Consider the following 72,089-nt stretch of genomic DNA (forward strand, 5'->3'; position numbering starts at 1 on the left):
CCCCTACAGAAGTTGTGAAAAGTTTCAGTTGTAGTGAAGAGGTTTTAGTATCTATTGACAGCACACTAGAGAAGTTTTGGTTACTGGAAGAAATGCCATCTCCAAAATTCTGTCACCTGAGCAAAAGTTATGTGAAGAACACTACCGGAAGACTACTCAGGATTTACCATCAGGTCGGTTTGAAGTAAGACTCCCGTTTAAGTCTGATCCAAAGAGTTAGGCAACTCTTTTGAAGTTGCAAAACGGCGGTTTTTGTCGTTTGAAAAAAGGCTGTCTCGTTTTTAAAAGAGGAAGATGCAAACTGGCCCCAGAATGCACACTTTGACCTAGATAAAGAAGTCCTACTACAAGAATCGAGGAAGACTGCGGTCGGACTGACCGCTGCTGTAAGAAATTTGGATTTGGTAGATGTCATCGAGGGATTTTCGTCACACCTTAAACTGCTTCGGGTATTCGTTTATATGTTCGGCTTCATAAAAAAATGCAAAGACAAAAGTATGGTATTTGAAAAAACTTTGTTGCCGACTGAATATAATGAAGCTTTTCTAAAAATGGTCGAGATATTACAGAAGCACGAGTATCATGAAGAAAGAGAAAAAGTTCGTAAAGGATCCAGAGTTGGCCCAAGTCTTCAGCGATTGAATCCATTCATCCATGAAGACAAGGGGACTTGGTGTCACTTTTCTTTGTTGCGAGTTGGGGGGCGACTAGCTAATGTTCCTATATCATACAATGCCAAGTTTCCATTGTTGTTGACAAAACGCTCCCAATTTGTGCAGAGCTATGTTCGGCATCTTTACCATTCCAATTTTCATGTTGGTCCACGAGCCCTTGTGAGTCTCCTTCGACAGCGTATTTGGATCGTAAACGCTCAGGAGGTCTGCAGTCAGATAGTTCGATCATGCATACGCTGCTTTAAGTGTAAGCCTCGACTAATGACACAAATTATGGAAAATTTACCCGCAGATCGTCTCCGTGCTCTTCGCCCATTTGCTATATGTGGCGTCGATTTTTGTGGCCCTGTCTATTCGACATTGAAAATTCGTGGTAGGCCTCCGTATAAGTCCTGCATTGCGCTCTTCGTTTGTTTTGCGTCCAAAGCGGTTCATCTAGAAGTTGTTTCAGATATATGCATTCTGTTATTCTTGATAACGCATCTGCTACGTAATTATCTTTACCCTATAGAAACTCTACTGTGAAGTTATATTCTTCTAATTCAAATCTCAAGCGTGTCAGTTTTGAATTAGGATTTGCCATTGAAATGAAGTACATGAGTGGTCATAATAATAATACATAATAATTGCAGAATGCAACGAATCGTCTAGCGCTGTCCGCATCATGTGGGACTGGGTAATTTTTAATGACGTCGTATTTTTGTCGACGGGCACGATTCCTTTATCTGTGCATTTGTGTCCTAGGAAAGTGACTTCACGTATGAAAAATGAGCATTTTCATGATGTAACTTAAGGTTGTATTTCCTACATTTCTTAAAAACACCAGTTAAATTTTTAAGCATATGTTTTTCGATAAAACCAATGACTATTAGATCATCCATGCAAAGGAAACCCCCTTAATCGTCTTTGACTTTCAAAGTGAACGGTCGTGTTTTTTTTCTGCGCTTCGAATTTTCATTTTGTTTTCGTTTATTCCCATCGGTGGGTTTTATCAAAACAATTCTAATTCGCTTCCGGTTTATTTAAACATAAATTTAAACTCCGTTCGCTTCGCGAGTGCACTTTGTATTTAATACTAATTAAGTGTTTTAGTTTTTCGTAATTCTTATCTGTGTTTTTTTTTCTTATATCCCCGCCGTTTCTCTTTTGTGCATGCACTTTAACTTATTTACGCTCCCGCTCTCTTGCTCTCTTTGCTTTTGAAAGTTCTAAGCGTGCAGTTTCTGCGCTCTTGCGGTACTTATAACTGCTCGCTTAGAAATTTCAATTTCGCTTTCTTGGTACAGTGGTAAATAAATAAAATGAATAATAAAAATTTAGTCTGCTTCTGCAAAAAATGCATCCTCGTAATCAGGGCTGACCAGTCTAATATGACTTGCTGGCTGTGTGAAAATATGGTGCACACCAAGTGCGCCGGTTTTACTGGCCGGACAAGTGATGACCTTTCAAAGGGGCCCAATTTTGCGAACGAGATGAAATCGTTCATGCGCCAAACTAAAGGCGGCCTGATGGGACTGATTAGCTGTTTCGGAGTGGCTAGAGATAGTTTTCGCCGAGCTGATGATCTCCTATCTGCGCTGGACTCGCAGTTTAATAGTCGTAAGCTATTAGAAGAGTCCCCTAAGCGCAAAAAGGCCGCTGATGGTAAGGAGCAAAAGGGGAACATCCCGCAACCGAAATCAAAAGAACAACAGAGCATTCCGGCGGATCAGCAGCTGATTTCAGCAAACCCTCAAATGTTGCTAAGATCAGCAGCTAAAAAAGATTCGGTATCCGAACAATCCGTTACAGAATGCATGCAACCAGGGACTTCTAAGAATTCCGATTTGTCCGGAGTGGTTTCGCAATTAGTGGATCCACCTATCTCTCAGAATGTAGCATCACCACCGCAAGTGACTACTGAGTCCGGACAACCGGCTTAAGTTGGTTTTGCAGAAACAATGTCTGCTCCACCAAAATCCCTTACAGTGGTTCCACTAATGAAACTAATTTTCGTTTCTCGGCTTTCCCCTGATCAAACATCTTCTGATGTATTGTCTTATATACAAGACAAAACTAAAGCCGATTGTAATAGTGTAAAGGTGGAAAAGTTTAAGTTTTCTTATGCTAGAGACAGTTCATCTTTCAAGATAACTGTCCCTAACGAGCTTTTTGAAGCCATATGCTCGGGCGACTTTTGGCCGGATAATATGTTTGTAAAAGAGTTCGAGGCTAAGATAAAGAAGAAGGGGCCCGTGGGAGTAAAACTTCCTAGTCGGGGCCAAACCAGTGTACCAATTTCAAAAAACTAACTTCTAACCTCCTTCTTTCCTATCAGAATGCAAGAGGTTTGCGTAGCAAACTCACTAAATTGTATTCTGATAGCCTTTCCTTTGCATTTCATATTATTGTGTTCACAGAAACCTGGTTAAAGCCGGAGATCTTTAGCTCCGAAGTTTTTCCAGGTAAGTACACAATATATAGGTATGACCGTCCCTCTAGACGGGGAGGTGGAGTCTTAATTGGAGTTGATTCAAACTTCCCGTCTGAGGAGTTATTTTTTGATAAATTCAATACCATTGAATTTATTTGTGTAAAGTTATCGCTTCCTGGTAACTTTATATACACAACTTGCTCATATATTGCGCCGTTGTCTGAACTTCCTGATTATTTAAATCACCTATCCGTTATTAAGTCCGTTGCAAATAAGCTTTCCGATAGGGATCAGATGATAGTTCTAGGTGATTTGAATATACCTGGAGTTACTTGGTCCACTGAGGACGGATCTAATGTCTTACTACCTATAGCACAGAATGATTTTATTGATGGCCTGCTTGACATATCTCTATCTCAAGTTAACCATGTTCGAAATTCATTAGGTCGCCTACTTGATTTGTGTTTTGTATCAAATCCTGAAGGTGTGTTTCTGTCCAGAGTAGCACCACTCACGCAACCTGAAGATCCATATCATCCAACAATCGAACTTTCATTTGATACGGGTAGAGTTATAGAAGAAAAATCAGAAAAATCAAAACGAATACATTGTTTTCGCAAGGCAGACTTTCTGAGGATAAATAATTTTATTTCTGGCTTTAATTGGTCTGATCTTTACTTATGCATTAATATGTCCGATGCAGTTAATGTTTTTTACACTGCAATAAACTCATTTTTTAATTCCTGTGTTCCGTGGTACTATCCGTCAACTTCCAATAAATCACCTTGGTTTAGCAAAGAGTTGACACACTTAAGAAATGTAAAGTCCAGACTTTTTAGGAAATATAAAAATACCGGTTCTCAATCTGTTTTTACTAGATATTTAAGTGCTCGGTCAAGATTTACCGTGCTTAATGCTCAGTGTTATAATAGTTACTTAAACCGTTGTAAGGTCCAGTTCTCTTAGGACCCGAAACAGTTTTATAATTTTGTTAACACCAAGCGTAAATCTAATTCTTTTCCTTCCTCGCTGTCGTTCGAAAACATGACGGCAACCACAGATCAGGCAATAGCCGATTTATTTGCCCAATTTTTTCAAACGACTTACTCTACTTTAGATAATTCATCACAGCCTTATTCTTACACCATGTCCAAGTCAAACCTCATATTCTGTTCCACTTTAACAGAAAGCTCTCTTCTTTTGGATCTTCTTCGTATTAAGCCTGTTTATTCGCCAGGGCCCGATGGTATTCCTGGGTGCGTGCTTAGGTATTGCGCTAAGGCCCTGTGCAAACCTCTTCACAAGTTGTTTACCTTATCTCTAGAAACCTCCCAATTCCCAAATATTTGGAAGGAATCATTTGTTATTCCTCTTCTTAAAAAAGGTAACAAGTTAGAAGCCAGTAACTACAGAGGTATTTCTAAGTTGTCAGCTATTCCTAAGCTTTTTGAAAAAATTATTACTCCTCATTTGCAGCACCTTTGCAGATCAATCATTTCTCCGTGTCAACACGGATTTATAAAACGTAGATCCACAATCACAAACCTTCTAGAGCTCACTTCATTTGTGATAAAAGGCTTCAATAGTAGTTTTCAAACAGACGTCATTTACACTGACTTTAGTAAAGCATTTGACTCTGTAAATAACTTACTTCTTATTCAAAAACTTGACCTTTTAGGTTTTCCAGTTGATCTGCTTAAATGGATTTCAAGTTATCTAAATGGCAGGTCACAAAGGGTCCTTTTTAAAATTCAATTTCTGAAATTCTCCGTGTTACCTCCGGTGTCCCACAAGGGAGCCATCTGGGTCCGTTACGTTTTATATTATTTAATAACGATCTTCCATCAATTATAAGTCATTCTCGCGTACTTTTGTACGCAGATGATGTTAAGTTGTGCCTGCAGTATAAGGACATTTCCTGCCATTTAGACTTGCAATCCGATCTAGATAATTTTCAAAACTGGTGCCGAGATAATTTACTAAATTTAAACGGTTCCAAGTGCAAGCTGGTGACTCGGGCCAATCCGATATACGCGACTTACACGTTAAGTGGCAGCTCTTTGGATAGAATAACTCTTGTAAACGATCTTGGCGTTCTCTTGGACCCTAAACTAAAATTTTCTAATCACATTTCGTCCATGGTTAATAAAGCCAGAGGAGTGCTTGGATTTATTAAAAGGTGGTCAAAAGAATTCGATGATCCTTATTTGACTAAAACTTTATTTATTTCGCTAGTCCGTCCGATTCTGGAGTATGGGTCTCCCGTCTGGAGTCCACAATACGGCGCCTAAACTGGGATGCAAACCTTATCTTACCTTCTTATTCTAGTAGACTTCTTTTGATTAATTTACCATCCCTAGCCAACTGTAGAACGATGCTTGGTACTATCTTTATTTATAACCTTATAAATGGTGATATTGACTGCCCCGACTTGTTAAGTCGGCTAAACTGTTCTGTGCCAAGTAGGTTAACTAGAAATTATTTTCCCCTAATTTTAAATCATTGTAGATCTAACTATGCCTTGCATGAGCCTTTCAGAGTATTATGTTCTGACTATAATAGACTTTTTCCTGTAATATCAAATCTTGACTCTCTGCCGCTCCTAAAACGATTGATACTTGCTTCATTGGCACAAGATTGATCTAACTATTACTTTTTTCCCCGGACTTTTACCTTTATTTTCCTATCTCGATACACGGCTGCGCCCCTCGGTCGGTTGGGCGGGTAAGTGGGCCGTGGGACTCCGCGCGAAAAAAAAAAAAAAAAAGAATGCTTGAGACGGATCTAGTCCAGAGAATGCTATAGCCATCATTCTCTGAAAAGAGTTTGGCGCTATTTTTAAGCCGAATGGTAATCGCGTAAAGCGATACGAACCATTGCTTGTTGAGAAGGACATTATATCTGTAGAGCTTTTTTCAAGCTCGATTTGGCTAAAACCTGACATTAAGTCGAGGCATCAAAAATATTTTGCATGTCATCAATTCTAGGGAGTGGGAATTTATCGGACAATAGTTTTTTATTAATCTGACGATAGTCAATTACTAATCGCCATTTTTTCTTGTCAGAATTCGGAAGTGACTTCTTTTGTGGGCTATTATAAGCACTATGTTGTCATTGATTAGTTTTTGTAATTCTATAATTTTTTATATATACTGGTTCATCGTCCTTCAATCTCAATTTTTGGTTATTAAAAATTGTTTGTTGCTATCAATTAGGTATCTAGTCCGAATACGTCGCTATATTTGGTGCAAATAGTTGATAGCTGTTTATGGAGTTGTGGTGGAAAGTTTCTTGAAAGTTGTGTAAGTACTGATTTTTCCCTGTTTTCTAAATATGTTTTTATTACTTCGTAATTTTAAAGGTGTTCATATTTTAATTTATTTATACTGACTACTTGATCGGTATTTGTCGTATTGAGTAGTCTTATGAATGTATTTTGGGATGTTGCTATGGTATTTGCTATATAAATACCATGCTGAATTTCCTTGTTTGGAATCAACGCGCTGTCTTCTATTGAATCTATTTTAATTTTTCGTACAACTTGGGATCTTGCTGGAAGAATAATGGAGTTATTGCCAGAACTGTATGTTATTGGAACACAATTATTGGTCTAATTATAAGCCAATCTTCTGATGGCTTGAAGTCTAACTGACAGTTGTATTTTTGATGAAATCTATGCCTATTATTCCATAACAAGGAATTGCAAATTTTGGATTTACGATATGAAAATCATGTGGAATTATGTATTTATCTGTTTGTATTTCTATAGATGTTAATTCTTTTGATTTGGTAATTTCTTGGCTTATTTCTTGTATATTTATTATATGATATTTTTGGATGAACTCAAAATTATCGGAATCTTCCTTTAAAATGGATATATCTGCACCAGTGTCTATTAAAAAGACAAGTTATTTTTCTGTTGTAACATTTCTAAAAGTAACAAATGCATTTAAACTGAGATTGATAGTGTGAACTTTCGTGTTATGTATTGCTGAGTATCTAAAGGTTCTTGGGAGTTTCTGAAGCATTGTGGGCTGTCCTGACGTAGTTACTATTATTATTATTATTACTATAATTATTTGAGTTATAACCTCCATTTTGTTGGTTATTTCCGCAACTGTCAATGACAACAGACCTGTTTTTTATCTCTCCTCCGCGAAACTAAAAATACACCACAAATAGCCGAATTATATTTCGCGGAAAAACGCTCAGAGTGTACGCTTGGGTACTTGTGCTCAAGTGCTTTGGAAATGATCAATTACTAAGTCTTCTAATTACTAAGATAAGTGATAATCAAATAAAGGCAACATGTAAAAGCGTAAAGCTATAATGAGCAAGACTCGGCGGCAACAACAAGACGAACATCGGCTCTCTTAAATCAGAAATAACGCTTACTTCTCCATAAGAGCGGAAGAGTTAACAGAACCGGCAACAACTGCAACACTGGAAGCGAATACGGAGGGAGCACGCTTGCTCTCTCCCGGCTTATTATGTCCAAGCGGCACATCACAAAAACAGCCGTGGAGTGCCCAATGCCCGTTCCCGAGCCCTACAACATAACCAACGATCTGCTCATTACAACAACGACCAGCACAATGCCCTCGTTTAAAACGGTGACTTCGACCCTAACAACGTCAACAACCACCACAACAACCACATCAACTGCAGTTTCTATTTCGTCAGCTCTTACTGACAAGCTAGCCCCTACCCAACCCAGAAATAAAAAAAATGTTAACGGATCATTAATACAAACAGGAATCGATCGATATGTGCAAATAAAAAGAAAACTAAGCCCACAAGCAGCTAAAAGAACAAATGCATCAAAACTTGGCGAGAAAATTGGAAACATTGTGTCAAACAATGCGCTGACAAGTAATCAATTTATATTGTTAGTGATCCAAAAGATGATGATAATACCGCTCAAACACCTAGGGCCGAGCTACCAAGGCCACCACCAATTTTTGTAGTCAGGCAAACTGTGCTGAATTGATTAAAAAAATAACTGATCCAATTGGAGCAAACAAGTTCTATGTAAAGTCCATAAAAAGGGGTAACATCAACGAAACAAACATACAAGTGAACGACGAGCAAGATTACCGATCAGCGGCCAATCACCTCGTTAACGAAAAAATTAAGTAATACACCTACCAAATAAAAAGTTGCAAAGGATTACAAGTAGTTATGAAAGGTATTGAAGCAACAGTCCCTATCTATGAGATTATAGCTGAACTTAAAGAAAAGTTCACCCAATCTATAAGCTTCAATATCTATTGCACCGTAGGATCGCCGTGGAGGAACCCCACAAGCGGAATGAGCATATGCAATGTATGAATAGCCAGGAATACGGCCACACGCGTTGCCTGCGGGGATGCACATTCAACTGAAGCCTGCCCTATAAACAAGGAGAATCACTCTGCCAAAAAATGTAGTAATTGTGCGGGAAACCACACTGCAAATTACAGAGGTTGTCCTATCTATAAAGAGTTGAAAAGTCGACTAGGCCAACCTATAATTGCATCTCGAAATCATGTAACCCGAAACCATTACCCATACCACGACCCCAAAGTTTCTTTAGCACAGGCGTTAAGTTATAACAACTGGACTTATGCCTCAGCAGCTAAGCTGACAGGTCAGCAAACCACTGCTGATACAGTGCGACAACCAATATTGAACCACAGTCCAGAAACTACTGGCTAACATACAACTGCAAACACACAATTGCCTAACGGCGTAGAAGCAATGCTGGTAGCTATAACCAACACAATGGTAGCAATACAGCAAACGCTACAGGAACTTATGCGCTCTCAAAAGATGCACAGAAATCTGCTTAGATGGTTTCCTTAAAAATATGTTTCTGGAATGCGAACGGCATTTCACAGCACAAATACGAGCTCTCGCAGTTCCTAGATCAGTATGACATTGACGCCATGCTTATATCAGAGACTCACCTAACAAACAAAAACTATTTTCACCTTAATGGCTATATATTTTATAAAACAAACCATACTGATGGCAAGGTTCATGGCGGTACTGCCATCATTTGCAACAGCCTGTATACAAGCTACATCAATACACATCGATACCAGAAGCGGTTTCTGAAACTTATCAGCTGTATACTGCCCTCCACGCTTTTCCATTTCCGAAGATGAATTTGTACAGTTCTGTGACCTATTAGGTGACCGTTTATTAGCGGCTGGTGATGGCTTCCCAAACATGTACCAAAAAGAAGAGATTGACAGCTCAGTTGAAGAACTAGTGTCTGTTATGTCACTAGCTGCACAATACTCCACCCCTATTATACCGGCTTGTAATCCTGATAACAACTGTCGGGCTTCTGGGCATATTAACGAACTGCTACGAACTGCTAATAAGGGAAGGCTTCGGAGGGAGTGGCAAGCCCATAGATCGCCTACCTCGAAGGAGCGGCAAACTATCTTCTACACACAGCCTTAGAGGAAGAATTTAATCGATCTCAATTATCCTATGTGCAGCATCTCTCCCCAAACAGCAAACGATATCCACTGTGGAAAGCTAAATCAGGTATATGTCCACCAATCGAAAGTAAGTCGCCATTACACACACAAACAGGAGAATGGGCTCGCAGTAATGAAGAGAGGGCAAATATATTTGCCGCACATCTAGAAAGCGTTTTCAAACCCCTCCCACCAACAAATAGCTTTGTGCTCCCAACAAACATCTTTCCAGAGGCTCCACTGCCTAGCACATTCCAATCAAGAGATGTGATAAAAATGATAAGGGCTGAAGAAAAAAATAAAGCGCCTGGACACGATTTAATCTCCCCTAAAATGATTATAAAATTGCCGAACTGTGCAGTAAATCTTCTCATCACAATATTAAACAGCAAGATGAAATTGGGCTATTATCCACAACAATGAAAAAAGTCTGTCATCACTATGATCCACAAAGCCGGAAAGGAGGGGTTAACGAGAAAAAGAGTAAACACGTCAGCTTTACCCCAAACCGACTCCCCACTATCTCTGAAAAAAAATTCATATTCCACAAACAACTGAAGTAACATATCTTGGAGACCACCTTGATGGACGGCTTACTTTTCGAAAGCACATCGAAGCTAAAAGAACAGAACTTAAATTAAAGGCAAGGTGCACCGTGGTACATACGGAATGAAAACATTCACAGAGATTTAAATGTGGGATCTGTTAAAGACGAAATCGACAATGTAAAAGCAAAGTATACGATCAAGCTACAGGCTCATCCAAATAGGCTTGCGCGGTCTTTAACCTGGAACACTAGCCATTCACATTCATTATAATTATTATTATAATAACCACGACCATTGCCTTTGCGGCGATAATTACCTCTGTTGTTATTACCACTGTAGGCATGTCCTCTGTGACTGTAAAAAATGGTGCTCGCATTTCCAGTCATTTCTGTGCTGCAATTAATATATTTGCTCACAGCTTAGTTCATTGTTTTGAACGTTTAGCTTTTGCTGGTCACAATTTTTCGTCATGACTCGTATGGCTTCCTTTGTGCTAAACTTATCTGCATGCTCGTAGGGTAATCCCTCATCGATATATGCAGATTCTAACAATTTTCAAAGATTGTCAATGTCTGTTGTAAATTGCGTGGCCGTGTTACCCTTTTGGTAAACATTGGTTATTTTTGCTTTAATTACATCAGAGGTTTCGTACAAAAGTACGAGGGTGGTCTGATAAGTACTTTTGAGGCTTCCAAAAGAAAAAAGAAAATTTTGGAAAAGTGGCGATCTTTTTCTCAACATAATCTCCTTTTAGCGATGATCAAACTTCTTTAACCCGTCTGAAAAATACGTTTTCTCGAGGTCTGCAAAATAGGCCTCTGTGGCGGCGACGACCTCCTCATTCGACGCAAATTTCTGTCCAGCGAGTGACTTTTTCAAGTTTGGAAACAAAAAGAAGTCACACGTGGCCAAATCTGGAGAATATGGTGGATGGGGTAGCAGTTCGTAGCCCAATTCGACCAATTTGGCCTTGGCGAGGGCGGAAGTTTGCGCCGGTGCGTTGTTATGATGGAAGAGCACTTTTTTCTTCGCCAAAAGCGGCCGTATTTTCGGAGGCGAATCGGCCAAATAATTTGCCGTAGTACAGTCCGTTTTGCCATTCTCCAGGTAGTCAATGTAGATCACACATTGTGAATCCCAAAAAACGGAGGCCATCACCTTTCCGGCCGATCGGACAGCCTTCGCCTTCTTCGAAGCAGGTTCTCAGGGTGAAGTCCACTGTTTAGACCGTTCCTTGGTGTCTGGTGAGTACCAGTGGATCCATGTTTCGTCGATGGTCACGAAAAGACGCAGAAACTCCTTCGGATTGCGCTTAAACAGCGTCAAACACTGCTCTGAAGTGGTCTCACGGTTGCGTTTGTTGTCTGGAGTGAGCAAACGCGGCACCCATTGCGCCGACAGCTTTCTCATGCCCAAAATTTTATGCAGGATATGACCCACGCGGTCTTTTGACATGCCTACTGTCTCAGCTATCTCGCGTATCTTCAATCGGCAGTCTGCCAATACGAGATCGTGGATTTTTGTCACGTTATCCTCCGTGGTAGACGTTTTCGGGGCACCTGGGCGTGGTTCATCAAAAACCGACGTGCGACCACGTTGAAACTCGGTAAACCAATTTTTGACGGTCGCCATCGAAGGAGAAGAGTCACCGTACACAGCATCCAAGCGCTCTTTGATTTCGCTGCGCGATTTCCCTTCCAAAAACAAGAATCGAATACCAGATCGATATTGCCCTTTCTCCATTTTTCTAAAATCAGCGGACACGTCCGATTCCATCGGCAGTCAAAACAAAACTACGAGTCTGATTCGGCTGAAATTTCGACAGTAGCCTTCTACGAGAATGTACTACACGAAAGTGACGCCATCGGGCGGTGAGGCTAAGTACTTATCGGACTGCCTTCGTATCTTTTAACTTTCTGATATTAGCATCTATAGTGGTTTCATTACTCACTTTGTGTAGGGTTGATCCACTTATTTTTGATTTAATAGCCTCTACAGCAAATTGTTCGTATTGTCCTTTAGTCATTTTCACCAGGTTTATTGCCGTAATGAATCTTTGAAGATTTATTTTTCTTCCGTCAAATTCAGGCACCGGTCCAGGGCTTTTGCTCTATTACACTGTTAATGGTATCAGAATCTGACTGTTCTTGATCTGATGATTCCGATTAAATGAGAACAGCGGGGACAGTGAGGTTATTTATGCCTTTTTTTTCTTGACTTGCAGAGTCAGAATCTTCTGTCTCTGCTGGATCGTCTTCAGATTCTAGGGTCGCCGGAGAATTTAGGATTGTCGGTACAGAAATTGTTAAGTTGTAGCTTTGCTTTATTGTTATTAAACTCGATTGCTGTCCGTTTAGGAACTTGGATACTTGAGTCCAATGGTCTTTATCTAATTTTTCTCTGTTGCCGTATATTAGCGTGCGCGCGGGTAACTAATATTTTGGAGTGTTTATTTAATGTGGCTCGTTGTTTTGGCCGATTTGTGTTAGCGACTTATACGATTTTTCGAAGTCACTTTTTAGGATATTTAATTCCTTATATAATTCACTCCATTCCATTATTGTATGGATATGAATTATTTTCTGTATTCTACCATTATTAGGTTCCTATCCAATTTGGCGTGTTCCTCTATTACTGATTTCACCAGAACGCCCGGTATAGTGCTTACTACAATCGACTTTTGCGTAGCTCAGCAATGTATCGGGGTGAAAAGTCCACATTAAAAGTGTCCATATATGTAATTCTAATTCGTAAATGCTAATTGGAACGGTGGAGATAAGTGTGTCCCTAAAAAAGGATCCCTCTCATAAACTTTCTGAATTATCTTCTGGGTACTCATAATGGCTATTATAGACATGAAAGAGAAAATAAAAATGATGGTATTAAATTTTAAATTATTATTTTACGCATTTAACCGAGTCGTTCCAAATTGTCTGCTCTGCTAATATATCTCTTCTTAATTATCTTGTTGTGTTTCACATACAAGGTAAAGAGAAATTGAACTACTGTAACTGTCGTCAATATTAGGAACAGTAACTTTATGAATTCGAGTTTTTCGGTGAGATCTACGATTTTTACGTTATTGACCCATTGGCCGTATTGTCATTGGTTTGGATATCATCTGAGCCGAAGCAACCCATTTTTAGGCAGTTCAAATTCTATATCATTTTATAAGAAATATATTTATGGAATTTTTTAAAAATAAAAAAAAATCTGGTGATATACACTTGCAGAATATTCTGTAAATTGTATTCTCCAAATTATAACCCATAGAAAATCCAAACTTCCTAACTTTACGAACACTAAAGTTATGGCATTTCCGATGACGGCTATAGGATATAGTCGGCCGATCCTTATGAAATTTGGTAGGTCGGATTGATTGTCCAAAAATAAAACCCACAGAATATTCAAATTTCCTAACTTTACAAACACCAAAGTTATGGCATTTCCGATCAATCAGTTATATAGCGGCTATATGAAATAGTCGTCCGACTTATATACTGCGTGTAAGGGAACGAAGGGTAGAAAGGTAGTTCGCGTAGAAACAGACAGACGCACAGACGGACAAACAGACGGACAGACGGACGGACATACGGACGGACATACGGACATGCTTATATCAACTCAGGACGCGATCCTGATCAAGAATATGTAGGTGGCACAAATACGTCTTATTGATTCAGTGGTCGCAGCAAATACGTCTTATTGATTCAGTGGTCGCAGCAAAAGTGAGTTTATTCGTTTCCAAATTATGCGTGCTTAGCCTATTTCACAAGAGTGGAACTTAAACTGATCGTACGTGCGAGACCGAGATAGACATAATGTTCGGTTGATATTGCCCAAACTCCCTTGTAAGGAAGTGTTGACAGTTGAAAACCTTCACAATCCTCCAAGACATATCTATCATTACGCAGTACTTTAGTTACTCTATAAGGACCTTTAAACTATGGTATTAGTTTTTTTGACACTCCTATGTGAGATTCGAAATTTTTAATCATTACTAAATCCTCTTGCTGATACCTGTGAGGCTGTTTTCTATTAGAGTCTGTTTGCAACTTATTATACTCTTGTAACTTTCTTACTGCCTTTTTGTCTAATTTTCTCCAAGTTTCTAATTTCACTATCCTTATTTAATTCTTCCAAACTTTCCTTCAAGCTATCTATGACTTTGCCCTTTTGAGACACTCCGGACAAAACCTGACTTGGATGTTGATTAATCGATCTTTGAACTGTATTATTAAAGCATGTTTAACCAAAGACCAATATAAACTCCAAGATGCGTAACGCCATACGATTTTTTTGCACACGAATTTTTTGTGCTGGCTTTTCAACTGGCTTTTCGCTCTCTGCCCAAAAGCCAGCGAGAGAGCGCTCTAAAGCCAGCCGCTCTTTGCACGCATACTGCGACAGCCGACGAATGTATGTGTGCACATGTATTCACAAGCGAAGAAATTCGCTGCAGCGCGCTGTCGAAATATACTCTTTATTTTAAAATTATAACATTATTAACAAGAAAGGAAAGCGAACTTCGGGCGGAGCCGAAGTTGATATACCCTTGCAGAATACTCTGTAAATTATATTCTCCAAAATTATTCATACGATGCATTCTTAATACTCATAAAAAATCCCAACTTCCTAACTTTAAAAACACCAAAGTTATGGCATTTCCAATCGTTCAGTTATATGGCAGCTATAGGATATAGTCGGCCGATCCTTATGAAATTTAGTAGGTCGGATTGGCTGGCCAAATATAACACCCATAGAAAATCCCAACTTCCTAACTTTAGAAACACCAAAGTTATGGCATTTCCGATCAATCAGTTATATGGTAGCTATAGGATATAGTAGGCCGATCCTTATGAAATTTGGTATGTCGGATTGATTGGCCAAATATAAAACCCATAGGAAATCCCAACTTCCTAACTTGACAAACACCAAAGTTATGGCATTTCCGATCAATCAGTTATATGGCAGCTATAGGATATAGTCGGCCGATCCCGGCCGTTCCGACATATATACTGCGTGCAAAGGAAAGAAGGGTGTGTGCAAAGTTTCAATTCGATAGCTTTAAAACTGAGAGACTAGTTCGCGTAGAAACAGACAGACGGACAGACAGACGGACAGACGGACAGACGGACAGACGGACATGGCTATATCAACTCAGGAGGTGATCCTGATCAAGAATATATATACTTTATAGGGTCGGAGATGCCTCCTTCACTGCGTTGCACACTTTTGACCAAAATTATAATACCCTCTGCAAGGGTATAAATATGTGGTATTTTTATATTATACGTATTATAATAACATTATATAAAATTATTATCATAATATAAATTAAATTTATATAAATATTTGTAAATTAACTATTTTAATTATTTAGAAAAAAGAGAAACCCAAAGGGGAAACAAAAAAGGTTTAAATAATTTAAGTAGTCAATATATTGAATATACTATTTAATAATTAAAATAGTTAATATATTAATTATTTTACCTAATTAAAATAGTTAATATACAAATACATACTTAAATATTATATATAAATTTTATAAAAATTACCCATTTTTAGTATTTTGGGTGAATTGTAAGCGACACTAATAAATAAATAATATTTTATTGAAAAATAAAAAAAATGGCACCGAAAAAACATTCTAAAAAATATAACAAAACGCTTTCGACAACTTGGAAAAAAGTTATAAATGAAAAATCCTGTAGCTTAGTTTTATAATTAAGCATTCAATTCGTGTTATTATAAATAGTTTAACTTTTTATAAAATTATAATATTAGCTTTAAATATTTATTAGGTATACAAAAAAAAAAACGATGGATAAATAAAAATGAATATCTGCATATTAAATTAAATGTTTCGTTTTATATATTTCAATTAATTATAAAAACATACCTTTTAACACAAAACATATAAAACTGCTTGAGTAAATAAGAATAGATTAAAATGCAGGTTGATAATATTAGATATGATGTTATTCGTATTTACTTAAAATTTCTAAAGTCATTAGATCAAAGTTTAATATATTTGAATACAAATTAAATTTAATATTTCCATTTTAAAGTTAATAAAAACAGCCATGGATAAAAAAAAGCGAAATATATTTAATTAAATATCCTTTAAATATATTCAATTTAAATATAGTTCGCTTTGTTTTTGTTTAACAATCATAGTATATTCAAACCTCTAAAACTTTATTGAAATATTTTTAAATTTAATCAAGCAGTTTTATATGTTTTGTATTAAAAGTTATGTTTTTAGCTTTAATTTAAATATGTAAAACGAAACTTTGAATTAAATATGCAGATATTAATTTTTAAGGTATATAAAAAAGTTTTACATCAAGCTTCATTGCCATATATATGTACATAAATGCAATTTAAATAATCATCCTGTTCAATCATAGAAGTTCTTTTGACACACAATTAGTTTCTTGGTCCAGAAATGATTTCTGGACGAAAATCGTCTTCTCGAACAAATACGCACACATACGCACTTCCTTATTCGTGCAATTCTATTTTTAGATTTTTACGCTCTCAACTTTGTGCGAGCGGAGAGAGCGGAATTTTCGTTGCCACCAAAAAACGAGCTGCATATTGCAAAACCAATGTATGGGCGTTACGCATCTTAGTGATTATATTGGTCTTTGGTTTAACCGTTCCTAAAACTGTATCCCAGTATCATCCTTTCCCTGGTTCGGTCAATTTAGCAATCATGGGGCCAATGCTTCTATTTACTCTTTCGACTTGACCATTTGACCTCTTGACCTCTAAGTTATCCTGAAATTCTTTGGATGTAAAGCATGTTCCCCGGTCGGAAATCACACATTTTGGCCTACTATAAGCCCTAAAATAGTCTTTTAACGCTAAAATTGCTTCCCTGGATTTTGTGGTTTTAGGTGGATAAAGCCTTACAAATTTCGTATACGCATCTATAATTACTAATACGTGTTTGTTAGATCTACTTTTATCTACAGGACCATAATTATCAATGTGTATTACATTAAAGGGAGTGGTTTCTTTGGGAATGTTGTGAAGAAAACCTTCCTTTTTTCCATACTTTTCTGAATAGGCAATACATTTCAGGCAATTATTAATGCGTAGTTTGCATTTTTCTCTAACTTTTGGGAACCAGTAGCTTTTTGAAATCACTTCTACCATTTTATCTATACCAACGTGTCCTAACTGATCTTGATAACTAAACAAAACATGTCTTTCCATTTCGCTTGGTACATAAAATAAAAGAACTTCGTAATCCTGAAGAAATAGTGCCCTGTCCCTGGGGCTTAGTTCTTTTTTGTTCAACGCCAGGGTAAATGCACTACAGTCTGTAACTATTTTAAACGATATTCCCTGAAGGTAAATCCTAAACCGTTGTAAAGAGTAAACTACTGCGAGAGTTTCTAGCTCGAAACTATGGTATTTCGCTTCCACGTCTGTCGTGCGTTTAGAAAAATAGAACACCGGGTGAAATTGATCGACTTTTTTTTCTGCATCAGAATTGAGCCGAAACCTAAGGCGCTAGCATCACAATGTAGTTCTGTCGGATCTGTCGGATTATACAATGCCAAAATAGGGGCTTCTAAAAGATTTCTTTTGAACATGTCGAAGCATTCTAGTTCTATCCCACCAAAATCAAATTTCCTATCTTTTCCTGATATTATGTACCCTAAATACTTAATTTCACTTTGAAGAAATTCACACTTGTCTAACCTTAGTTCGAGTTTATTGTCTACCAATCGCTTAAATACTTCAGTTAATATTTCTAAATGACTCTTACTATCTTTCGTTGCTATCAAAATGTCGTCCATGTAAATAAGAACCTTATCTTCTTTAACCAAATCAGCAAAAATTTTATTTACAAATCTTTGGAACACTGCAGGGGCATTTCGTAATCCAAACGGCATTCTAAGCCATTCATATTGGCCCATTGGCGTTGTGAAGGCGGTAAACTTAACTGAATCTTCATGCATATGCACGTGGAAACCCCGTTTTTGAGATCTAACTTGGTAAAAAGGATTTTTTCTGAAAGTTTATCAATTAGGTCGTCTATTAAGGGGGTGGGGTAATTATCTTTTAACATATTTTTGTTAAGTGTTCGATAGTCTACGCACATTCTTAACTCTCCAGACTTTTTCTTAACTAGTACTATTGGTGAAGCATATTCCGACTCGCTTCCCCCTATGATACCATTTCTAATATAATCATCTAACAAATCCTGCACTTGACCATTTTCTGCGTATGACAATCGTCTTGGAGGGTAATTAAACGGTTTCGTCTTGTCAAAATGTAGTTTCATTTCCCATTTAACTAAGGGGATCTCTGGGCGTTTCGCTTTTATATAATATTTATCAAAAATGTTTACAAGACTGTTCTTTAAACTAAACTCGCACTTATCACTTATATTTAATTGGTTGCATTCAGTTGGAATGGTGTATTTAATTGACAATATTTCAGACTCGAATTGCTCGCTTAAATTTGGACTTGACTCTGCCGTATCATTTGAACCACTTAATTTGCTTTTATTTTCATTACATTGATCATTGCTCTCCAATTCAACATTAACTTTACTCTTAGACTTTTTAATTGTATCTATCTTCCTATCATTTTTAATTCTATCATCTGACCGATCCATTCTTGTAACGACACAACTATTCTTAAATTTGTTATCAAAATCAATTCTATTACAGTTCAAAAAATTATTTTCAGTGATCCTATCATTTGAGCAATCGTTTTCAATACTTCTATAATTTGAGCAATCATTTTCCATAATTCTATCATTCGAGCAATCATTTTCCATAATTCTATCATTCGAGCAATCATTTTCCATAATCCTATCATTTGAGCAATCATTTTTAATATTATATTTATACCATTTGAGCAATCATTTTCCATAATCCTATCTTTTGAGCAATCATTTTCCATAATCCTATCATTTGAGCAATCATTTTTAATATTTCTATCATTTTCCAACACGATCTTAAAGTTAAAATCTCTGCCTAGAACAGCGCAATATGCCATTGATTTGTTCGCCACAACCAGTAATTCAAAATTAAACTTTTCTTTATTTATAACAACAAAGCATGGTAATTTTCCATATATATCTAAAGGACTTTTGTTTAAGCCAAAGTAATTTTTAAGATTATTTTCAATAATATTAATAAATTTACTCTTCATTATTTTTTCAACGCATGATATTTTTATAAAACTAATCAAGCTCCCAGAATCAATTAGGCATTCTACAAATAAATACTGATTAGGTTCTGTCCTAAAGTGAATTTTAAACGATCTTACGTATTCGTTGTTGGAAATGTTTTTCTTCTCCGTGCACTGAGCCACTAGGGGCTTCAGACTTCCACATCCGTACCAGAATCCGTCCTCACGCTTGGGCTTGCGACATACTGCTGTGAAATGACCAACAGAGTTGCAGTTGAAACATCTATTAGTGGAGCCCAAACCAGGTCCATTCTCGGCAGCCACTTTGGGCGTCCAGGTGTGAACGGTGTTCTACGTAACCAAACTTTCGTAAATGCAAAAGTTTTGCAGACGAGTTGAAGCAGTGCATATGCGCTTGTTGACGCAGAAGTGTATCCGGAATTCCTTCGATGATATTGTCAATCTACTCCTCGTCGTCCATCTGAATGTGCGCAGCTAAGCGTGTTTTTCCATTGAAATAGGTGGCGAAATCTTCAGATGGTTGCCACTTGCGCTCCTGAAACTTGCGTCGGGACATAATCTTGCTTTCCTTGGACTGAAAAGCCTCCGCCAGTTGAGTCAGCAATTCCTGAGTTTTTTTTTTTTTTTATTTATACTTTATTCTTTTTTATTGGATCTTCTCTATTACTTAAGAGACTAACAACAAGTTTTCAAATCTTAATCTATGTTACGTTAATTTATGTTATTGAAGAGGGATGGGAAATCATTCCGCTGTATACGGGAATGATAGCTTAGCCGGTTGAGTTGTCTGGCTAGCAGGTTAGGGTGATTTGATAATCTGGCTTCATATTTAATTTTTCTGGAAACAATTTCTTCTTTTACGGGATTTATATCCAGGTCTCTCTGGATGTTTGCGTTGCGGATGTACCAGGGGGCTCCAGTTATTGTTCGTAGGGTCTTTGATTGTACTCTTTGAATAATTTCTACATTGCTGCTGCTTGCGTTTCCCCAGAGCTCGGAACCGTAGGTCCAGATCGGCTTTAAGCACGAGTTATACAGTAGTACTTTATATTCGAGTGGAAGGGGGAGCGGTAGTTCATGAGCCAGTGAAGGCTGCTGGCCTTTAGTTTTAAATGGGTCTTCTTTGCTTCTATATGCTTTCTCCAGGTAAGCCTCATGTCTAAGTGTATGCCGAGATAGGTGACTTCGTCTGCTTGTGGAACCGGCTTGTTGTTTAGCGCCAGTGGTGGGCATTTCGACAAGTTTAGTGTAAACGTAATGTGCTTACACTTTTGCTCGTTGACTCTGATACGCCAGTCTGCGAGCCATTTTTCTACAGCTACCTGGTGTTCTTTTAAATGGGCTGTAGCTGTTTTTGGGCATTTCGAGCGGCTGACAATAGCAGTGTCGTCAGCAAAGGTTGAGATTAGGGTCTGGCGGCTTGTTGGAATGTCTGCCGTGTAAAGGATGTACAAGATTGGACCAAGCACACTTCCTTGGGGTACTCCAGCTTCGATGTAACGGACGTTTTACATCTCACGGTGATAACTCTGTTTCTGAGGTATGACTCAAGCAACTTGTGAGTGTTTTCCGGTAGGAGGGTTTTGATTTTGTATACCAGACCGTCGATCCAGACGCGATCAAATGCTTGTGATACGTCCAGAAATAAGGCACTGCAATATTGCTTGTGTTCGAAAGCCGTCCGAATTTCAGATGTTAAGCGGTTTACCTGTTCGATAGTTCCATGCTTTTCCCTTAATCCGAATTGGTGCAGAGGGATCGTTCTGTTGTTTTGAAGATGTGTTACTAGATGAACAAGAAGCAGTTTTTCAAATAGCTTTGATAGACATGGGAGCAGACTGATGGGCCGATGAGCAGACCGAAGGCTGGGATTTGTCTTTTCCTGGCTTCGGGATCATTGTAATGACAGACTTTTTCCATTGGTCAGGAAAGTAGCCCCATTTCAATATTGAGTTAAATATAAATGCGATGCATCTGACTGCGCATGCAGGTAATTCAATTATCATTTTTGGAGAAATAAAATCGTGACCAGGAGCTTTCTTTGGGTTTATATGTTCTTTAATAGCCTTAAGTATTGTGCTGGTTTCAAGGGTAACTGGGGAGGACGGCGACGCTAGCGAGACATTCGGTAGAGTGAATTGGTTGGATGGCGGGTGAGGCTTGAAGACGTTTTCCAAGTGATGGGCAAAAGTGTTAGCTCTTTCTTCGTCACTGCACGCCCAGGCACCTGTTTGTGATCGAATTGGCCAATCGGGATCTATTGGTGGTTGCATGTTTGGGTGAGCTCTCCATGGTGGGAATTTATTACCCGTCGGGGATAGTTTCGCAATGTAGTCCCGTTGGTTCTGGTTCTTTTCGGTAGAGAGGGCCTTCGACAATTTTCGAGATGCTTCATTAAATCTTTTCTTAGTAGCTGGGGACCGATGAGTCTGCCAGTCTCTGCGGAGTCTACGTTTTTCAAGTAGGAGAGACTCGATCTGGATACTTGAGCGTCCAGTTCTTAGCGGGTTTGTGGATGAGGGTTCTGGCGTAGAATGTTTGGCGGCAGAGGACATTACGTCCGTGAGGTGTTTAAGCGACTTATCAATTCAGAGGAAATTTCAGGATCAAGTTCGATGTGTGCACTTACATATTTTTTGTACCTCAGCCAGTTTGTTTTGTTTGATGTTAGATGTTGGGGCGTTCCAGAAGCTGCGGCTGTTCAGATAGACAGAGGAGAACTGGAGAGTGGTCCGATGTAAGCTCTTCTAAGGTTTTTACTTTTATCAGTCTGTGCGAGACTCTTCTAATAACAGCGAAATCGATAATGTCAGGTTGTTTATTTGGATCTGTGGGCCAGTATGTAGGCCTAGCTGGTGAGACAAAGTCAAGCGTATTACCAGGAGTGATGATAGCGTTGTATAATTGGCGGCCTTTGGGGTTGATAAGACGAGATCCCCAGTGGGGATGCTTTGCGTTATAATCACCGGCAGCTATAAAGCAGCGTCCTAGTGAGTTGTAGAAATTCATAAACTTATTTTTTGCAATACTGAAGCGTGGGGGGCAATATATGGCGGATAGGGTAAGTGGGCCGCCAATTAGGTTTATACGTAGGGATGTGGCCTGCAGGTAGTTAGTAGCGAATGTCTCCAAGGGATGATGTTTTATGCGTTGTTTTATGAGTATACCGGTACCTCCGTGTGCTTTACCGTCCGGGTGGTTGGTCGCGCGGAATATATATCCGATGATATGGAAGTAGTTTTTATTAGTTAGATGGGTTTTAGAAAGTAGCATGATATCGATATTGTGGCTGTTTAGGAGCTGTAGGAATTCGTTTTTGTGCCGGGAAACGCCGTTTGCGTTCCAGAAGCATATTCTTAAGGAGTCCATTTATACAGACTTTTGTTTGATCAGCAGTTCCATTAGAAGGCTCTGGTTTCGCAGTAGTTCTTGAAGGGAACTTTGAATCGTCATCATGACGTTTGCAAGAGTAGCTAGTGTAGATTCTAGACCGCTAAGTGTTTGTGGGGGAAGAGTTTGGTTTTGCTGCGTAGAAGGTTGAGTTGTTGTTTGGCCATTTTGGCTTAAGAGCGGAAAATCATTTAGGTTTGGTATGGGTGGCTGTGGAGGCAATGCTGCAGGCTGGGCGGTAGATGTTGGTGAGATTCCAGGGTAGCGGAGTGCGTTGGCAAAGGAGACACCAGGAGTGGTTGTTGATGGGGTGAAGATGTTTGGTTGAGCAGAGTGTTGAGCGGCGAATGGATTACTGCGTCTCTGATTTAGGCGGCTCTTGAGTTCTTTGTAGACGGGACAGCCCCGGTAGTTGGCAGTATGATTTCCCCCACAGTTACTGCATTTCCTCAGAGTAGGGTCTTCTTTGTTTCCCAGGCATGCTTCAATGCAATGCAAATCTCCACAGGCGACACAAACTGGTCGCAGGGTGCAGTAGGTTCTTGTATGCCCGAACTCCTGGCAGTTTGTACACTGTACGGGGCCGTTCCGCTTATGCGGTTCCTCTACGGTGATTCTTCGGTGAAGGAGATATTGCAGATTGTAAATAGGATGCACTGCATTTTTCTTTAGAGGTTTCGTCTCTGGGGCCAGCTCAATCTTAAACAGTGGTTGAGGAATTTTATCCCTGTTTACTATGTTCACGATGTGCTTAACGTCGAAGCCTTTTTCCGTGAGGCCTTCAGCTATTTCTGCTACCGCAACAGTCGATTCTATACCTTTAAGTATAACTTGTAGGCCTTTCTTACTTTTTAGTTGGTATGTGTAGTAATTTATAAGCTCATTGTCGAGATATCTTGTTACAGAACGGAAGTTGTCTTCGTTGTTAACCTGGAGTTTTGCTTCTAATATGTTTCCTCTTTTTAGGGTGTTGATATAGAAGTGATTAGGCCCGATTACTTGTTTAAGCTTATTGATCAGATCGACACTGTTGTGTTTCCTAATATATATTGGCGGTGGCTTTACAGCTTTCATGGCTTGAGGCGCCTGACCCTTGTCTTCTTCGGTCTCGCCAAGTATGGCAAATCTGTTTTCGGATGTTCGTGTGTTGCCTAAAGTTTTCGGTACTTTTTGCAAATTTGAGTTTACGTGGAATAAGCTTTCTTTTTATTTGTACATACCGATCGATCCCCGTCTGTACGAGAGTATTATTCGTAAGAGGGTCAGTAGAGCTGAGTTTTGCTTGTGGTGTTGAGATAGGCCACTGGGTAGCCGCAGACGTTAAAGTTGTTGTTGTCGTTGACGTCGCTGTAGTAAGAGAGGGTACAGTGCTGGTGGGCGCACAAGCCGATGTAGTCGGTGCATCGATGAGAGAGAGAGGTGACGGGCATTGTGAACTCCACGACTGAGTAACGGCAGCGCTGCTTGAGCATAAAATCGCTGGTGACAGTGAGCGGGCTCTTTCGGTAGCGGTCAGTGACGTTGATTTTGTTGTTGCCTCCGATGAGTCAATTGAAATGTAAGCATTGTTCCGTGCAGAAGACAGCCGCCGTTCGTCTAGTTGTATTTGTTGCCGATCGCGACTCGGCTTCGTGGCTTTACCGGTTGCACTTGTTAATATTTTATTTGCGTTCGACATTTTTAATTGTTTTTGATTAACTAGATCTGTTTTAAATTTAGTTTTAATCACAAGGAGGTGTTGACCTTGGGATATGGCATTGCTGCCAGCGTCTTTTCGCTATTTTTCTTATTTTTGGTGGTCACTTTGTAGATTTTTGGAAGTCTTTCGGCAGGGCGAGCAAAAAGACACGTCTACGCGGTTCGGTGGTTCGGTGGTTATCGTTATACCTGAGTTGGTAGCGTCAAAATATTTTTTGTGTAGTGTAACCAAACTTGAGCGCGGTCTTTTAACTTGGACATTACCAGCATGCGAACTAGATCGTCGTTCAGTTTGAACATCTTAATAATGGCATTAAGATGAGCAATCCATGTCCTAACTGGTACTCTGTTGTTGGGAGCACCGTCAAAAACAGGGAGCATTTCTGTCACCATGGTCAGCAAAAGATTATTATTAGAAAATGATGAACAAAATCTGGCATCCTCGACGACGACATTTTCTAAATCCAATGGGACAACATTGTTATTTGGTGTGGCCAAAGTTGTGTGAAGTTGCGGTCACACTGTCCAACGGCTGACGCCGATAAACTTCCATTTTCAGCAGCTCGTTTTCCAATTGGAGCGATTCCAACTGACGCTTCATGGATTCCAAAGAAACTTCTGGAACGTTCTCGTTGTTTGGAATTACGCCGATGTTTTGGCAAGCAAGCGTCGTAGCCCCGGCTTCATTGATCTCGTTTCCTCGGTCTGCTGACGAATTGGGTATTTCCTCGGACGCAGCTTCTGTCTCGGAGATGTCCTTGGGATCCAATGTTGGGCAAACTCCACGGGCCTCGGGAGGGACCCCATTCAGACGCGATGCAAGCTCCGCCTTGTTGCCGCTTTTCTGCTTTCCGAGGTTTTCCAGCCATCTTCGGAGTTCTGCTGCACTGTAGTCGTCTACACCGATGGTTTCCATTTTTTCGCACTAAATTTTATTTTAATTTTACTCGTAGGCTGAGTATAGTGCAAATTTTTTTTTTTTTTTTTTGCAGTAATCTTACTTCTGAAATTGTAGGTGGCACAAATACGTCTTATTGATTCAGTGGTCGCAGCAAAAGTGAGTTTATTCGTTTCCAAATTATGCGTGCTTAGCCTATTTCACAAGAGTGGAACTTAAACTGATCGTACGTGCGAGACCGAGATAGACATTCGGTTGACAATAGGTTTCGCACAAGATTAAAGGATACATACATAGGATATAATAATTATGGAACTTATCTTAGAGTATGTATTTACAATAGGATCCTTAGTTTAAGTGTAGGTGTATATTTACATGTATGTATGACTGCTTGCTACAAATATATATACTTTATAGGGTCGGAGATGTATCCTTCACTGCGTTGCACACTTTTGACCAAAATTAAAATACCCTTTGCAAGAGTATAAAAACAATCAAAAACTTCACCATTCAAATCTCACCCGCACCCCTCAAAAAATAAATACTCAGCATCCTTAAACCTTCCACAAACACTACCAACAAAATACAAATAGCAGAGCTATTTTGCAAAAACTTTTCCGAAACATCACAATCACTTATACATCATCATCAAAAGAGCAAAAGAAATAAAAAAACCAATAAAAACCAATTGAATTAGATCTGTTAAAATACGGCTTATCTAGTCTTCATGCGTGGATACGATTCTTTGAATGTGTTTTACATATATCCTACAGACTTTCAATCAAAAAATGCAAGTTTGTGGTATAGATAAGCCTGAGGTGGAAGCTAGAAAAACCAAAATACAGGTCAAGCTTAGGAAGGAAATTGGCATATTAGAGGACATACCAATGTCTGGTAGTGGCAATACCAACAATGGTAATACTGCTAGACGTTTTTTCAGCCAACCTGATTTATATAGTAGCTAGCATTACAATTTTAGTGTCATTTTACTTGCCTTTACTTGTGGATATGAAATCAATATTGATGCATTCAGTTCATATGCCATGAAAACAGCTGAAATGTTTGTCAGTTTACATCCATGGTATTACATGTCATCTTCTGTCCATAAGATATTAATACATGGTGCAGACATCATAAATCATGTGGGTCTTCCTATTGGTATGATGTCTGAAGAAGCTCTTGAAGCCAGAAATAAGGATTTCCGGAATATACGGGAGAATCATTCTCGAAAAAATAATAGATGTAATATAATACAATGGAAGATGTCATGCACGCCTTGCTGGTATCTTCTGATCCACTAATTACATAATTATCTAAAACGTTTACAAAGTCGGCGAAGCTTATTCATTTTCATAACGTCTTCGCTGGACTGCTAATCAATTTTCCAAAAATTAATAATGATTCGGATTGTTCTGATTCAGATTAAATGTCACATTATATATATTAAAACTAAAAAAAAATATAAGTAAAACTTACTAAATTAAGGCAGGCTTGCACCTTGTTGGCGCCCAAAACCTGATTTTTTCTGGAATTTATTTCTTGGAAAGTATGGTAGGCGTGGGAATAAAATTTTAGCCAGTTGTAGGGTACAGTTTATTGAAGCTACACAATTTTTTTGAGTGCGATCCAAGCGAAGGGGGGAGGGGGAGTACCGAACAATGGCGGCATGTCCGCGAAAAACTCGTCCTCATGGCGGATTTTTTGGAATTTTAAGAAATAATCTGAAACGCAAAAAACGAATATATACTTAATCATACACTTGCTCGCATGGCTTGAACTAGGATAATTGAAAAAACATAAAAAATGCAAAAATTATGAGCTTTTGAAAAAAAAATCGGTTTTTTCCTCATTTTTTCGTTACTCATTATTTTTTTAAATAAACAATTTTTAATATTTTCAAAAGATCCTAGTCTATACCATGCACATACTTCTGAGGAACATGTATAAAAAATTTCATGACGATTGCTCAATTTTTTCGGCTTGTACGACTTCCGCCAACTCGGAAAACATGGTTTCGAGAAAAACGCGTTTGAAAATTTTCACTATAATGGCAACGCGCTTGACACCGGTCCACCAAACGGCCGATAACTTTCGTAATTCAAGAGATTTCGACTTGAAATTTTAGGAGAGTAAAATTAAAACATGTATGTATCCGAAACTGCAAAAAAAAAAATTTGATTTTTTTGACTTCACAAGGTGCAAGCCTGCCTTAAAAAAAATCACTCATTTACACTGTATGTATATGAATGTTTTTAACATTTGTATGGGGCTGTGGGAAAAAACTAACGTATCACGATGCAATTTAGAGGATTTACGTAAAATAGGCTAAAAGCTGTAGGTACAAAGTTTCATTGAAATATCTATTCATTTACTCGATTTATTAATAAAATTCCGCTAGCAGGGCTTTTGGACAAACTGTGCGCTTCACACTTTTGACCAAAATTATAATACCCTCTGCAAGGGTATAAAAAACCTGGACAAAAAGACCGAAGATAGAATTATTAATCTCCAAAATGACATTCCTAGCAAATACATCTCCCAAGCATGCAAATATAGTTTAATCATACCAATTGCCAAACCAACTACAGACACAATGTTAATTCATGCCGGCCTATCTCACTGAAATCATGCCTTTCAAAAATTCTGGACAAAATTATAGCAAAGAGACTGTGGTGGTTTGTATTAAACGACAAACTAATCTACAATAGCCAAACGCGTTTCAAGAAGGGAAATGTACTACAGACAGTCTACTCCTAGTAGACCACCAATTAGATCAAGCCATCTCTAGAAGAAACCAACCTCCATAATTTTATCAGATTTCGGTAAAGCTTTCGACTGCAAGGGAAACACTCCAACCTAGACCAACTACTAGCTTGGAAAACTGGGCATAATATAACGAACTACGTAAAAAAATACATGACTAATAGTTGTGCGCATCAACTACGATCTCTTCTCCTTCCAACCTATACAAAATTGCATTCCACAAAGCTCCCCACTCTCAGTCAATCTCTTCACAATAGCGCATATGCAGACGACTTCAATATCAATATAAAAACAAGAAAGAAAAGCTAACTTCGGGCGGAGCCGAAGTTGATATACCCTTGCAGAATATTCTGTAAATTATAATCTCAAAAACTATTCATATGATGCATTCTTAATACTCATAAAAAATCCCAACTTCCTAACTTTCAAAACACCAAAGTTATGGCATTTCCAATGGTTCAGTTATATGGCAGCTGTAGGATATTGTCGACCGATCCCTGCCGTTCCGACTTATAAACTGCGTGCAAAGGAATGAAGGGTGTGTGCAAAGTTACAATTCGATATCTTTAAAACTGAGAGACTAGTTCGCGTAGAAACAGACGGACGGACAGACAAACGGACAGACGGACATGCTTATATCAACTCAGGAGGCGATCCTGATCAAGAATATATATACTTTATAGGGTCGGAGATGTCTCCTTCACTGCGTTGCACACTTTTGATCAAAATTATAATACGCGCTGCAAGGGTAGCTTGCATGCACAGATTTTCTGGAAGATAGACGAGACCTCATTACATCACAGCTCACAAAAACCCTAATCAACGCTAACAATTATAACAATATTAAAATCCTACTGCCGTTTAAACAACAACAAATATCCACGCAAACCTCACCACCATGGAAAACGAACCTTTCAAAAATTGACACAACACTAAATATGTTCAATAAAAACAACACGACCCCACAAACATTCAAAACACTATTCACAGAAAAGCAATCCAATGATCTCTACACCTACATTTACACAGACGGATCTCAAAAAAACGAAATTACCAGCCTCGCTGTTCCCAAAGAAGCTGAATTTAGCAAACGACACATCCTACCCTGCTTCTCATCAGTCTTCACAGCGGAGATTCTAGCTTCATAGAGGACCCAGGGACTTACAAAAATAAAAGGAGAAAATTCTGCATATGCTCAGACTATCTATCTGCTATTGAATCCATCAAAAGCTTGAATCACTACACATCACACGACCGCAATTTCCTACAAAAATTCAACACCAAATTCAAACTCCTTTGGATACCAGAACACGTGTGTGGTGTACCAAGAAACGAACTCGCAGAAAAACCTTAAAACCTTAACACACAGGACATACTTAAATATTGGTTGTCAAATAACTCCCTTCCGCTTTTTTGCTTGGTCTTTATTAATCAATGCTTTATTAAAAATAAAACAGTGAACGGATTTAGCTAAAATATGCGCCGTTTTGTTCGATAATGTGTTCCCATTTAGACGGCAACTATAATACCCCCCTCGTAGGAAATTCTCTCCTTATTTGCGAAAAACTCTGACAGCCACTTTTTACAACCTTCTTTTGAGCCCAACTTTACACAAGTAAGGGCATTCGCCATGGACAGGAACAGGTGGTAGTCACTTGGCGATATGTCCGGGCTATATGGTGGATGCGATAAAATCTCCCATCCGAGTCCCGTAGCTTCTGACGAGTCATCAAAGAAGTGTGTGGTCTGGCGGGTGTCCTGGTGAAACACTACACCCTTCCTGTTGGCCAATTCTGGTCGATGCGTAGTAGATGGTAGAAATAAGCTTCTGGCCATATGGGAGCAGCTCATAGTGTATGATTTCCTTCCAATCCCACCAAACACAGAGCAAAACTTCCCTGGCCGTCAAACCCGGCTTGGCCACTGTTTTGGATGATTCACCGGCCTTCAACCACGACCGTTTTCGCTTGATATTGTCGTATGTGATCCAGTTTTCGTCGCCAGTCGCCATCCGTTTCAAATGGGTCGAGTTCATTCCGTTTCAGCAGCATAACGCAGGCGTTGATTCTGTCCAACAGGTTTTTTGCGTCAAATCATGCGGCACCCAAACATTTTTTTTGTATCCAGCCTTCTGCAGATTGTTTAAAACGGTTTGGTGACTAACCTCTATCTCCTCGGCGATGTCACATGCCGGTCTAGCTCGATGTTTTCCATGATTTGATCGGTATTCGTCGTCACAGGTCTTCCGCCGGCTGGCTTATTCAGGGTGTCGCTTTCACCGGCTCTGAATCGTCGAAACCATTCCTCCGCGGTTCGAAGTGATAGAGTACCATCCCCTTAAACACCATTAATCTCACGGAATGTTTCTCTAGTGGATATACCTTTTACGAAGGAAAACTTTAAAACAGCACGAATTTCGGCGTTAGCGAACTCCATGTTTACACATGTTTAACTTTTCAACGCAATAACCAAACATGTTATGAATAGCGTCGTTTTGTAGGTTATGTCAAGACCTTTCAATCGATATATAGCATTGCCCAATACCGATAGCTCTTTGCACAAAGCCGCCAAATTGAAAAACAAAAAAGCGGAAAGGAGATATTTGACAACCTGATATATAACAAGAAAGAAAAGCTTACTTCGCGCGGAGACGAAGTTGATATATCCTTGCAGAATATTCTGTAAATTATATTCTCCAAAATTATTCATATGATGCATTCTTAATACTCATAAAAAATCCCAACTTCCTAACTTTAAAAACACCAAAGTTATCGCTCAGTTATATGGCAGCTATAAGATATAGTCTGCAAATCCTTATGAATTTGATTGTCGGATTGATTGGCCAAATATAAAACCCATAGAAAATCCCAACTTCCTAACTTTACAAACACTAAAGTAATGGCATTTCTGATCAATCAGTTATATGGCGGCTATAGCATATACTCAGCCGATCCTTATGAAATTTGGTAGGTCGGATTGATTGGCCAATCATAAAACTTATAACAAATTCCAACTTTCTAACTTTACAAACACCAAAGTGATGGCCTTTCCGATCGTTCAGTTATAAGACAGCTATAGGATATAGTCGGCCGATCCCGGCCGTTGCGACTTATATACTGCGTGCAAAGGAAAGAAGGGTGTGTGCAAAGTTTTAATCCGATATCTTTAAAACTGAGAGACTAGTTCGCGTAGAAACAGGCAGACGTACAGACAGACGGACATGCTTATATCAACTCAGGAGGCGATCCTGATCAAGAAAATATGTACTTTTTAACCTAAACTTGGATTTAAAAAAATTAAAGAAAATCAACTCAACAGCTACAACATTTTGATATAATAAATTGTCCATTTCACGAAGAGATCAAATAGAAATCACACGGTTCAGACTAATACACATACAAGTAGTGCTTCGACCAAACCCAACCGTCAACCTGCCAGTTTTGCAATGGCAAACTATCACTGGAACACCTACTGTCCACCGTTAACTCTTTTAGGAGCCAAAGAAGCAATATTTTTAAAAATATTAACCCAACTCAAGTGAAGGAGCTACAAAATTTGTAGGGTTTTCACAGAAAAAAGAGATAAGGCAGCGATAAGAGCGTTGGCGCGTATTCTTACCTTTTCGAGTGCAACATCCCTTTAATTGGTAATCTAGTACCGGTGTGGAAAAAAGGTTACAGAATTGGGTGTTTTATTTAATTTTGTAAGTCCGCCTTTAATAATCGTCGTTGTACACAAATAAGTTAATTTTTTCTTTTTTATGCTGTGCTATTTATTTATTGAATAAGTGTATCAAATCTTATAGTAATCTAACTAACAGTTGTAGGCGGGTTCTGCTGGAAACCCTAGTCAATCCTCTTGCGAGATAATTTGGGTGTACGGAGAGTTTTTCTTTGTAGTTCGTTTTTTGTTTGTCTATTTCATCTTTTACTGCAAGAATGCCGAGATCTCTGTGGATGTTTTGGTTGCGAATATACCATGGTTCCCAGTGATTTTCGATTGTGTGCGCTGTATGATGTCAATGTTGCTGCTACTCGCGTTCCCCCATATCTGGGAGTCATAAGTCCAGATAGGCTTGAGAGTGAAGTTGTAGTCCAGCAGAGTCCGCAGAGCCGATCGAGCAGTTTATATTTATTTTTGATTTGATATTGTGACGGCGATTCCGATGCCGCCACAATTATTCCCGATCCCCACGGAGGGGAGGAGGAAATATGCGTATTTTTGTTATTTATATTATTGTTATTCCTTTGATTTTTTAGCTTTAAGAGAAAACAATGAATTAATAATTAGAATAATAAGCCTAGGCAAAAACAAACATAAGTACATTATTTAATAAGTGGAAAAGAGAGGGGAGAGCGGGGAAGAGAGGAGAGCGGGGAAGAGAGGAGAGCGGGGAAGAGAGGCGAAACCGGGAACAACTCCTACGCAGTTGCCTAAGGAATTCACCCCAAAAAGAGCATGAGAGAGGAGTAAACTGAACGACTTGAACGGAGTGCAAAGCCCACCTCAGCGACTGCGCGGTCGACGACAACGGAGAGCGAGAGGGAATATCGAAAAGCGAGCCGGGCAGAGCAGAATAGTTGCTGTTGCCAAAAGGAGAAAGGGAGTCGCGAGATCAAACTTCACCACTGCGACTGCGTGGTAAGAAGATGGTGAGATCGGAGAGGCCAAGGGCGCGAGAATAAAATTAAAAAGAACGCAAGGGACTGACACGCGAACATCGAAGCCGGATAGTCGTACTTAAAAAAAAACGAGATAAGTCGCAATTAGGAGACCACGTGGTTTTAGTCGGTAAGCAAAACGGTACAGTCGTGCAGAATTTTACTGGTGCAGCGAGAAACGCGATTAGATCGTAAAATTGTAGAACGAAGATTGGTGAACTCATGTGAACAAGACGAATAGGCGAAAGAAGCCAACAGTGAATAAAGACTAAATTAATAAATTATAATTTCGACAACGTGTGTATATTCTTTTTTCCTGACCTTCGACCCGCTTCAATTAAGCCCGTTGAATAAATAATTTAATTATAACAAGTGATAATAACCCGAACCTGAGAATCGATCAAACGTAACGGAACCGTAAGGTAGTATCGTAGTTATTATTAAAACCCTGGGTCCGCCCGAGTTTTATCTTAGTTATTATTAAAGCCCTGGGTCCGCCCGAGTTTTACCGTAATTAGTAATAAAACCCTGGGCCCGCCCGAGTTTTATCGTAGTTATTATTAAAGCCCTGGGTCCGCCCGAGTTTTACCGTAATTAGTAATAAAACCCTGGGTCTGCCCGAGTTTTATCGCAGTTATTATTAAAGCCCTGGGTCCGCCCGAGTTATACCGTAATTAGTAATAAAACCCTGGGTCCGCCCGAGTTTTACCGTAATTAGTAATAAAACCCTGGGCCCGCCCGAGTTTTATCGTAGTTATTATTAAAGCCCTGGGTCCGCCCGAGTTTTACCGTAATTAGTAATAAAACCCTGGGTCTGCCCGAGTTTTGCCGTAGTTATTATTAAAGCCCTGGGTCCGCCCGAGTTTTACCGTAGTTATTATTAAAGCCCTGGGTCTGCCCGAGTTTTACCGTAGTTATTATTAAAGCCCTGGGTCCGCCCGAGTTTTACTGTAGTTATTACTAAAGCCCTGGGTCCGCCCGAGTTTTGCCGTAGTTATTATTAAAGCCCTGGGTCCGCCCGAGTTTTACCGTAGTTATTATTAAAGCCCTGGGTCCGCCCGAGTTTTATCGTAGTACTTATTAAAAACCTGAGTCTGCCCGAATTACATCGTAGTAATTATTAAAAATCCAAGGGGGCTACCCAAGTTTTACTGTAACCAAACCCTACCTCGACCAAATTTATGGTAGCCACCGATAAAGCCTATCACTGACATAGGTTCCTACGATAACTGTTTACTAAGTCCAGGGTCTGCCCGGGCTCAGTAGCCAGTCTTAGGTACAGCCACGTACCTTTTGTCGCGGTTTCTTCTCCTAATTATAAGGACCACGCCTAAAAACTCACTCGATTAACCCACATCGTCCACTGTAAATTTATAAATATTTTGTGGAGGCCCTAGCCAACCCCTGAGCATATCCTGGCTGGGAAAACATCCTTACAATATAACAGGAAAAAGTCTATTATAGTCAGAACATAATACTCTGAAAGGCTCATGCAAGGCATAGTTAGATCTACAATGATTTAAAATTAGGGGAATATAATTTCTAGTTAATCTACTTGGCACAGAAAAGTTTAGCCGACTTAACAAGTCGGAGCAGTCAATATCACCATGTATAAGGTTATAAATAAAGATAGTACCAAGCATCGTTCTACGGTTGGCTAGGGATGGTAAATTAATCAAAAGAAGTCTACTAGAATAAGAAGGTAAGATAAGGTTTGCATCCCAGTTTAGGCGCCGTAAAGCAAAAAGAAGGAAGTTTTTTTGTACAGATTCAATACGACCAATATGTATTCCGTATTGTGGACTCCAGACGGGAGACCCATACTCCAGAATCGGACGGACTAGCGAAATAAATAAAGTTTTAGTCAAATAAGGATCATCGAATTCTTTTGACCACCTTTTAATAAATCCAAGCACTCCTCTGGCTTTATTAACCATGGACGAAATGTGATTAGAAAATTTTAGTTTAGGGTCCAAGAGAACGCCAAGATCGTTTACAAGAGTTATTCTATCCAAAGAGCTGCCACTTAACGTGTAAGTCGCGTATATCGGATTGGCCCGATAAAAAGTCATCAGCTTGCACTTGGAGCCGTTTAAATTTAGTAAATTATCTCGGCACCAGTTTTGAAAATTATCTAGATCGGATTGCAAGTCTAAATGGCAGGAAATGTCCTTATACTGCAGGCACAATTTAACATCATCTGCGTACATAAGTACGCGAGAATGACTTATAATTGAGGGAAGATCGTTAATAAATAATGTAAAAAGTAACGGACCCAGATGGCTCCCTTGTGGGACACCGGAGGTAACACGGAGAATTTCAGAAATTGAAGTTTTAAAAAGGACCCTTTGTGACCTGCCATTTAGATAACTTGAAATCCATTCAAGCAGATCAACGGGAAAACCTAAAAGGTCAAGTTTTTGAATAAGAAGTAAGTGATTTACAGAGTCAAATGCTTTACTAAAGTCAGTGTAAATGACGTCTGTTTGAAAACTACTAATGAAGCCTTTTATCACAAATGTAGTGAGCTCTGGAAGGTTTGTAATTGTGGATCTACGTTTAATAAATCCGTGTTGACACGGAGAAATAATTGATCAACTTAGAAATACCTCTGTAGTTACTGGCTTCTAACTTGTTACCTTTTTTGAGAAGAGGAATAACAAACGATTCCTTCCAAATATTTGGGAATTGGGACGTTTCTAGAGATAAGGTAAGCAACTTGTGAAGAGGTTTGCACAGGGCCTTAGCGCAATACATACGCACGCACCCAGTAATACCATCGGGCCCTGGCGAATAAACAGGCTTAATACGAAGAAGATCCAAAAGAAGAGAGCTTTCTGTTAAAGTGGGACAAAATATGAGGTTTGACTTGGACATGGTGTAAGAATAAGGCTGTGATGAATAGTCTAAAGTAGAGTAAGTCGTTTGAAAAAATTGGGCAAATAAATCGGCTATTGCCTGATCTGTGGTTGCCGTCATGTTTTCGAACGACAGCGAGGAAGGAAAAGAATTAGATTTACGCTTGGTGTTAACAAAATTATAAAACTATTATAACACTGAGCATTAAGCACGGTAAATCTTGACCGAGCACTTAAATATCTAGTAAAAACAGATTGAGAACCGGTATTTTTATATTTCCTAAAAAGTCTGGACTTTACATTTCTTAAGTGTGTCAACTCTTTGCTAAACCAAGGTGATTTATTGGAAGTTGACGGATAGTACCACGGAACACAGGAATTAAAAAATGAGTTTATTGCAGTGTAAAAAACATTAACTGCGTCGGACATATTATTGCATAAGTAAAGATCAGACCAATTAAAGCCAGAAATAAAATTATTTATCCTCAGAAAGTCTGCCTTGCGAAAACAATGTATTCGTTTTGATTTTTCTGATTTTTCTTCTATAACTCTACCCGTATCAAATGAAAGTTCGATTGTTGGATGATATGGATCTTCAGGTTGCGTGAGTGGTGCTACTCTGGACAGAAACACACCTTCAGGATTTGATACAAAACACAAATCAAGTAGGCGACCTAATGAATTTCGAACATGGTTTACTTGAGATAGAGATATGTCAAGCAGGCCATCAATAAAATCATGCTGTGCTATAGCTGGTAAGACATTCGATCCATCCTCAGTGGACCAAGTAACTCCAGGTATATTAAAATCACCTAGAACTATTAACTGATCCCTATCGGAAAGCTTATTTGCAACGGACTTAATATCTATCTGCTATTGAATCCATCAAAAGTTTGAATCACTACACATCACACGACCGCAATTTCCTACAAAAATTCAACACCAAATTCAAACTCCTTTGGATACCAGAACACGTGTGTGGTGTACCAAGAAACGAACTCGCAGAAAAAACTTAAAACCTTAACACACAGGACATACTTAAATATTGGTTGTCAAATAACTCCCTTCCGTTTTTTTGCTTGGTCTTTGTTAATCAATGCTTTATTAAAAATAAAACAGTGAACGGATTTAGCTAAAATATGCGCCGTTTTGTTCGATAATGTGTTCCCATTTAGACGGCAACTATAATACCCCCCTCGTAGGAAATTCTCTCCTTATTTGCGAAAAACTCTGACAGCCACTTTTTACAACCTTCTTTTGAGCCCAACTTTACACAAGTAAGGGCATTCGCCATGGACAGGAACAGGTGGTAGTCACTTGGCGATATGTCCGGGCGATATGTTCACCGGCTCTGAATCGTCGAAACCATTCCTCCGCGGTTCGAAGTGATAGAGTACCATCCCCTAAAACACCATTAATCTCACGGAATGTTTCTCTAGTGGATATACCTTTTACGAAGGAAAACTTTAAAACAGCACGAATTTCGGCGTTAGCGAACTCCATGTTTACACATGTTTAACTTTTCAACGCAATAACCAAACATGTTATGAATAGCGTCGTTTTGTAGGTTATGTCAAGACCTTTCAATCGATATATAGCATTGCCCAATACCGATATGTAGCTCTTTGCACAAAGCCGCCAAATTCAAAAAACAAAAAAGCGGAAGGGAGATATTTGACAACCTGATATATAACAAGAAAGAAAAGCTTACTTCGCGCGGAGACGAAGTTGATATATCCTTGCAGAATATTCTGTAAATTATATTCTCCAAAATTATTCATATGATGCATTCTTAATACTCATCAAAAATCCCAACTTCCTAACTTTGAAAACACCAAAGTTATCGCTCAGTTATATGGCAGCTATAAGATATAGTCGGCCGATCCCGGCCGTTGCGACTTATATACTGCGTGCAAAGGAAAGAAGGGTGTGTGCAAAGTTTTAATCCGATATCTTTAAAACTGAGAGACTAGTTCGCGTAGAAACAGGCAGACGTACAGACAGACGGACATGCTTATATCAACTCAGGCGGCGATCCTGATCAAGAAAATATGTACTTTTTAACCTAAACTTGGATTTAAAAAAATTAAAAAAAATCAACTCAACAGCTACAACATTTTGATATAATAAATTGTCCATTTCACGAAGAGATCAAATAGAAATCACACGGTTCAGACTAATACACATACAAGTAGTGCTTCGACCAAACCCAACCGTCAACCTGCCAGTTTTGCAATGGCAAACTATCACTGGAACACCTACTGTCCACCGTTAACTCTTTTAACCCAACTCAAGTGAAGGAGCTACAAAATTTGTAGGGTTTTCACAGAAAAAAGAGATAAGGCAGCGATAAGAGCGTTGGCGCGTATTCTTACCTTTTCGAGTGCAACATCCCTTTAATTGGTAATCTAGTACCGGTGTGGAAAAAAGGTTACAGAATTGGGTGTTTTATTTAATTTTGTAAGTCCGCCTTTAATAATCGTCGTTGTACACAAATAAGTTAATTTTTTCTTTTTTATGCTGTGCTATTTATTTATTGAATAAGTGTATCAAATCTTATAGTAATCTAACTAACAGTTGTAGGCGGGTTCTGCTGGAAACCCTAGTCAATCCTCTTGCGAGATAATTTGGGTGTACGGAGAGTTTTTATTTGTAGTGCGTTTTTTGTTTGTCTATTTCATCTTTTACTGCAAGAATGCCGAGATCTCTGTGGATGTTTTGGTTGCGAATATACCATGGTTCCCAGTGATTTTCGATTGTGTGCGCTGTATGATGTCAATGTTGCTGCTACTCGCGTTCCCCCATATCTGGGAGTCATAAGTCCAGATAGGCTTGAGAGTGAAGTTGAAGTCCAGCAGAGTCCGCAGAGCCGATCGAGCAGTTTATATTTATTTTTGATTTGATATAACAGGAAAAAGTCTATTATAGTCAGAACATAATACTCTGAAAGGCTCATGCAAGGCATAGTTAGATCTACAATGATTTAAAATTAGGGGAATATAATTTCTAGTTAATCTACTTGGCACAGAAAAGTTTAGCCGACTTAACAAGTCGGAGCAGTCAATATCACCATGTATAAGGTTATAAATAAAGATAGTACCAAGCATCGTTCTACGGTTGGCTAGGGATGGTAAATTAATCAAAAGAAGTCTACTAGAATAAGAAGGTAAGATAAGGTTTGCATCCCAGTTTAGGCGCCGTAAAGCAAAAAGAAGGAAGTTTTTTTGTACAGATTCAATACGACCAATATGTATTCCGTATTGTGGACTCCAGACGGGAGACCCATACTCCAGAATCGGACGGACTAGCGAAATAAATAAAGTTTTAGTCAAATAAGGATCATCGAATTCTTTTGACCACCTTTTAATAAATCCAAGCACTCCTCTGGCTTTATTAACCATGGACGAAATGTGATTAGAAAATTTTAGTTTAGGGTCCAAGAGAACGCCAAGATCGTTTACAAGAGTTATTCTATCCAAAGAGCTGCCACTTAACGTGTAAGTCGCGTATATCGGATTGGCCCGATAAAAAGTCATCAGCTTGCACTTGGAGCCGTTTAAATTTAGTAAATTATCTCGGCACCAGTTTTGAAAATTATCTAGATCGGATTGCAAGTCTAAATGGCAGGAAATGTCCTTATACTGCAGGCACAATTTAACATCATCTGCGTACATAAGTACGCGAGAATGACTTATAATTGAGGGAAGATCGTTAATAAATAATGTAAAAAGTAACGGACCCAGATGGCTCCCTTGTGGGACACCGGAGGTAACACGGAGAATTTCAGAAATTGAAGTTTTAAAAAGGACCCTTTGTGACCTGCCATTTAGATAACTTGAAATCCATTCAAGCAGATCAACGGGAAAACCTAAAAGGTCAAGTTTTTGAATAAGAAGTAAGTGATTTACAGAGTCAAATGCTTTACTAAAGTCAGTGTAAATGACGTCTGTTTGAAAACTACTAATGAAGCCTTTTATCACAAATGTAGTGAGCTCTGGAAGGTTTGTAATTGTGGATCTACGTTTAATAAATCCGTGTTGACACGGAGAAATAATTGATCTGCAAAGGTGCTGCAAATGAGGAGTAATAATTTTTTCAAAAAGCTTAGGAATAGCTGACAACTTAGAAATACCTCTGTAGTTACTGGCTTCTAACTTGTTACCTTTTTTGAGAAGAGGAATAACAAACGATTCCTTCCAAATATTTGGGAATTGGGACGTTTCTAGAGATAAGGTAAGCAACTTGTGAAGAGGTTTGCACAGGGCCTAAGCGCAATACATACGCACGCACCCAGTAATACCATCGGGCCCTGGCGAATAAACAGGCTTAATACGAAGAAGATCCAAAAGAAGAGAGCTTTCTGTTAAAGTGGAACAAAATATGAGGTTTGACTTGGACATGGTGTAAGAATAAGGCTGTGATGAATAGTCTAAAGTAGAGTAAGTCGTTTGAAAAAATTGGGCAACAAAATTATCGGTAAATCTTGACCGAGCACTTAAATATCTAGTAAAAACAGATTGAGAACCGGTATTTTTATATTTCCTAAAAAGTCTGGACTTTACATTTCTTAAGTGTGTCAACTCTTTGCTAAACCAAGGTGATTTATTGGAAGTTGACGGATAGTACCACGGAACACAGGAATTAAAAAATGAGTTTATTGCAGTGTAAAAAACATTAACTGCGTCGGACATATTATTGCATAAGTAAAGATCAGACCAATTAAAGCCAGAAATAAAATTATTTATCCTCAGAAAGTCTGCCTTGCGAAAACAATGTATTCGTTTTGATTTTTCTGATTTTTCTTCTATAACTCTACCCGTATCAAATGAAAGTTCGATTGTTGGATGATATGGATCTTCAGGTTGCGTGAGTGGTGCTACTCTGGACAGAAACACACCTTCAGGATTTGATACAAAACACAAATCAAGTAGGCGACCTAATGAATTTCGAACATGGTTTACTTGAGATAGAGATATGTCAAGCAGGTCATCAATAAAATCATTCTGTGCTATAGGTAGTAAGACATTAGATCCGTCCTCAGTGGACCAAGTAACTCCAGGTATATTCAAATCACCTAGAACTATTAACTGATCCCTATCGGAAAGCTTATTTGCAACGGACTTAATAACGGATAGGTGATTTAAATAATCAGGAAGTTCAGACAACGGCGGAATATATGAGCAAGTTATGTATATAAAGTTACCAGGAAGCGATAACTTTACACAAAAAAAAACAATGGTATTGAATTCATCAAAAAATAACTCCTCAGACGGGAAGTTTGAATCAACTCCAATTAAGACTCCACCTCCCCGTCTAGAGGGACGGTCATACCTATATATTGTGTACTTACCCGGAAAAACTTCGGAGCTAAAGATCTCCGGCTTTAACCAGGTTTCTGTGAACACAATAATATGAGATGCAAAGGAAAGGCTATCGGAATACAATTTAGTGAGTTTGCTACGCAAACCTCTTGCATTCTGATAGGAAAGAAGGAGGTTAGAAGTTAGTTTTTTGAAATTGGTACAGTGGTTTGGCCTCGACTAGGAAGTTTTACTCCAACGGGCCCCTTCTTCTTTATCTTAGCCTCGAACTCTTTTACAACCATATTATCCGGCCAAAAGTCGCCCGAGCATATGGCTTCAAAAAGCTCGTTAGGGACAGTTATCTTGAAAGATGAAATGTCTCTAGCATAAGAAAACTTAAACTTTTCCACCTTTACACTATTACAATCGGCTTTAGTTTTGTCTTGCATATAAGACAATACATCAGAAGATGTTTGATCAGGGGAAAGCCGAGAAACGAAAATTAGTTTCTTTAGTGGAACCACTGAAAGGGATTTTGGTGGAGCAGACATTGTTTCTGGAAAACCAACTTAAGCCGGTTGTCCGGACTCAGTAGTCACTTGTGGTGGTGATGCTACACTAATTGCGAAACCACTACGGACAAATCGGAATTCTTAGAAGTCCCTGGTTGCATGCATTCTGTAACGGATTGTTCGGATACCGAATCTTTTTTAGCTGCTGATCTTAGCAACATTTGAGGGTTTGCTGAAATCAGCTGCTGATCCGCCGGAATGCTCTGTTGTTCTTTTGATTTCGGTTGCGGGATGTTCCCCTTTTGCTCCTTACCACAAGCGGCCTTTTTGCGCTTATGGGACTCTTCGAATAACTTACGACTATTAAACTGTGAGTCCAGCGCAGAGAGGAGATCTTCAGCTCGGCGAAAACTATCTCTAGCAACTTCGAAACAGCTAATCAGCCTCATCAGGCCGCCTTTAGTTTGCCGCATGAACGATTTCATCTCGTTGGCAACCTCGACACAAGCGTCACAACAAAACTGCAAATTGGGCCCCTTTGAAAATTCATCACTTGTCCGGCCAGTAAAACCAGCGAACTTGGTGTGCACCATATTTTCACACAGCCAGCAAGTCATATTAGACTGGTCAGCCCTGATTACGAGGCTGCATTTTTTGCAGAAGCAGACTAAATTTTTATTATTCATTTTATTTATTGGGACCACTGTACCAAGAAAGCGAATTGAAATTTATAAGCGATCAGTTATAAGTACCGCAAGAGCGCAGAAACTGCACGCTTAGAACTTTCAAAGCAAAGAGAGCAAGAGAGAGGGAGCGTAAATAAGTTAAAGTGCATGCACAAAAGAGAAACGGCGGGGATATAAATAGGATAGAAAACACAGATAAAAATTACGAAAACTAAAACAATTTATTAGTATTAATACAAAGTGCACTCGCGAAGCGAACGGAGTTTAAATTTATGTTTAAATAACCGTAGGAAAATTTAATGTTGTTTTTATAAAACCCACCGATGGGAATAAACGAAAACAAAATACAAAATTCGAAGCGCAGAAAAAAAACACGACCGTTCACTTTGAAAGTCAAAGACGAATGTGTCCATACTCCTGACAGTTTCTTTTATGTGGCTCTTCCACCTTAATTCCTCTTCCTGCACTTAATTTTATAAAAACTCTTCTGCCTGGCTCCAGCTCTACCTTGTAGAGTGGTTGCGGCTTTTTGTTCCTATTAATGATGTTACTAACGTTCTTTTCAGAAAAATCGTTTTCTTTGAGGGCATCGATAACTTCATTGGGGGTTACGTCGGGCTCGATTCCTTTTAGTACAACTTGCAAGCCCTTTCTGCTTTTTAGTTGGTACGTGTAGCAGTTTTTCTTAGCTTGCTCCAGGTATTTGGACACAACTCGGAAATGTTCTTCGGATTTGGTCTGAAGTTTGGTTTCGTGAATATTTCCTTTAGTGATCGGAACAACACGAAAATTTCTATCCCCGATCAACGCAACCATTTTGTTGACCAGGGCGTTCGAGCTTTTCTCCCTAATGTAAATTGGTGGGGGCTTTGGTTTCGCTTGGGTCTCTTGACCCAGTTCTGGTTGATTTTCAGCTAAGAGGGCAAATCTCTAGTTGTTGGACCTCCCCGGTATATCGATGTCTCTTTGGACATGGTTTATTTTTGGCTTATTATCCGCCACGGCGTTCTGCGGGCTAAGCTTATGCTTTATTGGGATGTAGCGATCCATGCCAGTCTGTATGGCCGGGCCCTTGTTGAATATTGTTTTGGTATTGTTTTGCTGTCATATTTTTAGTTGGCGCTGCAGTCGACATCGGAGTCGAATCCGCGACAAAAGCTGTTGCTGTGTGAGTTGTTGGTTTTGCTGCTGTTGCTGTAGTTGTTGCTGTTACTTTTGGTGCGATTGCAGAAGTTTTACCGCTGCGCCAAGGGTCGAATCTGATGGTGGGGGGTTTTACATTGAGAACCCCACGCCGTTGGAGTAGGAGTAAGAGTGGGTAGAGTGGGTGAGCAAGATCGTAATCTTTGGGTATCGACTGTCAGTAGAGGCGGGTTGCTCTTTGTAGACGTTTTGTGCACTTCGCTATCTCGCGTAGAGATATACGAGATGTACCCGTCTCTTCGGCTTACGGAGCTTATCCGCTCTTTATTTGGTTAATCGGTTATTGGACTCTTAGCGTGGCAATATTTTAAAGTAATTTGCACTTGTTTTAATCATATCACTGATTTTATTTTGATTTGAAGCCCGACTTCTTCATCAATGAAAGAACGTGGGCTTTTAAAAAAATTCTGACCATGTCACTATAAACTTTACTGGCTTAGGTCTGCGAAGTACCGCGCTCTGGTCACAATATCGTCTGGGCTTATTTTGATAGAGTCAAATTTACACTAATTTTAAATCTCTAAAATCTTCTGTTTTAGGGTTACTGCTTTGTGACAAATGTCATCCAGGGACTTGTGTGCAAAGAAAGCTAATGAAGCACAATTTTGGGACCAAAAAACGTAATCCATTGGCCTCTGCCACTAACCATATAACATATAGACTGGTCATTTCATACAACGAAAATGGACACAAAAATATTTTTATGCCTTCGGGTTTTTTTCGCTCTCATTCTTATTCTCATTTTGACGCTCGCGCGCTCATTGCACGAGTTCGGTCGTTCAATCGCAGAGACGCGCATTTTGAAGAAGGTTGCCCTCCGCTTGAATTGGGCTTTGTATGTATGCGTGTTTATGCATTCTCATACAGGGGTGCATGTTTGCGATCATTTCATTTCGATGCAGCAAGAATATTTTGTCTTTTGCTACTTTTTAGACTTGGTACCCTAACAATATATGCGTATTCACTATTGGGTTAATGATAAAAATTAGAATATTATATGTTATAGTATATTTTTTAATATTTCAGCATAAATTTAATATTGGTTTACAAATTCATATCAGTGGTAGTGTATGTATTCCAATTAATAGAAATCAATCTACTGACATACGAACAGGGCATATCGCATATTTTAAGTGGTGCAGAAAACTTTAAACCAAATCAGCTTTGGTTGTTGTTCTGCGAGCGGATGGTGCCTGCATACCCTACCGACGATTGAATTTTAGGGGTGGGGACAGAAACAAGAACGGCTGTTTGGCTTTTGTTTTGTTTACATTTTTTAGGACACTTGTTTTAAATGTTATGTTTAATGACCTTTGGTTGATTTATTTTTTTAAGGTTCGCAGTGTAATATTGTTTAATGTTGTTATTTAATGATCTACCTTTATTATACCCGTTACTCGTAGAGTAAAAGGGTATATTGTATTCGTGCAAAAGTATGTAACAGGTAGAAGGAAGCGTTTCCGACCCTATAAAGCATATATATTGTTATGGAACTGCATATTGTTCTCCCTGGGACGGCCCCGGCTAGCTCCGGAATCCTCAGGGCGGAGTTCCCCCAATGTCCCTAGAGCCCCACAACATTAAATATCGATTACTATCGACGTCTCACACTACAAATACTAACATCTCTAACAAAAAAAAAAAGGTAAACAAGACAAAATAAACAAACCGGGACAAATATGACGGAAAAGTGGCATTGGATGTGGCTGCCACAGCGCACCCACCCTTCCTGTGGTGCCCCTAGCGTCGCGAGGGAGGCACCACCCATGTTCCAAGGCCGGAGCCACTGCCAGGCCAGACTACGACCGGTTCATCTCCCCGCTGGAAATTGCCTTAGGCCCACATCATCTTCATCTCCATTCTAAGTAAATTTATTTATAAATATATACATAAGGTTTCCAAATATAAACGTTAAGTATATCCTCTCCTCTTTATACCATTTCTTACAGGTCAGGGCAAAACCACTACCCGGCCTGGACTGCACCAGCTGCAAGGCCTTCTTAAAAACGGAAATTTGGCCCCGCAGAACTTTTAAGCCAAGTGGCTGTCATTCATCAAACACCTCTTTTCTTTCCTAATTACCCTGCTGGAGCTCCAAGAGGACACAAAAGGGACAGGTAAATATAAATAAATAAATTGTATTGAGTTCTGCTAAGCCCGCTTTCGCAATTTCAGACCCCGAGTTAGCGCAAGGCCAGACTCAAGCTCGCGGAATCACGAAGACGTGCAGAAACGGACAAGGGCGAGTACACAAATTTACAAATACAAAAATGAATCTTAAAATCTAATTACAGGCGCGGCGAGTAAGCCGGCTGCGGGTCGCCGAAGGACGACTTGGGACCCTTATAAAGGGCGGTCCGGAAACCGGTATTACGCCCTGCCTCGGCCACTGCAGACCGTGACGTCGGAGATGCTGCGTTGTATGGGAGTCGCGTCGTGTTCGATACGTTGTGCCGCTCGGGTTCTACGTGCCCGGAACGGACTCACCGAGGTAATGTAGATAAGCTCAACTGCCTGCGACGGTGTTGGTTGGTGTTGATGGCTATGGCTGTGGCTGCTGCCTGTGGCTGTCGCTGCTGCCTGCGGCTGTCGCTGCTGCCGGTGGCTGTTGCTGCTGCCGGTGGCTGTTGCTGCGGCCGGTGGCTGTTGCTGCTGCCGGTGGCTGTTGCTGCTGCCGGTGGCTGTTGCTGCTGAGCACTACCACGAGGGCTGCTGCCCTTTCTCCGAGAATATTGTGAAAAAACGAAGAAAATCACAGAAACTGCCGGGGCCCTATGTACTAGGGTCCCCGGTGGACCTAAAATAAATAAATTTCCACTTAATTTTCTAACTTTACTCGCACTAATCGCACTCTCACTTTTTCTTGGCCTATTCTAAGCTAAGAAATATAAAAATCCCGTCGACATGGCTTCGATGTCTGGCAGCAACTAAAACCTATCCCTGACCTACGCAATGTCATGCTGATCACGCCATGTTCCCTTTCCCTCTCCCAAAAGTGGGTCATTGGACGAATCCAAGGCCATTCTAGCCATACCCAGAGCGAACCGGGCTATTTTAAATAGCTAGATAGCCAAGACATCAGCAGAAGGGGGCGCCACTCCAGTAGGGGTTGCCACCCTCCTACTTTATCGATAACCCTACCAAACGAATACCTCCTTCTTAATTCTTCCAGCCGATTCCAACTTGAAATGCAACACCACCCAAGGATTTAGAGGGACGCCTTCGAACCATGGCCACTCGACGAAATCATTGGGAGCATTGGAGATCGGTGTCTGGCGAAATCCGAATGCAGTTCCAAACGGTGCCCACGCTTACCAGTAAGTACTACCTCTGTTTTTTTGTTGTGCTCCTTCAATTTATGCCGCCTTTTTTCAGGTTATACCCGGATATCCTTGGCGTGGTAAACTCCGAGGTGGCATCCTTGCAGGTCTTCCAACTCATAGGCATTGCTACCAACGGCTTTCACCACTCGAGCCTTAAGGAATTTCCAGCAAACTTAGCGTTGAACGACTTGCCAAAATCACTAAGAACGAAGTTTCGGTGGTATACCTCTTGACCTGGCTTGGCCATGAAGTTTCGAGCCCGTTGGTCATATCGCTTGCGGCTTCGGTCATAGGCTGTCTCCAGATTCTTCCAGACCTTTTCCTGGATCACTCGGAGTTTGTCCGCCGTCGTCATCCCCGCCATCTCGTGGTCACACAAGGACTGTAGCTTCCTCGCTAACCTATAGTTGGCGCCGTTCAGGAACATATGATGTCTGAACACCGTAAAGAAAGGCGCTTCTCCTATCGCCGAGTGGATCGCGTTTCGAAGGGCTACCTCAATCTCAGGAAGGTACACGTCCCAGTCTCGATGGTCACCATCTAAAAAGCTCCGGATTGCGGCCAACACGTTTCGATTTACTCGTTCTGCGGCGTTGCTCTGTGGGGAGTATACCGGAGTTTTTAGATGTGAGATACCGAAACTCTCCATCGCCTCCTGGAAGATCTTCGACGTGAACTGCGGACCATTGTCTGAGTGTATTACCTCCGGGACGCCAAATTTATAAAACACATCGTGGATGAGGAAATCGACGACGTTCGAGGAGGTAGCTTCCTTCATGGCCTTCAAGAATACGAATTTAGAGAAATGGTCCACCACGATAAAAATCCAGGCATGACCCTTCTTTGACCTCGGATATTTCCCCAAGAAGTCGATATACAGCTTCTGAAATGGCTGTTTCGTCTGGACTCTTTCCCCAATACCGACCTGCATCCAGAAATTTGGCGCTTTGGACTCCTTGCAGACATCACATCCACGCACAAACTCGCGGACTTGGAGAACCATGCCTGGCCAGTAGAACTGCCGTCGGAGTATTTCCAGAGTCTTTCCCATTCCGCCATGAGCTGCTATTGGGTCCGTATGTGCACGCTCAATTAGGCTGTGGGTTAGACTCTGTGGGATCCACAGTTTCCACTCTGAGCCTTCCACCTCGTTGTCCAAATTTGATGAAGAGACTCTCTTGAAGATGAGACCATCCTCGATCTTCAAGTCCGGTAAGTTTTCCAAGTTGTCTTCCACATCTTTCACTAACTCGAGATAACCTTCTCCAGCGAACTCGGTGGTTTCGAAACCCAACAAATCCGTCGGATTCACTACGAGCTCCTCCACACATCGTGAAAGGGTGTCTGCCACGACGTTCTCGCTTCCTTTTCGGTGCTCTATGTTGAAGTGGAACCCTTGAAGCTGCAGCGACCACCTCGCCAAACGTCCCGTCAGATCCTTTATGGACATGAGCCACTTCAAGCTGGCATGATCCGTGATGCAGGTGAATGGCATCCCTTCGACATATGGCCGGAACTTCCGGATGGCCATGAGCGCCGCGAGACACTCTTTCTCGGTCACGGTGTAATTTACCTGATGTTTATTCATCTTGGCCGAGAAAAATGCAATTGGCTGCTCTTGTCCGTCGTCGTCTCGCTGGAAAAGCACCGCCCCGACTCCGACGTGTGACGCATCGCACTGGATAAAGAACCGTCTCTTGAAGTCCGCATGCACCAGGACTGGTGCAGTCGTTAAAGCCATCTTCAAAGCTTCTACCGCAAGCTGAGCCTCTGGACTCAAGGAAAACTTAGGATTTCCAGTTTTCTTCAGCGATTCAGTGAGCGGGGCGGCCAACGTCGCAAAGTTCTTTATGAACCGGCGGTACCATCCAGCAGTCCCCTCTCACCTCCTTCATCGTCCTAAGCTCTGGCATCCTCCTGATCGCTGCTACTCGTCCCGGATCCATTCGTAGACGACCTCCACCAACGATAAAGCCCAGGTAGGTCAATGATTTGAAGCAAAACTTTGACTTACCCATACCTATCGTTAACACCGCTGCTTTCAGGCATTCCGCGACTCTCCGAAGGTACTTGAAGTGGGTCTGGATATCTGGAGCCAGTATCAGCAGATCATCGAGGTAGACAAAAACGTTGGAGCGGATCTCAGCTGGGATCACTCGGTCCATAAGTCTTACCAACCGCTGCGCCGCGTTGCAAAGTCCGAAGGGCATCACCCGGAACTGGTAGAGAGGCCGACCAGGAACCGTAAATGCCGTCAGTTCCTTGCTCTTCGGGTCCAACTCGATCTGCCAGAATGCGAACTTCAAATCCACGCTGGAAATGTAAAACGTTTGGTCGATTCTGGACAGGATTCCGTCGATACTCGGCAGCGGGTAAGCGTCTTTGACGGTCAGATCGTTTTGCGGGCGTCTAAGCAGAACCGATCTTTCCCAGGTCTCGACACTACCGTCGTCCGGTTGCTCCACGGGCTCATGCTATCCTCGATGACTCCGAGCGCCAGCATCTTGTCCACCTCATCCTCGACTACCTTCTGCTTGGCTGGAGACATGGGATACGGCCGATCCTTGAAGACCTTGGCTCCCTCAATCAGCTCGATCGTGTGCCTTTCTAGATTGGTCGTTCCCAGACCATCCTTCTCAAATGTGAGAAACACCTCCTGGATCTCAGCGAGCTGTCGTGCGTCGGCCTCAGATAACGTCCAGGATTCGGGATCCGGTTTCTCCTCGTCGTCATCTTCCTGTTCGGCGTATTGCTCCATATCCCTAGCATGGATTTCGTCTGCCTTGACGCTTTCCGGGTCGCTGGGGCCTATCACCGCTGGAGCCAAGCCAAACGCCTGCCAGAAGTCCACTCCGAAATAGGCTTCCTGCTCCAGGTATGGACATACATAGAACAGGATCCGCTTTATCTGTCCTCTGTACTCCACAGGTTGCTCGACGCGTCCTATAATCGTGCGGTCCTCTCCAGACGCCGTTCGGACCACGGACAGGTACTTCTGGATTGGTACATCCAACGCCTCGACGAGCTCTCTTCCACCTTTGCCCAGCAGGCTGACACTAGCTCCCGTGTCCAATAAGCCAGTCAGCTGTTGGGTCAGGATCCGGACTTCAGCGAATGGTCGAGGGTCTCCCGTTCCACTGCGCTTCACAGCGGCAACCACTTCTCGCCTCCTCGCTCGTCTCTTACGGAATCGATCCCTGGCCTTCTGGACTTTCCTAGACACCGTTCGCATGCCGGCTAACTGGTGCTCGGAGAAAATTCGGTTCCTGGTCTCCAGGTAGCTGCGCATCCTCTCCTCATAAGGTAAGTATTTTAAACTGTGCTTATTTCTACTCGTACAAACTAAACCTTTTTTACATTCTAGAACATTTACTGCATCGCGGGACTCTTGTCTGGACGCATCCTTCCCGCCCTCGGATCGCCCAGCCGACCGTTTTCCGCGCAATCCGGACATCTCGGAGACACAGTGTCTGGCCTTCCGCATCGGTAGCAGAACAGGCGCCGTTCTGTTGCCGCGCAGTCACGGAACCGGTGGTCTACGGCTCCGCAATTCCAGCAACCCCCTCGGAACGGATTTCGGGTCTTCGCTTGCAACGCCTCCACCTGCCACTGGGAATCCTCTGCAGTGTCGGGACCAGCTGCCTCGCTAACCCTGGCCTTCTCCGCCGGAGGATAACGCATCGGGTGCGCATAGGCCGCGCGTCCTCGTCGTCCAAAATTGCGCTCCACCTCGCAGCACTCTTCCCTCAACTCGTCCACAGTCATCACATCCATTGCGTAAACAAATCTTGCAATACCCTCTCTCAAGCCCTTTTTAATTATTTTTACCATCTGTCGCTCTGACAGTGGTTTTTTTAGGCGAGAAGCTAGCTGCTGCATCGCATGGACATAGTCCTCCACGGCTTCTCCCGGCTGCTGCTCCTCTGCAGAAGCTGATGCATCCGGTCGTGCTCCGTCTGGTGGCCTCGGAACCTGTCCATCAGCGCGGCACGCAGCTGTGGCCATCTCTCCAGTGACGCACGTGGACCCAATACCACTCGCGTGCCCGTCCGGTTAGCAGCACATGGAAATGGCGGAGCACCTTCTGCCAAGGGCACTGGTACTGCCGCTGCAGGAACTCGAGCCGAAACAGGAAATCCTCCACCGAGTTTCGCTCGTCCTCGCCATCAAAAGAAACGCCCCACCGCTCGATGCGAACCTGTTGGCTGCCGCCACCTAGCCCCAATTTCGAGGCTCGTTGCGTCGCCCTCGTTCGCCATCCAGAGGATATCCTGGACTGCTGCTCTCCACCGGAAACGACTCCAAGGGCCTTCTAGGCGGCTTTGGTGGAACCTTTGGTGGCGGTGGACGGGAGCCAATCGTACTTGCTGATGGTGCCGTCTTTGGAATTGCCCCTTTCTGAACCAGACTTGGAGCCTGTGGTGCCGCCGCGTCCGTCCAACCTGGATGTGGCTGCTGATCGGTATGGTTCCCCTGTGGAAGCTGCGGCCGCTGAGCAGCAGGCCTTAACACCTCGTTCATCAGCTTCATCATTTCCAGGAACCCACCTCGGATTTCATCCCTTAAGGACTGGCTGACGTCGGACTCCTGAGCCTTTCGATGGGTCTCTGCAGCCTGGGCCAATGCCACGTTTACGGCCGATTTCGCCGCGTTGTCCAGAAACGCCTCCGAGCTCACTTGCTCCAGAACTTGATGTTGTGTGGGATCTGTTCCCATCTGAAGTTCCCAGCGCAGCTCCTGATGAAGACGACCCAACGGAGTCCTTGGCAGTCCCATCGATATCCGTGGCTGTTCGGCCCCGGCAACCTCATCTAAATCGGTGGACCACAATTTCTCCTCTTCCTCGGCCGGAAGAACCTTCGATCGGAGATCGTAATTGGAAGGCATCGTACAGCGCAACAAAATAAAAATATGTATTTTTCCCTAAAAATTCTAATATAACACCCGAAACAAATCACCAAAAGAAATAAATACTTAAGAAGAAAAATAAACATAATAACGACAAGTAAATAATAAATAAACAGATAAATATATATACATGTAAGAACAGATAATAATTATTGAACAAATTTTTAAATAAATAAATACTTGGGAAAATGAATAAATAATTTAGATAAATAAATGGAATTAATAAATAGAATAAATAAATAGATAAATAAATAATATATTATATTTATGATTTTCCCTTTTTATTTTGCTTCTTTTAAGATTTGAATTTGGGGAGATGGAACCGGTCACCAGCCGGTGGACTCCGTGCCGAAAACTTTTCTGCGCTTAATTATTTTATTTCCCGTCATATGTCCTTCCACACGCCGCTCGTCAACTGGACTGGCTATCAACTATGTTGATAGCCGCCAGTTAAGGAAATCGGCTGCTCGTTGAAGCCTTTTTGATTTGTTTTCGCGCGTATGTTTTGATTCTCAGGTCGTGGTGATCGTGCAGCTCGTGTCCATCACGGGTCACGATCACACATTTAAGTTCAAAACCGAGATGAAAAATCAAACACACCCACGAAACCAAAACAAAGGATCAACTTCTACTCTCACAACAAAAATATAACAAAACAAATTACTTTACATCAAATAAATAACTAACTAAACCCTACCTAATTTATCACAGATTTTTTTATCACAGATTTTAATCACAGATTTAGCTATCAGCAGGTGCAAATCTTGTCCCTTTTGGGCCAAGATGTCACCCGCAGGTCACCGCTGCTTCTGCGATCTGTGACCAGGAGCAAATTGCCTCCAGTCTGGGCAAGCCTCCTGTCTGCTCTAAATCCTACCGTGCTCTCTTAATTTTCCCCCAGCCCACCACTTCCGATGCAGTTGCATGCAACTTGTATTGCCCTGCAAGTCACCGGTCGTGTTGGCTGAGGAGAAAAGAAACTGGCAAATTATATTTTTATTTAGGATTGGGCGCCATAATGTTATGGAACTGCATATTGTTCTCCCTGGGACGGCCCCGGCTAGCTACGGAATTCTTAGGGCGGAGTTCCCCCAATGTCCCTAGAGCCCCACAACATTAAATATCGATTACTATCGACGTCTCACACTACAAATACTAACATCTCTAACAACAAAAAAAAAGGTAAACAAGACAAAATAAACAAACCGGGACAAATATGACGGAAAAGTGGCATTGGATGTGGCTGCCACAGCGCACCCACCCTTCCTGTGGTGCCCCTAGCGTCGCGAGGGAGGCACCACCCTTGTTCCAAGGCCGGAGCCACTGCCAGGCCAGACTACGACCGGTTCATCTCCCCGCTGGAATTTGCCTTCATCTCCATTCTAAGTAAATTTATTTATAAATATATATGTACATAAGGTTTCCAAATATAAACGTTAAGTATATCCTCTCCTCTTTATACCATTTCTTACAGGTCAGGGCAAAACCACTACCCGGCCTGGACTGCACCAGCTGCAAGGCCTTCTTAAAAACGGAAACTTGGCCCCGCAGAACTTTTAAGCCAAGTGGCTGTCATTCATCAAACACCTCTTTTCTTTCCTAATTACCCTGCTGGAGCTCCAAGAGGACACAAAAGGGACAGGTAAATATAAATAAATAAATTGTATTGAGTTCTGCTAAGCCCGCTTTCGCAATTTCAGACCCCGAGTTAGCGCAAGGCCAGACTCAAGCTCGCGGAATCACGAAGACGTGCAGAAACGGACAAGGGCGAGTACACAAATTTACAAATACAAAAATGAATCTTAAAATCTAATTACAGGCGCGGCGAGTAAGCCGGGCTGCGGGTCGCCGAAGGACGACTTGGGACCCTTATAAAGGGCGGTCCAGAAACCGGTATTACGCCCTGCCTCGGCCACTGCAGACCGTGACGTCGGAGATGCTGCGTTGTATGGGAGTCGCGTCGTGTTCGATACGTTGTGCCGCTCGGGTTCTACGTGCCCGGAACGGACTCACCGAGGTAATGTAGATAAGCTCAACTGCCTGCGACGGTGTTGGTTGGTGTTGATGGCTATGGCTGTGGCTGCTGCCTGTGGCTGTCGCTGCTGCCTGCGGCTGTCGCTGCTGCCGGTGGCTGTTGCTGCTGCCGGTGGCTGTTGCTGCGGCCGGTGGCTGTTGCTGCTGCCGGTGGCTGTTGCTGCTGCCGGTGGCTGTTGCTGCTGAGCACTACCACGAGGGCTGCTGCCCTTTCTCCGAGAATATTGTGAAAAAACGAAGAAAATCACAGAAACTGCCGGGGCCCTATGTACTAGGGTCCCCGGTGGACCTAAAATAAATAAATTTCCACTTAATTTTCTAACTTTACTCGCACTAATCGCACTCTCACTTTTTCTTGGCCTATTCTAAGCTAAGAAATATAAAAATCCCGTCGACATGGCTTCGATGTCTGGTAGCAACTAAAACCTATCCCTGACCTACGCAATGTCATGCTGATCACGCCATGTTCCCGTTTCCTCTCCCGAAAGTGGGTCATTGGACGAATCCAAGGCCATCCTAGCCATACCCAGAGCGAACCGGGCTATTTTAAATAGCTAGATAGCCAAGACATCAGCAGAAGGGGGCGCCACTCCAGTAGGAGTTTCGCTTGCCAAACATCGATGTTTTCCATCTCTAACTGCGCATCTGCTCCATGCGCGGATGCAACCTTGTCGGTTTCGACGAACACCAATGTCTCAATTTCGTTGATCATTCCTTTAATTTGTGAACTTTTCCACAAAGTTAATGGATTCGATTTCAAAACAATTGAAGGAATCGCTGCCGCAGATTACATGAAGATTCGTCTAAGGGAAAGATTGTTTGCATATGAAACTAGAACGATTCCTCGTATCGCAACAATTCTCGATCCGCGATTCAAGAAGCAAGGGTTCCTTGCCCAATCGAACTCGGAGGAAGCGGCCAAGGCTTTGCAGGAAGAGCTGAACTCCGTTATGACAACAACTCCACGACCGCAGCCAGCACCACCAACAGAGGAACCTACACGGTTCTCATTCCTCAAAACTAAAATGGAGACAACAGTTCAATCACTTCGGGCGGATTCCATTATACTCTTACGCCAACATCTAGAGAAAGGGAACCAACCGGAAAAGTGCGATCCGTTGGCGTATTGGGAGGTAAAACTTTATATGCTAAGTCTTTTGTTCTTCAAATATTCAATTAAACAAAATATCTTATTTCAGATGTCAACTGATGAACCATTTAAAAAGATCTCGAAAAAGTTCCTTTGTATTCCAGCATCCTCATGCGAGTCTGAACGCCTCTTTAGCAAGGCAGGCCAAATGATTTCGGACCGTCGCACTCGCTTATCGCCATCAGTCGTCGATAAGCTTCTGTTCCTTAACAAAAACAAAAATATTAATAAAATTAAAATATAATAAAAAAAAAAAATTTTGTTAAACATCGATTAAACATCGATGTTTTTCACCAAAAACATCGAAAACATCGATGTCCACAAACATCGATTATTCTCTCCTCTACTGTCCGCCTCTCCGTCTCTCCGTCTCTCCGTCTGTCCGTCTGTCTGTCCGTCTGTCTGTCCGTCTGTCTGTCCGTCTGTCTGTCCGTCCGTATGAACGCTGAGATCTCGGAAACTATAAAAGCTAGAAGATTGGCATTTTGCATGTAGATTTTGGGAGTTCCTACGCAGCGCAAGTTTGTTTCAAAATGGTGCCACGCCCCCTCTGACGCCCACAAGCCACGAGCTGTGGCCACAGTTTTGATGCTATTATGAAAATTTTAATTCATATGTATTTGTTTCGTCAATACCTATCGATTGGCCTAATAAAAGTTTGCCACGCCCACTCTAACGCCCAAAAACACATTAAACGCTTAAGCCTGGCTAGCGCCTGCATTTCCGCCTTTCATGGCGCCATCTAACGGATGACTTTGGAACAGCTGGCCAAGGTGCTCAACAGAGTCAACGTTAATTCTCGATAAGGATTTCTGTTAAAGGAAACGGAGTAACGGGTATCTAATAGCACTAACCATACAACATATAGACTGGTCATTTCATACAACGAATTTGGTCACAAAATTTTTCACTCGGGGAGCCCCAGTGCTGGAATCGGCAGGCCCCGACACTTCGTGTGCCTTCGGGTTTTTTCGCTCTCGTTCTAATTCTTATTTTGACGCTCGCGCTCGAGTTCGGTCGTTCAGTCGCAGAGACGCGCATTTTGAAGAAGGTTGGCCTGCGCTTGAATTGGGCTTTGTATGTATGCGTGTTCATGCATTCTCATACAGGGGTGCATGTGTGCGATCATTTCATTTCGATGCAGCAAGAATATTTTGTCTTTTGCTACTTTTCAGACTTGGTACCCTAACAATATGGGCGTATTCACTATTGGGTTAATGATAAAAATAAGAATATTATATGTTATAGTATAATTTTAATATTTCAGCATATATTTCATCTTGGTTTACAAATTCAAATCAGTGGTAGCAAAAAAATATTTTGCATATATGTATGTATTCCAATTAATAGAAATCAATCTACTGAGATAGGAACAGGGCACATCGCAGTCGGTGTCTGCGCTTAGTGGTTCAGAAAACTTCAAACCAAATCAGCTTTGGTTGTTGTTCTACGAGCGTATGGTGCCTGCATAGCCTACCGACGATTGAATTTTAGGGGTGGGTACAGAAACAAGAACGTTTTTTAAGACACTTGTTTTGAATGATATGTTTAATGAGTTTTGGTTGATTTTTTTTTTGATTCGCAGTGTAATTTTGTTTAATGTTTTTATTTAATGATCTAGTTATATATATTTTTATGTTTGCTTATTCTTGAAAGTCGCCGCTTGAATTAGTTACCGATAAATATACATATGTACATATAATAATTTTATAGTTTTAATCTTGGAAAATAACAAATTGTTTATCCACTATAAAGTACAGACAAAAAAATTTGAAGTGATTTTCTTAAATTTATATTACTATTTTAAATCAAGAAGTAAACTTTTAATGATTTTTAATATAAAAAAAAAATTATAAAATTAATTATCATTAAACATAACATTCAAAACAAGTGTCCTAAAAAACGTTCTTGTTTCTGTACCCACCCCTAAAATTCAATCGTCGGTAGGCTATGCAGGCACCATACGCTCGTAGAACAACAACCAAAGCTGATTTGGTTTGAAGTTTTCTGAACCACTAAGCGCAGACACCGACTGCGATGTGCCCTGTTCCTATCTCAGTAGATTGATTTCTATTAATTGGAATACATACATATATGCAAAATATTTTTTTGCTACCACTGATTTGAATTTGTAAACCAAGATGAAATATATGCTGAAATATTAAAAATATAGTATAACATATAATATTCTTATTTTTATCATTAACCCAATAGTGAATACGCCCATCTTGTTAGGGTACCAAGTCTGAAAAGTAGCAGAAGACAAAATATTCTTGCTGCATCGAAATGAAATGATCGCACACATGCACCCCTGTATGAGAATGCATGAACACGCATACATACAAAGCCCAATTCAAGCGCAGGCCAACCTTCTTCAAAATGCGCGTCTCTGCGACTGAACGACCGAACTCGAGCGCGAGCGTCAAAATAAGAATTAGAACGAGAGCGAAAAAACCCGAAGGCACACGAAGTGTCGGGGCCTGCCGATTCCAGCACTGGGGCTCCCCGAGTGAAAAATTTTGTGACCAAATTCGTTGTATGAAATGACCAGTCTATATGTTGTATGGTTAGTGCTAATAGTCAAGGCACTCGACTATAGCGTTCTCTCTTGTTTTTATGTATGTTTGTTCTTAAAAGTCGCCGCTCGAATTAGTTACCGATAAATATACATACATACATATATGTACACTTGTGTTAAATATTAGTTTTTAAACCTTTTCACAACTTAAAAAAATGAATTTGGGTTAAACTTCTAAAATACTTTTTATTTTTGTAAAAGGTAAATGGAACAAATATACAAATCTGCATTTTTTATTAAAATAATATTTAAATGAAAAAAATTGTATAATTTTAATCTTGGAAAATAACAAATTGTTTAATCACTATACAGTACAGCCAACAAATATTCGAAGTGATTTTCTTAAATTTATATTATTATTTTAAATCGAGAAGTAAACTTTTAATGATTTTAAATATTTTTAAATTCCGATCGAAAACTAAAATAATGTAAAAGTTTATTTATCCAATTTTTCCCACAAATATTGCTGCAAGCACAGGTGTATGTAAGTAATATATGTATTTAAGTCGGTATCCAGGGAACACCACGAGGAGGCCATTGCAATTGCGATGGAGTCTTCAATGAAGACTTACGAGTCGACTTGAGATATCAAAATACTTTGAACATCTCCTTGTTCCCCACGTTTTATAAGAAATTAATTACTGTTTGAGTATTTTTAGTTTTCTTTCACCAGCTGTTGATACAGCTTTTCCTTTCGTACACATTTTTTCTGTAATCCATTTACTGTTTTTCCTCAGTAAAATTAAAACAAATCCATCTAGCATTTTCATCCTGTGTTCATAACAGTTGAATAAATAACAATTTGAATAAATGCTGGACTTTTCACTGGCGAGTATACAGGAATGTAAAATTTAAGCTTTAAGTTTTAAACCTTTATCGGCGCAGTCATAATTTTTATTTATAATAAAATGTTCTGTGGAGCATTGTGTTTCTATATTTGTTTTTAATAGATCAGAACACAATCCGCACTCTTTTTTTTGCAGAAATTTGAATAATATATAGCCTGCAAAATATCGCAAGGGATTGCTATCAAAATCGTTTCCAGTTTCAATATCAAAAATTTGCTCAATTTCCGTCTCTTCATCTGAGAACATATCGAAATCAGTACTTTCTTCGGTTTTTTACGAGTTTTTAAGCTTTTGCAGTACTGGATAACATTTATTAACATTGTATCTTCATCTGGCCCGCAGTTACCAGATACTGTTGTGGATGTAATATTTTCATCGAAAGCATTTTTGACATTATGATGTTAAATTCTGTGACGACCAAGCGTCACAAATAATTTTTTTTTTTTTTTTTTAACATTTGCATTTTATTTATTGGATCTTCTCTGAATTGAGACTAACAATAAGTATATAGAATCTTAAATTAAAAAGCTATCTGACAGTCAAGGTGACTGGCGCGAAAATTTAGGGGCTCTAATAACTATTGCTGAGCTGGAAGGTCATTGCGTTGCAATCGGGTCCGGATGGAAGCCCTGGCCAGGCCCATGGCGAGCTGGTTTGGATGAGAAGTTAGCTTGGTGTGGTAGGACGCTTTTTGTTTTGATATTTCATCTTTTACGGGTAGAATGCCAAGATCTCTGTGGATGCTGTCGTTCCGAACATACCAAGGTGCCCCAGTGATAGTTCTCAGGATTTTTGATTGTGCTCGCTGAATAATGTCGATGTTGCTGCTGCTCGCGTTTCCCCACAATTGGGAGCCGTAGGTCCAGACTGGCTTAAGCGTTGAATTGTAGAGCAGGACCTTGAAGTCCAGGCAGAGGGGGAGCGCGCGTTTAAAAGCCAATGGAGACTGTTTGATTTTAGTTTTAGGTGAATTTTCTTAGCTTCGATATGTCTCCGCCATGTAAGTCTCCTGTCTAGGTGGATGCCAAGGTACGTTACATCGTCAGCTTGTGGAAGTGGCGTGTTATTCAGGGTTAGCGGGGGACACGTTTGTCTGTTAAGAGTAAACGTTATGTGTTTACACTTTTGCGCATTTATTTTTATACGCCAGTCTGATAACCACCTCTCCACTACAACGAGATGATCAGCTAGTAGTGCTGTTGCCTGAGTTGGGCATTTGGACCGACTTATGATCGCGGTATCGTCTGCGAATGTAGAAGTAGTTAGCCGCTCGTTCGTGGGAATATCTGCGGTGTAGAGGAGAAATAGAGTTGGACCAAGGGCGCTACCTTGGGGAACTCCAGCCTCTATAGCGTAGTTATCGGATGTTGTGGTGTTGCATCTCACGGCGAAGGCTCTGTTGTAAAGGTACGATTCCAGTATCCTGTGAGTGTTTCCTGGCAGGATCGTTCTGATTTTATGGATAAGGCCATCAAGCCAGACTCGGTCGAAAGCCTGTGCAACGTCAAGGAATACCGCACTGCAGTATTCCCGAAGCTCGAATGCAGTCCTTATTTCTGTTGTTAATCTGTTGACTTGCTCTATTGTTCCATGGCTTTCTCGAAAGCCAAATTGATGTGCTGGAATAACGTTGTGCTCTTTCAGATATGGAATGATGCGCGTCAGAAGGCATTTTTCGAACAGTTTTGACAGACACGAGAGTAAACTTATCGGTCTATACGAAGCTGGTATTGTGTGATCTTTCCCTGGCTTTGGGATCATTATGATTACCGATTTTTTCCATTTTTTTGGGAAATAGCCAAGTCGTGTAATCCCGTTGAAGAGTTTACAAATAACCTCAACTGCACAGTTTGGTAGTTCGATTAACATTTTGGGAGTTATTTGATCACCGCCTGGGGCTTTTTTGGTTTCAATTGCTCGCTGATTACTTTTGCAATTTCATTTGGTTGAAACAGAATTGGCTCCGTCTCAGATTCAATTCGAATTGACGGCGACGGTAGTGCGAATGAATTAGTTGCAGGGTTTGGCTGAAAAACATTTCGAAGGTGTAAAGCAAATGTACAAGCTCTGTCTTTGTCGCTTCTGGCCCAGCTGCCTGAAGAGTCTCTTATGGGGATTACTGTTTCGGCCGGCGCACTTAGTTTTGGGTGGGCCCTCCACAAGGGATGCTTAGTGCTGGTGGGTGAAAGTTTCTCAATGTACTGGCGTTGTGCTTTTTCTTCTTCTTGCCTTAGAGCCCTGGTAAGTCTGCGACCAGCTTCTTTAAGACTTTGTTTTGAGGATGGCGATCTGCTGGTTTGCCAAGTACGTCTCAAACGTCTTTTCTCCAGAACAAGCTGTTCGATTTCATGGTTAGTTTTGTGTTGGTGTGTGTGCCCATCCCTCCCTTGCGGTGTTGAGACTTTGGCTGCTGCGACGAGTACAGACTCCAGGGCATCGGCGTAGCAGTCGATGTCCTCCTTGATGTTGAGCTGTGGAGTTAGTTCAATGTGGGAACTTACGTACTTTTTGAACTTCAGCCAGTTGGTTCGATGCGACGTCAGCCTGTGAGGGTGCTCGATTAATTCAGGGCTTTGATGAAGAGTTATTAGCACTGGTGAGTGGTCCGATGATAGATCCAAAAGCGATTTTGCAGATATTAGATTGCGAGAGATGTTTTTTGTCACAGCAAAATCAATTAAATCAGGTAGTTTTCTAGGATCTGTAGGCCAGTATGTAGGGCTGCCTGGTGAAACGTAGTCCAGTTTGTTGCATGTTTTAATGAGTGCATTATATAGTTGCCTTCCTTTGGGGGTCACAAGGCGGGATCCCCAGTGCGTGTGCTTGGCGTTGTAATCTCCTGCTGCTATGAATCGCTCTCCAAGCGAATTGTAGAAGTCCATGAATTGGTCTTCGGAGACTGTAAAGCGGGGTGGGCAGTAGACAGCGGCAATGGCAAGGTTGCAGTTGCCCAACTGTAATTTTATCGATGTAGCTTGCAGATGATTTTTAGCAAACCGTTGGTGAAAGTGGTGTTTGACGCGGTCTCTTATTAAGATTCCAGTGCCGCCATGCGCTTTACCATCTGGATGATCTGTGCCATAGAACGTGTATCCCCGTATTTGAAAGTTATATTTGCTGGTGAGATGCGTTTCTGCCAGCAACATAACGTCGATGTGGTTTTCGTTCAGAAATTGAGTTATTTCAGGTTTATGCCGTGAAACACCGTTGGCGTTCCACAGAGTTATTCGAAGGCTAGGCATGGTTTATTTGGACTGCTGAGCTGCAAGCATTTGAAGTAAGATATTTTGGTTTTGCATAAGGGTTTGCATGGTGGTTTTCATGAAGGACATAAATTCCATCATATTTTGTTGCAAAGTAATCATCATAGATTCCATGTTACTTTGTGGCTGTCCCATGGCCTGCTGGATGTTATCAACTTTCGGCTCTATGTGAGCTGTGCCTGATCTTAGAGCACTGGCGTAAGAAATTCCGTTGGTGGTAATTGAAGGGCCAAATGATGATCTGGCTGCTTTTGCGAAGAAAACTTCCGGTGTCGTTTGTGATCTCATGTAAGTGTTTTGTGTGTTCAGGGAGCGTGCCGTTGTTGCTCGTTGCATCCGACTTTTCATCGCCTTGTAGACTGGACAGCCTCTGTAGTTAGCTGTGTGGTTTCCTTGGCAGTTTACACACTTTTTAGTGAGAGAGTCTTCCTTGTTGGCAGGGCAGGGTTCGGAGCCGTGGCAGTTTCCACAAGCTACACATACTGACCTGAGGGTGCAGTAAGCCCTGGTATGACCGTATTCCTGGCAGTTTGTGCATTGCACTGGTCCGGTCCGTTTGTGCGGCTCTTCCACTGTGATCCTACGGTGCAGAAGGTACTGCAACTTGTAGATCGGGTGCACTGCGTTTTTTTTCAAAGTTCTGCTGTCTGGCTCCAGCTCGACCTTGAAGAGTGGTTGCGGCTTCTTGTTTTTGTTCATAATGTTTATAACATTTTTGCGCAAAAACCGTTTTCTTTAAGGCCTCTGTAATTTCGCAGGGGGTCACATCGGGTTCTATTCCCTTAAGCACAACTTGCAAACCTTTGCAACTTTTCAGCTGGTACGTGTAGTAATTCTTTTTGGCATCGTTTAAGTACTTCGACACTGCTCGGAAATCGTCTTCGGTTTTGGTTTGGAGTTTAGTTTCGCTTATATTCCCTTTCATAAGCGGAATAACATGAAAGTTATCTTTTCCGACAAGCTCAACTATTTTGTTGACTAGGGCATTCGAGATCTTCTCCCGAATAAAAATAGGTGGGGGCTTTAGTTTCCTTGGGGCTAATTGTTCAGACTCTGTTTCAGGCTCCGCCAGAATGGAAAATCTGTTTTCATCTAATGGCCCGGGATTTACAGGGCCTTTGCTGGAACGATTTATTTTGGGCTTATTGCCGTCCGAGTTTTTTGGGGGTGTTAGCTTGCGCTTGGAGATATTAATGTAGCGATCCATGCCTGTCTGAATGGCCGAACCCGCTTGCAGAATTGTCACTTCTTCTACCGTAGCTTTGTTTTTGCCGTTTGCACCGATTTTTGCACTTGGTTGTGTTGTTGCTTTACCCGCAGCACAAGAAGAGGGTGGAGACGTTATTGCATTGTTGGCGACAGAGACCGTTGTAGTAGTCGTAGTAGTTTCTGTTGTTGTTGCGCTAGGCGGCAGAAGCTCTGTTGGAGTCTTGCATTGCTCACTCCATGGCGTTCGAGCGGTGAAGAGCAGGGCGGGAGAGCAAGAGTTAGCTCTCTGGTTTTCGGCGGTCAGTAAACTTGCACCTTCAAGCACTTTCGGTTCTAGAGTATTACTCGTCACCGTAAAATAGGCGTTGTTACGGGCCAAAGAGAGACGACGTTTGTCTTGTTCTCTCTGAATTTTTTCACGGGTTTCGTCTTGTTGTTTTTGTCGTTGAGTGCGCTGATCCACGTTCTTACTCATTTGTTTATAGTTAGTGCGTAAAGATTAATTATTTAATTAATTAAAACTTTAGTTTACGATATGCGATTTGCATCGCGAAACGCAAAACCTCGCGCTTATTTTTTTTTTCGAACGTTTTCGACTGATTGGCTAATTGTTTTTCCGGAGCGTTAATAAAACACGTCTGCACGCAGCCGAATTGAATTGGTTGTCACAAATAATAAAAGAAAATTCCAAAAACAACACACAATGATCTTTTATTCTCCCTACGCCACACCACATTCAAAACACGCGCCAAAATCGCGCACTTTCAAAACGCGCGCCCAAAAAAACAATAAACTGGTCAAACTAATATATCGATAGTCGACTACCAACGCTATATTTCGTGACCCGATAATGAGTTATCGAGATCGGGATTCTCGTCATCGACCACTCTGGGCACACTCAACGGGGCCTATATAAGCAGAGGCAAGACCCCAGATGAGTCACTTGCGTTCCGACGATCTTCGAGGAAACATCAGCAACAAGGTAAGTGTTCTGGTAGATAGTCTTGGTAGTAGTAGTGGATCCGTAAGAACGCGGTTTTTAAATCGGTTCTACGACCTGGACAGGGTCAGTGGCGCCCCTGTGTGGTTTCCTAGAAATCAGCCCAGACCCAGTCGTGATCACTGAGGCGGCCCGGTTTTCGTAATACAGGCCCACCTCAGTGAGTTCCCCCAGAAGTCACGTTTCCGGCTCCCGAAACGGATGTAGAAACAGTTCGAACCTAACGATGCCCGGCAGACCGAAACTAACGATACCCTACATTCCCGAATCCCACTAGAAACCAAGTAGATCTCTCCCAACGACCCAGAACACTTCGACCCGACGTACGCACGACAAAGCGACTACTCGGCCCATTCGCAGCGCCGATACTCGCAGCAAGCAGTTCATCACTCGGCCCATCCGCAACGCCGACACTCGCAGCAAGCAGTTCATCACTCGGCCCATCCGCAGCGCCGACACTCGCAGCAAGCAGTCCATCACTTGGCCCTTCCGAAGCGCCGAATCGACAGAGCAAGCAGTCCCGACGCATCTACACACACCTACACGATTATACGATTACTTTGAAATTCACGTCTCTAGTTTTACCCATCTGTGTCATTTGGGGAAAGGGAGGTAAACCGATCTATAGAGGAATAAATATAAATATCTGTCACGAACCCTGACCACGGCGAGCTATACCGCCTCCCAAAACAGGGTCGTTACAATTCATAAATCGTTGGATTATTATTTGTTGCTCCGCGAGCCCTTATTAAATAAAATAGGTTTTCTAAGGGGTCTTGATTTAATTTCGTGGTTGATATATAAAATATTTCGGAGCTCCACACACTTTCAGCTAGTGCAAGTACAGATGAAATGCTCAAAATCATTCCGTCAATGCAATGCACTAATTGTGGATATTTAAGTTCTCCAAAATACTTCCCCATTTCAACGAGGTATCTTTGTACGTTATTATTTTTCTGCATTCCACATCTGTATGGGTTTCTTTCATATACAACATGGCTATAGAGGGAATCAAAGAGCCTATTTATTGTTTCTATAACATTTGCCGTAGCTTCTGCGCTAGTTCGGCATTAAACAAATCCACCAGAATCAATCACTGTTCGGATTGCGGCCGCAACAGTGTGGCTAAATATTTGTATTGCATATTTAACTTTCATTTTTTCAAATGAATTCAGATTAATGTGCTTGGCAGTTAATTTGGGACAAAGCCTCGTTAAGTTTCTGGACTCAAGTTGGTATAATTTTTTTAATATATCCCAAGATATATCGCCATCAGGCGTAATTAAATTGTTCTTCATTATTATATTTCTCAATGATTTAATAAGATGTGGGTCAAAAATATTGTAAATATTTCTTTTCCGTTAACATTAAAACTCGACTTGTTTATGTTAACTCCCCATTTTTTGAATGCTGTTCTATTATTTGAGCCTTGATCGCATATTATAGCTCGTACGTTAAGCCCCAAATTTTGCGAAACTCCAATGTTCGCTTCAACTTTGCTCATGAGGGCATCATGTTCTTTACCTTTCTCACTCATTTCACTAACAATTTTCTGAAGGTTGTCTAATAAATCAGGTTGAATGATTTCACCTTATTGTTCCTATGGGAGATATAGTATATAGACGTCCGATCGGCACGCACTTTTACCCTGATCAAGGTCAATAGCTTATATGCTGAGCGAAATATCCTGAAAATCATACAATTTTAACTGATTTCAGCCTATTGTTCCTATGGGAGCCCTAGGATATAGACGTCCGATCGGCACGCACTTTTACCCTGATCAAGGTATGCATAAAAATACAATTTGAAAAGATTCATGTCAATAGCTTTTACACTGCGCGAAATATCATCAATTCTTGCAAGGTATATCCGATTGTTTCTATGGGAGCTATAGGATATAGACGTCTGATTGTCACGCGCTTTTACCCTGATCAAGGTATGCATAAAAAAATACGATTTGAAAAGATTCATGTCAATAGCTTATATGCTGAGCGAAATATCCTGAAAATCATACAATTTTAACTGATTTCAGCATATTGTTCCTATGGGAGCCCTAGGATATAGACGTCCGATCGGCACGCACTTTTAGCCTGATCAAGGTATGCATAACAAAATACGATTTGAAAAGATTCATGTCAATAGCTTTTACACTGCGCGAAATATCATAAATTTTTGCAAGGTTTATCCGATTGTTCCTATGGGAGATATAGGATATAGACGTCCGATCGGCGCGATTTTCAAACTTAATCTGCGTGCATGTATTTAAGGACGACTGTTAAAGTTTCAGATCGCTAGCTTTTATTATTTATTTATTAGCTTTTTATATTCGGTATTGAAACAGACGGACAGACGAACAGACGGACGGATGGACAGACGGACATGGCTATATCGACTCCCCTATTGATCCTGATTAAGAATATATATATGGGGTTGGAAACTTCACCTTCACTGCGTTACAAACTTCTGACCAAAATAATAATAGCCTCTGCAAGGGTATAAAAAATGGGTCTCGCATTTATTTTCATTTTGAGTATTTATTGGCTGGTTGAACCAATTCATCGCACTTCGAAATCTTTTAGAATAGCTCATGTTGGTCAATGGCTTCTGAAGCCATCTTATCTATTTCTCTGAAGAATGAGGGGAATTGACATTTTTGGTCCAAATGGACTGCTAAAATCAGTTTAAAAAATGATAGGTGTCATTTGCCCTTGGAGGTTGGAACTATCTGATTTCGAGTAATACCAAAAAAGCATAAATGTGAATGCTACCAATTTCGCTATCTGAGAAGTTACAAATTTAAGACCCCGAAAAGTTGGCCTTCACAAGAAATACTGGTCCATCTGATCTCTCCTCAGGACAACAGCCACCACCGGAGTGCTGATTTCCCGTAGAAGGAGCGACCGTTCCGGTGCTGTTGTAGTTGAATATTCGCCATCGATTTAAACGCCCTCTCCCGACTCCCGAAAACACACTATCACCATATGGATCTATAAGAACATTATCACCGGAGACGAGATGTTTGCCGACACCTACAAGATGAAGCTGGTGGACGAAGCGATCTGTGATCACCCGCTAACGATATGAAAATCTCTTTTTGGTGGCCTTTAACCCGTTTCTTTTCTTCCGAAGAGGAATTACAAATGATTCCTTTTAAATTTGGGGAAATAAGGAAGATTCTAGAAACAGGTTTGCACAAGGCTTCAGCGTAATACCTAGGCACGCGCCAATGAATACCATTGGGCATTGGCATAAATATAGGCTTAACACAAAGAATATTTGAAAGAAGAGAGCTTTCGGTTAACGTGGGACAATGACAAATTACAAAAGACAATAAGTAAATTTCTGACAAATTAAATTTTATGGTTGATAGGATGTTTTTATGACGATATGAAATTAGTATGATCGTCGTCGCGTCGTTTAGCACGTTTTAATTAGGCACGTCTTTACTCAATCGGTGGTCGTCGACAACCGCCGCTCGTTCTTTGGCCTGTCAGTGCTCTCCTCGTCTTTCGTCTTCACGTCGTAGTAATCGTCGTCTCCTTTTCCATCTGAAATGCGTCTTTTAGCTACCCACATTGGTCCATTCTGATTAAACATTCGCTTGGAATGTTTCGTCGCTGTCTTCGTGTGTAGGCCAAGACTTTAGAGATTCTGCACAAGTTGAAGAAATCTTTGGTCCATCTGAGTTTCCAACTTTTTGGACATCGTAGGCATTATTGTGCTTTACTATTGTTATTTAGTAAGGACCCAAATACTTTGGCTTTAGTTTAAGACCGCCTCCAAATTGTGTTCGTTTTATAGCTACTTAATTGCCAGTGTTGTAGATCTTTGCAGCCTTAGTCGAAGGTTGTACGTCTTCTTATTTTCAGCTTGGAGTTTTAAAAAATGTAGTTTTTGCTTTAACTCAAAGGTCGTTGCGCGTGTTTTTAAACAGCGCTATGGATTCGTAGTTGATTAGCTCGCGAGGCTGCTGGTCATCTTTGTTTCTCATTTTGACACCGATAAGAAGCTCAAAAGGAGTGTCGTCAATACTTCTGGAAAAAGTGGAGTTGATGGCTTTTTGAACGCGATCGACGTGTCTGTACCATTTTGTGGGATCATCCACACTCAATTTAGAAAGTACTGGAATAATGATGGCATTTAGTCATTCTACTTGTTCGCTTACACGTGGTCGTAGATTTTACTATCTTGATGTATTCTTCTTCGCAAATCTGAATATAGTCTTGCGAGATAAAAGCTGAACCTCGGTCAGAAATAATACAAGCTGGCCAAAAACATTACTTTGTCCTCTTAATTTGAGTATGTCTTCGCTGGCAGTCGTTGACTTTGTAGGATAAAGCCAGCAAAACTTTGTAAAAGAGTCGATAACAGTGAGTATGTGCTTGTAATTCTTGCATGTTAAGTCTAGTGGACCTAAGTAGTCAATGTGCTATGTGTGCAACGGAAAATCTTCTTTGTGCAATGGATGTAACCAACCCTCCTCCTTGCCTCATTTTCGGTTGCTTAAAATGCCCGGAATGCAGCAGTCGATATATTTCTTAATTTTTCGTCGATGTTTTCAATAAATATTTTGCTATTTATTATTATGTATACGGTCATGTGCTCTGGCAATGATCTGCCGTCTTTCGGATCTACAATCGATTCCAAGTCTTTTACAAGTTTGTACAGGATACCAGCCTTCAGGAAATATTCTTCATAAGGTAAGTCTGAATCTTTTATAATTTTATAGATCGACTTTAGGTATTCATATTTTTTCTGGGCTTGCTTAAAGCCAAGGGCTATAGAGTCGTCGATGATTGTCATGGGTTACCCGGAAAGGGCTTCAACGTGTTTCATACGCGAACCTGAACGGTGTTCTACTTTGTAGTCGTACTCTTGCAGTAACAGTTCCCAACATGCAACTCTAGGTTTTGCCTGTCTAGCGTCTTCGTTAATGCGTTACAATCAGTGATCATCTTAAATGGAATTCCAAGGAGATAAACTCTGAACTTTGTTATGGCTTCGATAATCACCAGCACCTCTAACTCATAACTAGAATATTTTCCTACTCATATAGTAGACTGCGTGGAATTCGCCGTCATATGGTCATTTTAATAAAAGTATAGCGCCAAAACCATCTATAGAAGCATCAGTAAGTACCTCGGTGTCATACTTCGCGTTGTAAATAGCCAAAACAGGAGAAGAAGTCAAGTACTTCTTCAGGCATTCGATCGCATACTCTTCATTAGGACCAATTACAAAATTATCTTTGGTTTTCGTTAGATCAGTCGATGGTTTCGAAATAAGTGCATAGTTATGAATAAACTTTCTACAATATGCGGTTAGACGGAGAAAACTTTCTAACTGCCTGAATTTCTGCGGAAACTTAAATTTCAAAATGGCATCAATCTTTTGAGGTGTCGGAAAAATTGTTTTATTTTCGATTATGTGACCTAAAAACTGAATACGGGTCTGCAGGAAATGACATTTCTTCAGGTTGAGTTCTAGGCCATATTCGCTGCAAGTTCCCATAACTTATTTGATATTTAATACTGCCTCCTTTTCGTCTTTTGCTGGTAAGTGTTCGGAAAATTGCATTTATGGGTCTGTGAAACACTCCAGGTGAGTTTGACAAACCAAAGGGCACCTTAAGGAACTGGTACTGCCCACTTTGTGTCACGAATGAGGTATATTTTTTGCTGAACTGGGCTAAAGGCACATGGAAAAAGCCATTTCTCAAGTCAATAGTTCTTACTATCGTAGCTTCTTGCAAGGGATCAAGTTGGTAATGGAGAATGGTCTTTTACGATTACCTTACTTATACGCCTGAGATCCACGCAAAGTCGTTAAGAACCGTTGTTTTTCCTTGCAAGTACTACCGGACTGTAAATTCAGAGTCGGACTGTTCGATTATACCGTTTGAGAGCCAATGCTTGATTAGTTCGTCGATTATATTTGTTTCAGCGAATGCAAATCTGCGCGTACGAGAAATAAAATTTAAGTTTCGTGTTTATCGTTTAAAATTATTTTCATTGACTTGGTTTTTTGATGGCTATACTTCGAAATTAGTTCACGCTCTTCATGCCTAGCATACTCACTGGCTGATTTGTTTATATCTAGCTCTTCATTGTCAAACACTGCTTCAATTTTCATTAAATTTGAATTTAGTTCTTCGTTTCTGCTTGCATGCAAATTAACTTTCTCCTTTGTGATTCGGTTAAAAAAATGTATTTTTATTTAATTAACTTCACTTATCACTAACATTTCATAGGTTGCACTTAAAATAGTTCACTGCTCCGATCTTATACTTAATTTACTCCTATTGGTCTTATTTTTTCGGATATCAAAAACGGACTGCCGCATTTGGGCTGAATGATTAATAATCAAACCGCGGCTTAAGAGATCTTCAAAAATTGATTAAGAGAGTGACTCAAGAGAGTCAGCAAAATAGGATGATGAAATTTGGCAATTAAATCTGAAATCGAGATTCTGCCGAAAATCGGTGTTTACATTATCGAGCTTCGAGGGTCGCTTTGGGGCTCCGATGTTTAGAATATCGGCTGAGAATGTTTACAGAATCCGTTCAATGCGAAGTGTGAAATGATATGGGTGGGAACCAGTCGAAGGCGTAGTTGAATGAAATAGCTGACTACGGGTTTATCTCGGAGTCATTTCTGAATTATTTGGAAATTGGGCTGGGCTCAAAGTTGTTTATAAATCGGGTAAGTGGCCCTAAGTAATGTGTTATATAACTCCCCCCATCCTAAATTGAATCGTCCCGATTCATTGGAACTGAAGGGTATATTGACTGTAATTGATGAGTCAGTTCGACAATGATATTTTCTTCTAGGGTGTTTTCATTGTCGGGAATATTGGTATTTTCATTTTCTGGTATATTATTTTCTTCATTAATTTCTATATGGGTTTGCCGTGATTTGAATATTAAAAATTGTCTGTATTTAATTATAAGCATAATCATTAAATATATAAATTTAAGTATGACCAATATTAACGAAATTGGTATTTGAGTTTGTTTGATTTGAATAAAAGGATTTAGTATGTTAATATTATCGAATGAAAGTTCCGAATTATTTGGCATTATATATTCGGTTACTAAAAAATCGGTATGTTTACGAGCAGTGATGTACTCCAATATCTTATTTTCTACATTAGTGTAGGTTACATTGTAAGGATGTTTTCTCGGCCGGGGTACAGATCTCAGTCGGATCCAAGAGTCCTTTACAAGAAATTTGTAAATCACCGAGACACCGGACTAGAGAGTTCCGTTCTACAGGTGAACAGATGATTTTAATGGGGAGTCTGCACCGAAGGTTCTTGTCCGGATAGTAAAGGGATAGAGGGATTCGACTTGACTGACCGGCCGGAACGGGTGTCTATGTGTCAGTCTCCAAACTACTACGTAGACTAGACCCTAGGTCAATAGATCCGGCGGGACGGGTGTCCACGCACAAATCCCAAGCTACGCAAAGGGGAGTGGGGAAACTACCGGAGAACGGATCCGGCGGGACGGGCGTCCACGCGCAAATCCCAACCTACGCAACGGGAGTGGGGAAACTACCGGAGAACGGATCCGGCGGGACGGGTGTCCACGCTCAAATCCCAAACTATGCAAGGGGAGTGGGGAAACTACCGGAGAACGGATCCGGCGGGACGGGTGTCCACGCGCAAATCCCAAACTACGCAAGGGGAGGGGTTGGGGAACTACCGGAGAACGGATCCGGCGGGACGGGTGTCCACGCGCAAGTCCCAAACTACGCAAGGGGAGGGGTTGGCTCGAACGGGAAGGGTCCGCGTTCGGGTCCGGTGGTACTACTAGGAGCAAAAAACTACAGCTACAGTGGCGAACGGGAAATATGTCCGCGTTCGGGCCTAAAGTAGTTGTGGTTAGGTTATTTTGCTAACTACAGAATGAAACACACACGATCGGTAGATATGATAAAACAATCGTGACACTTTATTAAGATTGTCCTCACCCGAGTCCGCTACACCGTTCTGAGCGTATGAGAATCTATTTCGTACCAACCTCTTAAATTTCACCCGCGTGGCGCTTGGGCAAATCCAAAACGGCGGAACACTCGCGATGGGAGGCCTGTGAAAGTTCGCGTTGGGTGTCGCGTTTAACCTCTTTGCGAATACACTTGCGGACTCCACGTGGAGCCTCGAAGTTTCGTCCAGTCGTGTACCGATAACACGTCCGCCTCGTTCCGCGATCCCGAGAGAAGAGCCAAGAGGCCCTGCTCCAGGTTATTGTGTGATCGCGTGCCCTTTTCTCCTTGTTCCCGCATTCGGGATTTCCAGTATTTTCCTACTCCTGGTATCTTAGCTCCTTACTTTTCTAGTATTAAATGCGCCTCGGCTAAATATCGGTTAGCGTTGCCACCCTGGGATTTGAACTTAGATATAACTTATTTAATCTTACTATGTCTTAATATTTATTGAACTCCGTGTAATTTCTCTTAAAACTATCATAAAGGTAAGAAAAGCCACGCCTCCTAGGCGGGTTCGTCACACCC

The 72,089-nt window shown here is 41.0% G+C and overlaps 1 protein-coding gene and 2 long non-coding RNA genes across 3 annotated transcripts; 2 read left to right on the forward strand and 1 right to left on the reverse strand.

The window, feature by feature from the left end:
* Positions 1–11,311: 11,311 nt before the first annotated feature.
* LOC123037293 lies at positions 11,312–11,851 on the reverse strand. Its single transcript, XM_044457357.1, has one exon. It carries the CDS (start codon positions 11,849–11,851, stop codon positions 11,312–11,314), a length of 540 nt encoding a protein of 179 aa, XP_044313292.1.
* Positions 11,852–44,934: 33,083 nt separating this feature from the next.
* Positions 44,935–45,573, forward strand: LOC108044215. The gene is made up of 3 exons (XR_006417427.1): positions 44,935–45,128; positions 45,213–45,380; positions 45,439–45,573. It is a non-coding gene; the product is annotated as an uncharacterized LOC108044215 (long non-coding RNA).
* An 8-nt stretch (positions 45,574–45,581) lies between these two features.
* On the forward strand, positions 45,582–46,935 carry LOC123037268. Its single transcript, XR_006417428.1, has 3 exons — positions 45,582–45,754; positions 46,436–46,580; positions 46,639–46,935. It is a non-coding gene; the product is annotated as an uncharacterized LOC123037268 (long non-coding RNA).
* Positions 46,936–72,089: the final 25,154 nt, after the last annotated feature.

This window comes from Drosophila rhopaloa, unplaced genomic scaffold (genome assembly GCF_018152115.1).
Source record: "Drosophila rhopaloa isolate 14029-0021.01 unplaced genomic scaffold, ASM1815211v1 contig_155, whole genome shotgun sequence".
Classification (NCBI taxonomy): Eukaryota; Metazoa; Arthropoda; class Insecta; order Diptera; family Drosophilidae; genus Drosophila; species Drosophila rhopaloa.

Bases quoted from the DNA above. Each gene is read 5' to 3' on its own strand.
- LOC123037293 (XM_044457357.1), bottom strand. From the start codon at position 11,851: ATGGAGAAAGGGCAATATCGATCTGGTATTCGATTCTTGTTTTTGGAA.